The following is a 72,089-nucleotide window of genomic DNA, read 5'->3' on the forward strand; positions in this document are numbered from 1 at the left end:
GCTGGGATTCCTGACTCGACTCCAAAGGCTGTGGGAGGTAATAGAGTTTAAGAAACCTATTTCTGATCCAGCTCACAGACCAAACAACTGAGCCTTTTCCTTCCCCCTTCCTTAATGTGCAACCACCTGCTCAGTGATTAGATACATTCTGCTCACCAAAGACAGAGGGAGTAGGTAGACTTTGGGTTAAAGCACTGAGGTTGGGATGCAGGCATGTTGGATTCAGTTCTTTATCCTCACCCTATGAAAATGCCATATTGTATCAAGTGAGGTGGCAATTGGTAGATGTCAGTGTAGTTTAAAAAAAAAAAGACACTTAAATGCCATTTTCCCAGTTCTACCTCGGGAAGTATGACAGAGTTAATTCCAGCCTGAAACAGTGGTCTTTTATTTATCATGATCAGAGATGCAGGCATTGCTATGAAGGAGCAGAGGTGATATCCTGATTCACTTGGGAATAGCCCCGTAGTTGCTTTCCAAGATGAATATGGATTTGAGCCTCAGAATGGAAGAACATGGGAGTCAATCATAAAAACTTAAAAGGAGTTCAAAGGTGGTAAACTGTAAGTCTGTTCCAATTTTGTTCAATAAAGAAGTATTCCTTTGAATCCTAAACTCAACAAGTTAGCAGGTCTTGCAAAAGATTCATAAGAACACACAATACTTCCTTAGATGTTAAATTCCTGCTGTATTTTAGCTTTGGATACTAGAGCATTACGTGTTCTATTGGGGTTGTGTGTGGTGGTCTTTAAATTTTTTGGTAGTAATTTAGTCTTACAGAAAATCTTACTTCAGAAGCAGCTGATTTAGCATGAACCCATTAAATGATTTAAAGGTAAGTGTCAAGAATTACATGGTCTGAGGACTGACCAGTATTGCAGCGTGGATATAAAAGCCCAGAAAATGCTGACCATCTCCCGTCTTTTACCTTTTGTTTGCATGGAAAACAAAGTTAGAATTCTCCTTATTTGTCTGAAATGGAGGCAGATTCGTTTGCTTTTTCTCCTGAGTATCACATTGGCTGTGCTATAGATGTCTTTTAAAAAAAAAAAAAAAAAAGAAAAGAAAAAGAGAACTATTTCATTTCTGTTTGATCTTGAGCACAGGAGTTCTGTTTGTAACAGTATTGGCTTAGTGATCTTACTCTCTACTGCCATTAGCAAAACTGAGTCCAGATAATGAGTAGTCATAAAAATAATACATAAAATGTATGAAAACTAGTTCAGTTGTGAAATCCTTAATCCAGTCTAAATTTGCATGCAGTGCTTTACCTTTACAGTAAGACCTTTACTCACATAGCCTGGGTAAGTAGCTATCTGTGGTCATCATTTATCTGTTAAGCACAAATAGTACATTCATCTGAGCAGCAATGAGATGAAGCCTTCAGCTCAAAAGGTAGACTAAAATTAGAGAGAACAAACAAAGAAATGCAAAAATAGTCTCAGTAAGAAAGAGTGAAAGAATTTAACACAGACAATAGCCTTGTGAGAGGACTTCCAAGATTGGGATAAAGACTCAGCTGAAATACTGGTGGGAGGTAACATTGTGCCCAGTCTTACACAGCTTGAATGCATGTTTTTGTCTACATAAAGAAGTACATCATGAGTTTCAGAAGGGCAGACTCCAGAGCTGAATGATGGAGACCCTTTTTTGATAATCTCTGATTCTGAGAAGAAAGAGCCAGGCATTAGTCTCTGTCCTTTAGGATACACAGAATTCTGAACTTGGTTACAGTGGCATTCTGAAGGACCTCTCTACCATTGAAAACTTGCTTTTAACTGTATTTGGTTTTGTGCGTTTTTTAAATACCCCAAATTAACTGAATTCTAATGAATGACAAAAATTGTCCCCTGTGGAAAGTTTGCTAACTAATTAGATTTATATGCTTAAATTATTGCTTGCTTTTTTTCTTCTGACAATAAATAATGGAGCTTTTTTTTTTTCCTTTGGCTGAAAGCAATGCATGTGCTTCTGTTCTCAGAGAACATTCAACCCTCTTCCTTGATACTCTGCAAGTGTTAATCTGATAGGATGCTTGTTTGCATCACGACTAGTTGCATCTTTGGAGCTCCTTGCAAAGCTCTGATTCTGGGAACTAAACTGTTCTAAAAATGCATAGATACAAACATTCTTTTACTTCTGGCCATTTTATTTAATTTTCAGAACTTGAAAGATCAAATGTAAATATTTATGGACACAATTTCATGGAGTTTCAGAGTTGGAAGGGACCTCTAGAGATCATTTAGTCCAACTCCCCTGCCAAAGCAGGATTGCCCAGAGCACATTACTCAGGACTGCATCCAGGCGGGTCTTGAAAATCTCCAGAGAAGGGGACTCCACAACCTCCCTGGGCAGCCTGTGCCAGTGCTCTGTCACCCTCACCGTAAAGAAGTTTTTCCGTGTATTTGAACGGAACTTCCTGTGTTCTAACTTGTGCCCATTACCCCTCGTCCTGTCACTGGGAACCATTGAAAAAAGCCTGGCTCCATCCTCCTTCAACCCACCCTTTAGATACTTGTCTGCCATAATAAGGTCTCCCCTCAGCCTTCTCTTCTCCAGGCTAAAGAGTCCCAGCTCTCTCAGCCTTTCCTCATAAGGGAGATGCTCCAAGCCCTTAATCATCTTAGTTGCTCTTCGCTGGACTCGCTCCAGCAGTTCCCTGTCCCTCTTGAACTGGGGAGCCCAAAACTGGACACAGTATTCCAGTTGTGGCCTCACCAGTGCAGAGTAGAGGGGGAGAATGACCTCCCTCGACCTACTGGCCACACTCTTCCCTATGCAGCCCAGGATTCCGTTGGTCTTTTTGGCAATAAGGGCACATTGCTGGGCCATGGATAATTTACTGTCTACCACGACCCCCCAGATCCTTCTCCTCAGAACTACACTTTGAAGTTATGGCCTTGAATTCCGTCTTAATCCTTGTTTTAGCAGGTTTTGGCTGGCTGAATTCTGCTCAGCACCTTACCCAGGCCCACTTTTAGAGGTGCATTGCTGTGCCTGCTAGCAACACACGCAGCTCTGCAGGCCTGTACGGAAAATAGGTCATGTTTTTTGTATGCTGTAAGAGAATTTGGTCTGGAAAGTTCAGCAATACAGATGTAATTTGCTTATAGAAAGTGGGAGGCTAAATAAACATGTTTTCCTGAAAATTACAAATACAGAAATACTTACATTCATGCTCACGGTCTTTTTATGGGGCATTGTTTCCTGTGATGGCTGATAGATGATGACGCAGAGGATGAGGAGCATTGCCGCTTACTAGTTGCATGGTACATACCATGGGAGAACAGCTTTTCCGTACTTCTTTGCATTCAACCCTAGTGCTGAGCACAGGACTAAGGAAGCTTGTTTAACTGCAAATATTCTTTAATTTCTCAAATATTTTAGCCTCCCTGTGTAGCTGTTTTTGTCAGGTGAACTACACATGTTCTTTGAAAAGTCTGAATTTCAAGCTGTTATGACAGTTTTAATAGTGCTGTGTTGTTGTTAAATGTAGCCCTATTGTTCAGAATTCAGTCCAGAGACACAAATCTAGCAGAGAACTTGAGGCTGCTGTGGGTATAGAACTTTGCTTCTACCAAAGAGAAAAGAAAAAGGGAAGATTTCATATTAAAACGGATATTTTCTTAATCCTCTTTCTTTTTTTGTCTGTCATTCTCAGCTTTATCCCTAGTATTCAAACATCACAGGGCCTGTGTAAAGGTGGCTATTTCTATGTACCTATATGTCTGTGCTCTTGGTACAATAATTGTGATAGTGCAGTAATGTATGCCAGCATCACTGCTTTGTGGAATACAGCATTCCTGGCTTGAATTGTAGGCTGGGGAAAAGAAAGAAAAAAAACTCATACATTTTGAATTACTGGGTGGGAAAATGAAATGAGGTTACTTGTTGCTAGAGTGCTCCCCAGAAAATCGGTGAGATGATAACTGAAAATTGTTACCTTTTCCTGGAGTCTGAGTAAAATTTAAATTCTTCTGTAGACTTACATGCGCTGCTAGTTCCTTTTGCTTTAGAAAGTAAGATGAACATTTCTGTGAGATGGATTTTAGTGAGACTTATCTCTTCTCTTGGTAAGAGTTTGGCATTTCTAGTTCTGGTCCTGGAAAGGGAGTGAAAAATGTATATACAAACACATGTTAAAAAAAGCAAATGCAAACCTAAATCTTTTGAGAAAAGGCTGCTGTGACACATGGGACACACATTTTCTAGAAGCATTTAAATGAAATGGACGCTTTCCAGCTCATGGGAATCTAAGGGAGGGCTATAAATGAAGCTGGGAGGGTGGTGAGAGGAGAAAGGCGGCTCCTCACGGAGAGATTTATACCTGAGAGAGCAGGGTTATCTCCAAGAACAGAGCTGAGGAAGCATGGCTTGCATCTTGCTGCAGCCTGAAGAACAGATATATTAACAGACATAGAGAAAGAGTGTCAGATGAGAGTGCCTGAGATGAGAGTGGGTGAGGTATGTGCTCTTGATTCAGCCAATAAATTTAAAAGGATCTGTTGCCTTAACAAGAATCTGGCATGAAAGGTCTTCCTGTGTTTCCAGCAAGCCTTCTAGCGGAGGAATATGAATTCTCAAAGGACGAAGTAGTTCAGTATCAATGAAGGCAGGACTGGCTATTTATGGTTTGTTTGGGTAGGTGTGGCAGGCTGCCTTGTCCATGTCTCGTTTGTCCATCAGGGAGAGTGAGGAGTTGCACCTACTTTTTGGTAGTTGGCTGTGTACACTGAGCAGAGGATGGTCCCATTAGTGCGTAGGTAACCTACCCCAGTTTCTTTTGCATCTCTGGCAACCACTGTTGCTCAGTAGAATCCAGCTACACAAGAAAGATTTCTAAGTTGCTCAGCAAGGTCATGTAACAGAGATATCCTTCAAATACACCAATATGCAGCCAAAAAAATGAGAAAAGGAAAATCAGTACTGATTAAATTGTAGTTTGTAAACAGAAATTTCACACAGAGCTTTTTCCAGTTTTTAAACAATTTCTGTTCTTACTGTCTACGCATTCAGCAGAACATTGTCTCTAACTGAAAAAACTTTTCACACATGAAAAAAACAGTATTTGAGAAGACAAAAAGATAGGCAGTTTTCTGGGTGAGGATAGAGATAGGAGAAGATGGTATTTCAGCGTAATAGGAATCACACAAAAAGTCCTCTGAAGTACAACTGCTTTTCCTCACATGAGTGAGAGGAAGCATTTGAAGCATTGCATGGCTGTTGCAGATCTATTGCTTCCTGTCTTAAGGATACTTGGTTGGTTAGGTTTTGGGTTGTTTCCTTAATTTCTCGATGGCATATTTTCAAATCAAGTTTTCTTTAAACCTGGCAAATGCAACCAGTTTTTTCAAGTGATCCTGAGTATCAGAATTCACTTCTTTGCAAAAAAAACCCTGTGATTATAAAATTTCATGCTTTCCTTTTTGTGCTTGTCATAGCAGCTGTGCCTTCTCTGTTCAGCAAAGTTTAAAACTCTTGCTAATATAATTCTCTGTAGATTATGGTCATATATCATAATTCTATCTAGCCAATTCTGTTCTTTGATAAAAGGGAATGTAGTATCATTTGTATTTACAGTCTTGTTCAAAGGACTGATGTGAGGTTAATTGGAAGGTTGATTAGGAGAGGTTTAATCTAAAGGCAACAAGTCTAATCTCCACTCTCAGATTCATGAGAGAGCTCTTTTCACTCAGCTCTTCCAATAAAGGCAACATTCCTTAGAGATAAAGATCTCTGACACAGCAGGCAATTCCATTTATTTCAAGGTAGTATAAGTTCACAGGAATACTCACCTGGAAACACAGCACAGGGATTGTAGCTGCTCTGGTTGTGCTGTGCCAGCCACGCTAATTCTTCTTCCATGTCATCATGGAAAATCAAAATCTTGAGAGGAAACAGGGGGGTCAGGTTAAGCTTTCTGACAACACAGCTGTGGGCGAGTGTGGCTTATTTTGCCTTTTTGTCAACCACAACAGAATTCCCAAGGTCAATAACAATGTCACTGCCTCTACATTTTTTTAATCAATAAGCATGAGAAAGATGAATTGCTTTTAAGATTAATAGCCAATCAGCACTGTTAAGTGTAACAGTCAAAGCCTGAAAAAATTGCATGCCCTTCTACTGATTCGACCTTCAGACAGCCCAGCCTTGCCCTGAGCACCTGTGGATGTTTCTGCAGTCAGGAATTAGATAGTGTAATGGTTCCTTTTAGGCCAGGGCAATAAATAATGTTCTAAATAGACAGTGAAAATATAGGGCCTCCTGTAGATGAGTAGCTGCTGCTGCGCCCTCTTCTGCAGGGCTGACAGTCTTGAAGCAGTGTGATAGAAGTGAGCCCAGGAAGCCTTTTCCTGAACTTACTTCTGCTCCTGTTACTTCATCAAGGCAGAATTAACCAGGTGCTCTTCTTCCACTCATCATTTTGGTACCTGTCTCTGCTGCTTCTTCCCATCTCACTGTTTTTCCTTCCCTGTTCTTTGTGAGCTCTTACACACAACAACAGTGAGGAAGGGAAAGGAGAAGAGAGGTAAGTAAATTCCAGAAGTGGCTGAAAGGAGCGAGAAGAAACTGTCAATGGCACAGATGGAAGAGACAGAGAAAAGGGCACAGCAGTGGGAGGAGATGCGCATGGGATGTAAATCAGAGAGCAGGCAGCCTATCCACGTGCTTGGCCACACTGCTAGTTCCGGGAGGTTATGGCTTAATGTTCCAAGCTTTGGAGTCACCTACCAGGAGTTTCAGGCTAGGTCATTGCTGCTATTGATGTTTCACACATCATTTATGATCTTAATTCTCGTCTTGGTTTATTTGTTTGTTGTAATTGTAGAATTTTTTTAAAAAGTTCTAAATCACAAAAATCTAAGGTGATGTACTGCATGAGAAATGAGTAGAGACCTGAATGCTGTAAGGGTAAAGCCTGCAAAGCAGGAGGAGCTGAGAGATGTCATTTCAGTTCGAGCATGTGACTGCTGCAGATGCCTAAAAGCAGGCAGCAGGGTAAGAAGATGAAAAGGTAATACTGAGGGCCCTTAAGTCTTCAATGGGATTCTCTAAGAGTACACTTAAAGACAAATGGAGCACTCCAGGAAGTCAGCTGATTTAGGCAATGAGAAGAAGAGGCTGTTTTTGAAGTGTACCTTGTATCTTTCACAATAGTGTATTAATTCTCTTTTAGTCTTTTAAGTTTCAGAAAAAAATTCTTGACGTGTCTCACTGTGGACATGTTGTTTTATAGGCAAGAGCTTCCATTGCATTCTGGAAAATTTCCTTTATCTGCCATTATATATATATTATTAAGATCATTTGGAATATCCTTGCCATGTGATATGCTTCAAGATTCAGGAATCACACTTGCCACCTCTGCTCTGTATTTAAATACTTCCTTCCCATCATCACAATCTTTATTTTTGCCTTTACTTATATCAGCATTAAGGTTTTTCACACTTTCTCTTTTTGTATTTGTAATTACAAGCTGTATATATAGCTTTAATTTATATCTGTTCTTAAAAACTCAACAAGATCACGATTTTTTAGAAGCTTGTTTCAGATTGAGGCCAGAACTGAGGACGTTGTATCTAGTATTGGTGTGTGACAGTTGGTAGGTGATAATCTGTATTGATGTTTGCTCTGCAGAAGCAGAGTAAGCCTGCGGCCTGTCAGCATGAAGTATCATGGGAAGTGTCAAGTGTACGGGCAAAGTGTTAGAAGATGGCTTTCTTCGTTACAGCCTTAAGGCTGGTCTTGTCTAATTAATCAGCAGTTCACTTGTGAGTGTCCTTCCTCCTCCTCCTCCAGGTAATACTGAAAACCCTCGAAAATCCATAAGCAGGACTTTGTTAAGTGAGTCCTTTCTCTTTAGTCTATTTTGTATTTCAGTCCAGCTCAAGTGTTCAGGCAAACTCATGGCTGTCAGAGGCTCTAAACCTCTCACACCTTCTTCCCTGCTTGTGCATAGCTGTTCTTTTCAGTGTTGTCTACTGTTACTCCCTCCTGCTAAGACCTTTGCCTCTTCTGCAGGCCTTGCCGGTGAAAAGGCACATGCAACAGCCCAGTTACAGCATATGTGGTAAGGAACATCCTATACCTTTCCATGCTGAAGGCAGAAGCACAGTCCGCTTTCTGCCAAGAGGTAAAACTAGTGCCTTCATCTTTCTCCGCACTCCACTTGAGACACTGCCCTGGAGGAAATAGCCCACTACAGGTGCTGAAAGGTGAATGCCACACTCCTGCAATGTCTTAAACGCCATTCGGATGGCTTGACAGAAATGAAAGAGTACTTCAGGGCAGAAGCAACAGCTCACAGGTTCTGGAATAGCAGCCGTCTCAGTCTCACATCACATGTATGCGGTCCTGTGGCCTTTCTCAGATATGTCTGGCTAGGTTTGGTCACCTACTAACTTGTTTAATCCCTACCCCTGCCTAGAGGAGTTGCCCTCACAGTATGCCAATGAATGGCATTTTGGTGATGGACAAAGACACCTTTTCCAGATTAAGCAGCAATTTCTCCCCACGCGCTACCTTTCCCAACTGCATAGACACGCAGGCAAAAAAGACAGCTGCTTAATCAGCCCAAGGTTTCCTCCATGTGATGTGCTACACAGGAATCTCTGGCCCTCTATCTCTTTTCTGTCCTTTTCTGGTCCCTCCTTTCTCTTATTTTTCCCAGGCCCAAATGTTTCTCACGTAGCAGGGGTCTTCCTGCTTTTCCTTTTAACCTGTCGTATCAATAAATAAGGCAGTGAACTGCACAGGGGTCTCACATGGAATATTCAGTCCGCTCAAATTGTTGATGCTGTGCCAAAATGTATGAACAGGCAGTTCACTGCTATGCCAAGTGCCAACCAGGTTGCTAGTTGCTGAGGTTACCATAGCCATGTTCACATGTGCTGTGGCACTGTAAAGGCCCCACATGGGACTTCTCCTGGGGCTTAGGAAAAGCAAAGATAGAACTCGCTCATTAAAAACAAAAAGTCTGAGTGTGAGCAGAATTGTTTGCAGCAGGGAGGTGGCCACAACCAACAGTAGTTGTGAATGCTGTGTTCAGGCACTGCCATCACCAACAAGAGTGTAGCAAGGCTTTGAATGTGTAGATGTGTAACTTGGAGCATCAGTGCGATAGCAGGAAAATAAAGGGGAGCAGAGCATGACGTCAGGGGGAAGGAGAGCCACAGAGAGGTGAGGCAGAGTGTACTAAGCAACCAGAGCAGGTTGAAGCCCTGTCCCAGTGGTTGGTGGTGGCCTCCTAGTAAACAAGCTGTGTGTTACCACATTGCTGTGTGGTACAGCACTTAACGTTTTTGCTTTTAACTTAGTTCCAGTACTTGAAGTCTTGGAGCAGTACTTTAAGATTGTTTTTGTTTTGAAGATGAAAGTTTTGAGAAGCACTTGATTCTAAATATCTGTGTCTCTCTGTCTCCTCTCTTCTCTCAACCAAGACATCATATCATATTGAAATTCCTAACTGACTTTTTCTTGTACATTTAACTTCAGGCATGTGTTTTGTATATGAGTAATAGTGAAAAATGACCCCACACTCAGAAATCATTCCAGTAGCTCTGATAACAGTGAAACAACAAATTTCAAGGATCATCGGCCTCTTCAAATGCTCATTTTGTTAACAGACATAACAACAAAGTAATCATCATTAGAATAGTAATTTTGTTTCAGCAACCCTTAAACTCCTGCTGTGCCACTGTATTGCCAGTCTCTGTGCTGAGTTGATGGAAGGAGAGGGTGATTCTATTAACTAAGTTTCAGAATAATTGAAGAAGGGCTTTTAAGATACAAACTTTGCTTTGATATAGGAATTTCAAAGGTGAATGGAAGCTTCAAAGGAGGCACTGGGAATGCAAGGATAGCAGGATTGAGTTCTTAGTGGTGGGTAGCTTCTGACTTCAAATTATTTCCTGTAAAGATACTGGTTCCTTCTTTTCACACCAAAAATATGTCAAAACAAGAAACTTAATTTATTCAGTTCTCTTGGATGCCATATGTAGCTGTCTTTTTCATGATTTAATGTATAAACATGAGAATGCATCTTTGCCATTAAACTATATTAGCAAATACTGCCCTTTTTTTAAGTGCTCCTCTGAAAATTTACTACATCTTTGGAAACCAGAACTACAGAGACTGTGTTAAAACAGTATAGACACTAATGTGAAATGCCTTTGGTCTTGTGTAATTTCTAGACTGAGCTGTGAAAAGTTGCCCTGTAAAGGTGGAAAACTATGGACAGTGAAAAAGAAACTAAAAAAAGTAAAAAAACTTCTTACATTGCTATGGATTCTAGGAGCTTAGATATTTGGCAGAATTCTTGTCCTGCAAGCACCTTTCCTTTGCACCTCTTTTGAGGTGGAGATTTGTGCAGTTGTAGAAAAGCACTACCCAAAAATAAGAGGTTTTCTAAGTCATCTCCGTGCCAGATGTACTCAGCCTATGTAATTCTGAGACAATGATAGAAATCTCACAGTCTTCCCAGCATATCTATTCTAGTACTTTGCTATCTTTTTGGTTAAAAATGTTATTCCAGGATCTAAACAGATACTTTCTTGCTGTCTTTGATGTTAGCCTATTCTTGTTCTATGCTCCTGGATGTGGAGAAAAGATTGTCTTTGCCATTTTCTCTTTGCAGTTGGGTATGTACGTGGCTAGCATTCCTCCATGATTTTTCTCTTCTTTAGAGTAAGTGACTCTGGTTCTTTGAGTCTTTCCACATAGATCACGATGTCTAGATTTGTGTTTGTGTTCTTTGGTTTGTTTGGACTCCGCTCAGTTGGTTGACATTTTTTGGACCTGCAGAGCCTCAAGTAAGACACCACATACTAGCTGCATAGTTATCAATCCTAACAACAGTGGAAGGATTAGCTAACAGGTAGTCTAAGTTACACTCCTTTGAATGTATCTTCCTTTTTTATGAAGGAATGAAACTGTTGACTCCTGTTCAATTCAGTGTTCAGACTAGTGGCACGTTCTTTTCTGTAAAAGTACTTCCTTGCCAGTAGCTCCTTAGTGCATATTTCTTCAGACTATTATTCTTTTTTAGGTATAGAATTTTGCAGTTCTATTTTAACCTACTTTTCGGACTATTTCTCACAATTTTGAATTTAATCCCATTCCTTATTGCAGTGAAATCTGATGGTCTTTCTGGTTATTAAAACTATGTAGTTTTCTTTATGACTTTATGACTTGTTGGGAAGAATGTCATTAGAGATGTTTTTCTTAATTCTGATCTGCTGAATCTGACGCAGCCCAAATATGCCTACACTCAAGACAAGTTACTGGTATGACTTGTATGCACCTGACCATTTGTATCAAACATATGTTGGAAACAGAGACTATAACAAGGAATCTAACAAAGATTCTAGTCTCTGCTACAGAAAAGTGTTTAATATCTGCATTTTAATAAAGTAGCCGTAGAAATCTTTTGCTTTATTAAATATCAACTGCCTGGCCACGCATGAATATTGGGTACATCCAACTTTTTCCCTCTAATTTGTATGGGCAGATTGAAAAATATTGGCAAACTGATATTTTTAGTATTCTACACAAAGCTTTTCCACCATAGTATTGATTTCAGATTTTTTTCTTGTCTAGGGAATGGTAAGATTAATGAATAAACTTTGCTCTGTTATATTATAGTTCAGTCTAATTGGATGATGGGATTAACTAAAGTCAAGCAGCCACTGTCCACTGCGATGGTGTGTCTTTGACAAGGTTAAAAAAAAAAAGTTTTTCTGCATGTTCAGGAAAAGAAAGGGTAGCGTGTAGCAATGTGCTTTTCTGAGGACAAGAAAATGGTGGCAAGAAGGAGGACCCAGGGAACTACAGACCGGTTAGTCTCACTTCTGTCCCTGGGAAGGTAATGGAGCAACTCATTCTGGATGTCATCTCCAAACACGTTGAGGAACAGGAAGTTATTGGAAGTGGTCAACATGGATTTACCAAGGGTAGATCATGCTTGACCAATCTGATAGCTTTCTATGATGTTATAACTGGTTGGCTGGATGAGGGGAGAGTCGTAGATGTCATCTACCCTGACTTTAGCAAGGCTTTTCACACTGTCTCCCATAACATCCTCATTAGGAAGCTGAGGAAGTGTGGGCTAGGTGAGGTGACAGTGAGGTGGATTGAGAGTTGGCTGCAGGACAGAACTCAGAGGGTTGTGATCAGCGGCACAGAGTCTAGTTGGAGGCCTGTAACCAGTGGTGTCCCCCAGGGGTCAATACTTGGTCCAGTTTTGTTTGATATATTCATTAATGACCTGGATGAGGGGACAGAGTGTACCCTCAGCAAGTTTGCCGATGATACCAAACTGGGTGGGGTGGCTGACACCCCAGAGGGCTGTGCTGCCATCCAGCGTGACCTGGACAGGCTGGAGAGCTGGGCAGAGAAGAACCTAATGAGGTTAAGTGCACCTAATGAGTGCACTTAACCTAATGAGGTTTTAAGTGAGTTAAGTGCAAGGTCCTACGCCTGGGGAGGAAGAATGCTAGGCACCAGTATAGGTTAGGGGCGGACCTGCTGGGAAGTAGCTCTGAGGAGAAGGATCTGGGGGTCGTGGTAGACAGTAAATTATCCATGGCCCAGCAATGTGCCCTTGTTGCCAAGAAGGCCAATGGGATCCTGAGCTGCATAGGGAAGAGTGTGGCCAGTAGGTCGAGGGAGGTCATTCTCCCCCTCTACTCTGCACTAGTGAGGCCACAACTGGAACACTGTGTCCAGTTTTGGGCTCCCCAGTTCAAGAGGGACAGGGAACTGCTGGAGCGAGTCCAGCGAAGAGCAACTAAGATGATTAAGGGCTTGGAGCATGTCCCTTATGAGGAAAGGCTGAGAGAGCTGGGACTCTTTAGCCTGGAGAAGAGAAGGCTGAGGGGAGACCTTATTATGGCGGACAAGTATCTAAAGGGTAGGCTGAAGGAGGATGGAGCCAGGCTTTTTTCAATGGTTCCCAGTGACAGGACGAGGGGTAATGGGCACAAGTTAGAACACAGGAAGTTCTGTTCAAATACACGGAAAAACTTTTTTACAGTGAGGGTGACAGAGCACTGGCACAGGCTGCCCAGGGAGGTTGTGGAGTCCCCTTCTCTGGAGATTTTCAAGACCCGCCTGGATGCAGTCCTGAGTAATGTGCTCTGGGCAATCCTGCTTTGGCAGGGGAGTTGGACTAGATGATCTCTAGAGGTCCCTTCCAACTCTGAAAATTCCGTGATTCCGTGACTGTGGAAAGAATAGCAGGGATGTGATGAATGTGAGAGGAGTATGGCTGAAAGAAGAGGTGGTTGGACACAAGCTACTGTAAAGCATCTGACTTTTTCTTCAAGAAATTGTGGGTAAGAGACCAGAAGTTTTGAGAAGCTCAGTAGCAATCATAAAGTTGTTTAGTCTGGAGAATAATGATGCTTTTAGTGATTGGGAGTGCAGGATGCTTTTCCACATACTTCAAGTACTGCAAAATGCTCAAATTCGTAAACATAATAAAATGCTTTTCCTAAAAGCAAAAGGAGATAACGGTACCAGAAATAAAGCATACTAAGTATTTTCCTTTGGAAAGGCAGACTTTTTTCCCCTTTTAGGATGTTTCCTTTTCTGAACGTAAGCCTATATGCATACTCTGCATACTACTCTGCATACATCACTACTCTTGTGATTTTCTTGTTTTAGTAGATGCCACAAGGGATTAATTGTGCTTTCAAACAGACTGCTTACTTTTTATTACTTTTTTTTTTTTTGTAGAGTGTCTTTTGGTACATTTGAGGCCTGATCCAGATTCCCCTCTGGGCAGCCTCAGGGACCTTTGTTCTCTGATATGTCAGGGGCAGTTTCCTGGCCAGCGTGTCGGGAATGTATGCAGTGTTCCTGGTGGGGTGGGCATTGAGCAGCGTGGCTGTTCCTGGGCTCTGCGGCTGGGCACTGGTCTTCCTTCTGTTCCTTCACCCTACTCTTCCTACCTCCACTGCCCTGACCTCAACAAATCCACCCCTGGACTTGTGTCAAGGTAGAGTAACTTAAAACTACTGCTTTTCTAGTCTTCCAGATAAAAAATAAATTATATCAAAGTTGTAGAACTTGAACCATTTTTAAAAATTCCTTGAGATTGTCTTTAGTAGTTTAAGTAACTTGGTAAGTATTACCAGACGTTTTCTTTTTGAGGAGAAGCCGTTGTTATCAGAAGCCTGCCCCAGGCCAATGTCAGACAGATGAAAGCTGAATCAGTGCCTCGTAGCACTCCCAAGTGTCTGCAGCATCTGTGTCGTAAAGTAAACGGACTTGTGATAGTTAATGGCAAAATGTCGAGCTATAGAAATGTTACAGCAGCAATATCTGTCGGAGACCTCTTTTCTAGCCATTAGAATTCACTTCATAGAGGAACAGTAATGGTAAAGTCCTTATGAATTTTCTGCAGAAGAGTTGGTGTGGCAGGGAATTTAACAGCATATTTTGTTAAATAGGTATATATTTTTGTGTGTTGGTTAGGGAAACCTGCAAGAGTGAATTTACAGAATGTGTTTAGATAATGTGCCATTATGCTCACTCAGCCCCTACTGTTAAATCTCAGTGAATATTGCCATTTCTACACAATGAACTTTGTTTTTGCATCCAGCACTTCATTGGCATAGTAGGGCTTCAGATCACTGCTGTGAAACTGGCTGAAACAGATATCCAAAATAGAAAGTACTGATATTTTAATGTTAAAATTCTTCTTTGAAACAGCAGGAGAGCATAATTAATGCCAATCAAAAGTTTTATGGAAAAAAAAATATTGTCTCAGAAATCTGGTGTAAGTTTTGAAGTGATTACAAGTTTAGATGATAAAAGTAATGGCGCTGACACAGTATCTTTAGACTCTTATAAAATGTATGACTGAATGATGCATGGCATCCCTTTAAGAGGTCTGTTCTTAATGCTGTATAGTATCTGTATTACTCTTTGAATAAAGCATGATGGTTTTGCTAATAAATATGCAGATGACAAAAGCTGGTTGGCTTTCAGGTAAGTGTATGCAGCCAGATCTAGTTCATATAGTTAGATCTAGGTGATATTGTGCCTGTACACCTAAGAAGTTAGATTTCTTTGGACATTACACGTCCAGTTCTCGTACCTAAGGCTGTATCTCCTGGCTGAACAGGAGAATAATTGCAAGACTGAACTATGCCATACAGTAAAAAGGAAGAATTATGCCTTTGTAGTTAATCTTAAAATAACGAGTCGCAGTCTCTGTCAAGTCACTGGTAATACGAAGGAAATTTAATGTTAGCTGGTTCTCTATTTCAGCTGGAAAAAAAAAAAGAACCAGCAACCCTTTCTGTCTAGACATTGAAGTCCTGAAACAGGAGCAGTATTTTAGTGGTGAGGAAAAGTAAATACGACATTTAATTTTAAATTAATTTATCTAGGGGTAGATTCTCCAGGGAGGCTGCTGATCTTTCAGAACGTCAGTCAGAAAAGATGCGGGATAGCTGATCCTGGATGGAAATATGAGTTAGATGGTGTAGCAAAGTCACTCCTAACCCTACAACTCTGTAATGGCACAGATTCTCCAACACTAAAGTGTTGCTGATGGCTTTTTTAATGGCAAATGCACCTAATTTGGTATCCTATAATGTGGTCAGATCAGAGCGCTTTCAGTGTAACGATCAATAAGTCAAACCTTCAAGGGAGCATTTCAAACACGTTTATGATGTGCAGAAAATGCCCAGAACTTTTCTTGCAGATTTTGTTTTGACTGGCTTTTGTTGGACATCTTGTGATATCGACAGGATTTTCAAATGACAGTAGCACAGTTTTGTCCCAGAGCTGTATGTCAGCAGTGGGCAAGTCATAGCAGTTTGAAGAGATTTGAAACAAACTACTAAATGAATTGAAAAATGGATACTTCCTAGCTGTGAATTCTTATTACCTGCAGATCTGACTTCTCTATATTTCTTGTAATTAAAAATTTAAAGCATAATTCTGAATTCCTAAAGAAATCATTAATAAAGCCTATTAAGCTACCATTTCCCAGGAGAAGTTGAGGTGGCCTTTAGTTGATTTTTCAAAGTTACTAGTTTTGTGTCCTTTCCAGGAGATTTTTTGCTTTTAAGCTAGGATGTTTTTTTTGGTTTTGTCTCTCTCTGTAGGAGGGGGATTAATACCACAGCTGAACTTTGGGTTTCCAAACATGACCAAGTAGTTAGCATTGAAAATTAGCCCAGTGTGAGCAGATAGCTTTGAAATCTCTTTGTATGGTTCTACTATATGGCTTATATCAGGAATAGTGTGGTAAGCAGGACTAGGGAGGTGATCGTCCTGTACTCAGCACTGGTGAGGCCCCATCTCAAATACCGTATTCTGTTTTGGGCCCCTCCCTACAGGAAAGACATTGAGGTGCTGCAGCATGTTCAGAGAAGGGCATCGAAGCTGATGAGGGGTTTGGAGCATAAGTCTCATGAGGAGCGGCTGAGGGAACTGGGGTTGTTCAGCCTGGAGAAAAGGAGGCTGAGGGGAGACTCTCTACAGCTCCCTGAAGGGAGGGCATAGCCAGGTGGAGGTCGGAATCTTCTCCCAAGTAACAAGCCATAGGACAAGAGGAAATGGCCTCAAGTTATGGCAGGTGAGGTTTAGATTGGATATTAGGAAAAATTTCTTCACCGAAAGGGTTGTCAAGCATTAGAACAGGCTGCCTAGGGAAGTGGTGGAATCGTCATCCTTGGAGGTATTTAAAAGACCGGTGGACATGGTGCTGAGGAGCATGGGTTAGTGGTGGTTCTGGCAGTGTTAGGTTGATGGTTGGACTTGATGATCTTAAAGTTCCCTTCCAACCTAAAAGATTCTATGATTCTATACCAACATCTCTCATACCAGATTGCATTGTTTTCAACTATGTGCAAGTATGGTGTGGTGAAATGTGGAGTCTAAATTAACGGGTTTTGTCTGTCTGTCCTGTGGTTTCTATTCTGCAACCAATGAAACCATCATAGAGCTGATACTGTCTTTGTTTCCAGCCATATGACTGCTTCAGCTCTTTAAGTGCTATGGGTTAGACACTCTCTGTGTGTTTCTACATACCTCATGCAGCTAGATTCCATCTCAATTAAAGCCTCTGGATGCTAAAATAGAGCAGGTAACAGAATCACCAAGCAGAAACAAGTTGAAACATAGGTGTGACAACATGATGCCTCTGAACCTTTTTTCTGCATAAGAGTTGGAATGGAGAAGAAATAGAAAGATTTTCCTATCCCACCTGCTGCTTCTAAATTGCTATACATGCTCTAGATTTCAAAATATAGCTTTTATCTCTCGTTCTTCTTTAATTATGTTCTATGGCTGGAATGTAGCTTTCTTAAATTGTTTTGGCTTCTAATAAGATTTGCCTCAGCCTGACTCATGTCTTCTCTAGCAAGTCCTCCGTGACAGCTTTGCTGTTCGAAATACCACCTTGCTTTTACTTTGTCCTTGGCAACATCTATCCCAGTGACAGTAATCCTCAAGGAAAGATACGAAGAGAGCTGAAAGCGGCTCTTGTGAAAACATGTTGTGTCTGCTGACTCAGGTGGAGTGGCTGTGAAGAATGAATTGGCATCCTTGTCTGCACACGGATTGTGCACTTTGCTCCTGTTCTGCTGGCAACCCCTAAGGAAGAAGTTGGGATTGATGCTTAGAATGCCTCATCTTTTTGCCTAGATAATATATTTCTCTTGACATGAACAATTGCCAGTTCATAAATGTATGAGAAAAAATATATTACTACAGCTATGTTTCATGCACCAGTATTTGTGTTTCACTCGTAAAAATACGTCATAATTTTCTTCCTCTTTTCTACTCTTATATGCTCAAGAAATCGAGTGCTTACTTAGAGGAACGAAAGGGCTCTCAGCATCCCTGAAACTCAACTCTCAGGTATATCAGAACACTCCCTCAAGTATGAAGGTGTTCAGAATTCAAAAGATACTTTGTCAGTTTTGCTTTTTCACTCTCTGGGGAGCACATAGTAAAAGTGAAGCTGGGGCATGGCTGGAAGCAGCCAAAGGGTAGGCAAGCCAGAAGAAGAGACAAACAGGAAGATCCTAGTTCAGTCTGGGCACTTGGGCAATCTTTCCTATGAAGAGCAGGAGCCCTTAGAAAGGAAGGGGTGATGAGCAGGGAAGAAGAACCAAAGTTGAATGAAGTGGTTTCAGGAGGGAAGAGAGGAGGAAATTAGCTTTGCAAGAAAGGAGGAGCAGTGTGGAGGATCCTAAGGAGAGAACTGCATACAAGGAATACAAGAAACTGTTACATGGGGAACAGAAAGTATAATAATCAAGTAATAGACTCAGTAGCGCATGAAAGCAATAGGGAATGAGAAGAAAAGAATGCTTCCATTCGTGCAGGAAATGTGACACACAAAAATACAAGAGCACAGCAAAGAACATAAAGGAACAAGCAGAGAGACATCTCAAGTCACCCACAGCTTTTGTGTTGGTGAATTCAAGTACAAGTGAAGTGATTGCTGTGTGTTCTTAAACAGATGTGTGCTGTGGAGGAAAGCAAGCCATTCTCAGCAATTCTATTACATTAATGTTGTTGTCTGCTCTTCTCTGACATTTTTATGAGAGTGCATCAGCTGCTCCTCTAGACTAAAGAGCCAATTCTCAAGGCTCTTCTATTCATCTCAGACCTATATTTTGGTGCCCATATGCTCACCTCCCCTTCGATAAACTAAGTGAACAAATAGCACACAGCAGTATTTTCTATCTGAAGACTTTATTAATTGAATGGAAAAAGTTTAGGGCACTAAAACTATTTGCAAGTCCAGGATAAATTTAGTGAATGGTTCAGATGAAAAAGAAGTGATAGGATGAGGTGTAAGGGTGGGGATTTTTTAAAAGGTCTTTTGCGTTTTGAGATTGACTTAACATTAGAAAAGGAATAAGACAAACACCAAAACCTGAAGAGTCTAAAGGTAAACTATTTGGGTTTAAGCTAATATTGTGAGTCCAGCGGAGCAAAATTTATTTTAATTTTTGGATTGGCTATCATCTAAAAACAAATACAGAAATCTTGTGGTCTTGCAATAATTTTCTCAAGCTGTTTTCAGAGCTATTGTTTCTCCAGATAGAATCCTCCATTTTAGAAGTCGGGCATCCTTTTTTTGCTCTTTGTTTGACTTAATATTTGTACGTATTATAAAGCATGCTGTTTGCTTGTCCCCAGCTTACCAAGCTATCCAGGACACACTCTACCAGTGATTCATCCACTGATATTTGCTCTTTCACCACTGTTTGGGTCAACCTCAATTTATCACTAATTATTTTGTTTTTCACCCCCTCAACTCACTGATAATAACACAGTGACAACATCCAAGCTGTGTAAAGTCTCATGGTGATTCCTGTTGATGATAATGGCCTGATGGTCATCAAAACCATCTGTTTGATGTGGGTGATGATAATTTATTTTCTAATGAGTCCCAGTCATTCAATCTGACAGAAGTGTTCTCACTGCATGTCATTGTCCCTTTGGGGTGGGACTCTGCACTGTGTTGCTCTAGAGATCTTTAAAATGCTGAATGAACATTCTTTATCTATACTCTTCATTACTCACTTCAGAAAAAAATAAACCACATATGTCTAAAGATTGGAGAGGGCCTTTTTTATTGTCATTTCTGGTTTCCATGCAGTTAAATAAACTTTACAGATAACTGCTTGCTGAATATTCCTAGCCATTTACTCTCTCAGCACTTGCATAATAGTGAAAAATATCAAATGTAAAGCTGCTTTTTCCCCTTTCCTTTTCGCTTTGTCTATTTTCTCTTCCAGTTTGTACATGCTGTGTTCTTATAACATGGATCCTTAATTTGTTGCTGCAATGGAGAATATGGAAATAACATGTGTTCTGTGAAGACTGTTTACAGGATTTGTTCCCGTTTCCTGACAGGTTTTTCTAAATTATAATGATAATGAATGATACTCCGGATTAATGATGTAGGGGGAAGCTTTGTTACTGTTGAAGCCAAGGGAAGTTGTCCCGTGGACCTTTCAGTGCCAGGATTTCACTCTAAGAATTAAATTGAAATTGAATATGGATGTAGAGATTTGGACAATGGCTTTTAGGATTATTTGTATCAAAATCCCGTGCACCTAGAAACTCTCCTCAGTGCTAACAACTAGGGCAAACAGTATGCTTTGTGCCAGCAGTCTTTTTCAGTGCAACTAGGGTCTCTAGTTTTCAGTGCTTTATGCTCTAGGTTCTGTGTTGTTATGTGTCCTACCATTTATCAAAAAACTATATATCCCATAGAAGCGTTCTTCATGTGTGTGCACATCCACGTTAGCAAATGCTTAAGTTCTTCAGCTCTCACTATGCCACCAAAGGTATTTGTCTGTCTTGTGAGTGGAGTTGTTGGAAGTAGGAGTTGTGGACGTGCTACTTAAAATATAGTTAAACTTCTACAAAGAAGTTTATATAAAAGATACTGCTGGAGATTAGAAGAAATTCTTTCTGAAGTCATTTTGAGCCAGTAATTGATGGCGAGCTTGCTTCAGTAGTTCTCTTTTTGTGTTTTAGAGTTCAAAAGGATATTGTGTCATTTCTTCAGCAGCTGTTGCAAGCAACCTAATAGTTTGTTTAAATATTTTGTGTACTTAAGCAAATAAATTTTGAACAGATAGCTTCCATTAACAAACTGATTAGAATATCAAACATGCATCCTATTTCCAGGAGTTCCAACTGTTAAAAATATGCATAACCTAAATTTTCAAGATACAAGTTTTATTTTATTATAGATGAAGCTTCTTTAAATAAGTGCGGTAAGACTGGAAGATTTGGTGCTGAGGTGGTAATCTGTCCTTGAGAAAGCTGTCATTTATTAGTACTAATGCTAAAAAAAAAAAAAAGAGAGAAGGTTCCCTTCTCTTTTTCTGTTGTTATATTTGATAATTTCTGTTTTATTGCAGCTGTGCACATCACAGTTGTGGTACTCCAACACATCCCAAGTCATATTTTAGTCTGCAAAGATAAAAATGAAGTCTTGGCTTTGAGTGGCATCCTGTTGTGGCCCTGCTGGCTAGTCAGGGAAAGTTGGCCCTGAGTGACACGACCAGAAGCCACAGCTTACATGTGGACATCACGCACAATTGCACTGTGGTGCCCTCATGCAATAGACTGATGGATTGGCTGAAACAGCAGATCGCATTGTAGTCACTTTGCTGTGTTTGCCCTGCTTTTTCTGGTTACCTTAAATGGGTCTTAGCGAGTTATTGCAAATTTAATTTTGGATTATTTAGCAGGTTGAAAAATTAATGTCTTCATGCTTGAAATCTAGCCACTGGATTTTTTTCATAAAATTGAAGCATCAAGAAGAGGGTTCAGTTAGTGTAATGCATTATAAAACAATGTCCAGACTAGTCTAAAAAGTGAAAAATAACTCTGTGCAACCCCCTGCAAAACAAAGGTCTACGGCAGATTTCCTTCCAAGTTTAATATGGATACTCTAGAAAGCTGTTTTACTGAAGTATATTCTGCTTATCTTGAGATACACAAAAATGTCATGCCTTAGCGGGAGGGAGGGAAGGAAGAGGAGACATTAATTTTCTTGCCCATTGCCTGAGACTTTACGGATGAGGTGTCTTAGTCCTAGCATCGGCAGGTTGAAGAAATTTGAGAAGAAAAAAGAATGAGGGAGGATGCTCAATACATTAATATAAAGTACAAGGAAAACATACTGACAACGTTAGCAAATAAATCAAAAACAGATGTAGAAGTCAAGTTTCTAAATGTGCTCATTAAATATTTACAATTTACACTCTCAAAATTGGAAAATACGTTGGCATCTCAGTTTATCTTTTTGAACAAACTGTCATACCTGACATGGTACAAAATTGATAACAAAGAATAAACTGGTCTGGAAAAGTCAATTACACTTCTTGAATTAGTGAAAATGACACTTACTGAAAAAAAACGTAACGTGTCTTTTAGAGTCTCTTTTTGTCTATCTTTATACCTTGATCATTGTCTTTATATAGGGTGACAACAATGTCATGTGCTAGGGTGCAAAAAGCATCCTGAATCTGTCTCCTTCGAAAGTTCTTCATTAGCATTTTCTGCTTTTACTCTGGTGGGGCAAAGGGTAAATATGATGAACATTAGCTATGAAAGCATGGAGGCTTGTGGTATTTCCATCTGCATACGGACATGAACTGCAGGAGGCTGCAGTGGTCTTGGTTTGTTAGACATTTTTTGAATTAGAAAATGATGAATTTTTTTTTACCCCAACAGAAAAAGACAAATGTTCAGTTAATTAAATGCACCTTAAGATCACGTTAATAAATTGGTTTCTATTAGAGAAGGGGGGCCGGGGAATTATTTAGACTTACTATTTTATTTTAAAATCAATCCCCTTTGAAACTCGTGTTTACACTATATCAGATCTCCTCCTCTTTCCTGTGCGGGTGGTGAGTCCCTGGCGCAGGTGGCCCAGAAAAGCTGTGGCTGCCCCATCCCTGGAGGTGTTCAAGGCCAGGTTGGACGGGGCTTGGAGCAACCTGGGCTGGGGGGAGGTGTCCCTGCCCAGGGCAGGGGGTTGGAACTGGATGACCTTCAAGGTCCCTTCCAACCTAAATTGTTCAATGATTCTTCAGCCAGGATCTGCCATGGGACTTCCTTTCCAAGTGTTATAGAAAAGAAAAAAATAGTCAACGTGGAAAAAAAATATAGTCACTATCAGTTGAAATTTTGGTTTTAGGTGAAAGTTGAGGGAATGATGTTTTTGAAGAGGTGGGAATGTGTAGAAAATGGTTGTTTTGTAAGGGAAGTGGGAGATAGGCGACCAGGAACTGAGAAATTCTCCAAGTATTTGTTTAACCAGGGCTTTTCACATGGGATGCATTGCAGGCAAAACAGTCTCACCTCGGGGAGTCCCTTGCAGTCCCCGCAGAGGTGCCGCCTCCTTCCAAGAGCAGCCACCAGCAACATGGCAGCTCCTCCACACATCTCCTCACATGCTCTATTCATGTTCCCACCATTTCTTACCTCAGCAACAGTGCCAGAACCTCCTCTGATTGGCCACAGCAGAGAGGTGCCCTTCTCTGATTGGCTGAAGTGCAGCAGGCTGGCTGGAACCGGCTGTGACAGGCTCGAGGCGGAGTCCATTTTCCTCCCTCACAACTCACACTGTCTTTGAAGTCTCTCCATTTATGCCCAGCACGGGATGAGATTTATTTCCAACATGCTCTTCCCTCTCCAGTTTCCCTCAGCAGGGACCCTCTTGCTGTGCAGAAGCAGGTAGATGGCTGTGGAAATGGAGCAGCATGTGTGGGCCAGGGTCGCCTGGTACAGTAAAAAGCAGCTCTTGCTCCTCGTTACTCCTCTCTTACCTGAGGTTGGAAGGGGGCTTTGTTTTTATTACGTGGATTTTGGCATATGGAAAGTGCATTTCTTCCAGCAGAATGCTGTTTCTAATCAGATCAGTTCTGCATTAACAGTTCCTAAATTGCATTTCTTTTTCTTTTATTTAGTGGGCTGGAGCCACAAGATTTATGTGGAATGGCATGAAACATAAGGAGGTATCAAAATACTTTGGCCTTTACAAGTCTGTGATGTTATATTTGTTACATGTTTTATAAATCACTGCGTTCAGGAATGAGGCAAATCTGATACTCAGTCCATTTTCATGTGCCATTTGGCTCTGTCTGCCATAGTGTCACATTTGTATTGATTTTAGTATTGACTGACTGAAAGACAGGAGAATCTGAGTTGCATCATCCTCATACAGGCGATATGATGATAATAGAGCAAGATATTCTTTAAGAACACAGGGAAAATGTGTGCTGCGAAATAGAGTATCTTTTTGGACAGTTACCTGTGCATGTATGCATTAATGACTTGGTTATGGTCACAGACTGTGCAAGTAAGTGAGAAAAAGCAGATAATTAAAATTACTACCTCAGCAGGAAAAAGTCACAGGCCCAGCTGAAAAGACCTTAATCCATATACAGGGACGCAGCTGGGCATTTTAAAGAGAAAGGACTGCAAAGAGGCAAGCAATAATGTGAGAAGAGAGAGGAGAGCAATTGAAACTCTCTTTCAGAAAGTGAGAAGAGGGATGAGGATCCTGTGGTGAGGGTTGTGTGGTTGGGTTTTTTTCCCTTTCTATTGTTATTTGCTGTAGGTAGGGCCTTTCGTTAGGACATACAGCTCTTGCTGTTGCAAATGTCTGGGAAGAAAAAACTGAAATATTTTAGATTTCTGAAACTTAGGTTTGAGAATCTTGTTTGTCAACCTATCGAAGGTGAGAGGGCATAAAACAAAGATGAGACGGACAATTGCATTGAACTGCAGGAAGGTTGGGGGAAAAAAAAAAGACTGCAGTGGAGATTATTTAAACCTTTTGTGACAGAAAATTGACTTCAGTCTAGATGTAAATAGGCATGATCATTGTTAGCAAAAAGGAAAAATGTCCCTAAAAGAGATGTTGAAGGGGAGGGTGAGAATGGCAGTATTTTTTAAAAGTGTAAATTAAGTGCTGAGAACAGATCTCAAGTAGAAGGGGGTGAACTTTTTGCACAGTTTGTCAATTTGTGATGAAGGTGCTCAAGTTAGACATGGTACCCAGCTGTACACTGAAGCCTGGATTTTAAATATTAAAAATACTAGATCATGAAGTTGTATAACAAAATACAAGTCTTTTCAGAACAATGTTAAGAGCATGTTGTGGATATGATTCATTGGGATGATCTGAATAGTTTGGCTGTTATGCTGAGTTTGACTAGTATGAGGTGCAGCAGCAGCAATCACAGGGAGCTCCCAGAAGGTGCATGAATAATGATCTGAGTCACTAATTTACCCTATGTCAGGCCTAGATATGGAAACATGCCTATGGAAAAACATAGTGAGCATGTTCCAGAAGGTGTTAGTGAGGGGTTAGCTAATTTTCTAATAAACAGGCAGGCTGCAGAGGTAGAAGCCAAGCAGCAAGGATCTCTTGATGTCAGATTCTTTGGTTGTCCCAAGGAGGGAAGAAGGGTGGAGGACTCTCTTGATTAATACAGTGGAGGAAGCTCCCTCCAGGTCCTTAATGTAGCTCTGTTCCTTAACCCTGAAGTAATGAGCAGGTGGGGAGAGCAGGCAATGGGATGTGGGCAGGGGGCATGCGTGCATTTTGTGGAGATGAGGTAAACAAGGGAATACTCACTGCCTTTTGCCAAATGGTTACGAGGAAACTATGACCTCTCACATAGGACTTATCGCAAATACTAACAGATGAGTCATATTAATAAAACTGTGGCCTCGGCAAAACATAAACACTCATTAGCTGTCCCGTCTGATCTGGTGCATATTTGGTTGGCTCGTTCAGCCCCAGTAATACAGACTTTAGTTGTCCTCCCACACACAGGCAGGACTTTTTGCTTCCCTGAGCGCTGTCACATGCTGACCCAAAGCCCTGCTCTGGAGTGACAGGTTGTGTGTCACCTCTGAGAGGAACATCCTCAGTCAGTGACAGATCTTAGTCATGTTGCTCTTGTGTGATAATAACCACATAACTTTAACTTGTGCTGTCTTGAAAAGGTCTCAGCCTGAGATCTCCAGAACTTTTATGGCTGCTTTGTATCTGCACAGAAATTACCACTTGGAAACAAAAATACTAATCCATTTGGCACTGAACAGTGTGCAAAAAGAATGAAGTAAGCTCGCGTCTTCTTGTTTTTTGGGCTTAGACTTAATAAACTTATATACTGTAATGGCACTGGGATTCCATGACCTTTTAACTGTGAGTAATTCTAACAGGTACAGCAAACAAAGTTGTAACGTTTAGATGAGTGAAAATGTGTATTTTCTTCATTAGCTTGTGAACTGCTTTTGTGAAGTCTGTACCTGTTTGCACGTTTCTGTTTGGGCTCACTGTCATTCTCAAAAAAAAAAAAAGATTTCCATCATGATTTTAAATGGGATCTTGCCAGTTTCTTGAAACAAAAACGGGATCTCAAGCCAGAAGTCCATGTTTCTTCCTTATATGAATTGATCACCCCTGCAGCGCCACCTCTCTTTAATCCCAGGAAATGGAGAAGGTAGCATAAGTAGGTGTTTTGGAGATGCAAAATTGTTACACCTTCTGGAGAGTTTAATTCAGTTTTCAGCGTGGGGGCACTATGTTTCAGCTCTGCTAACAGTGATAAGAAATGGTTGGAATGGGCTTTGAAGCTGTGCCACTGCAAAGAAGAGAATTTGAAATTCACAGACATACCTAAGACAGGAGCAAATAGTTCCGTAACCCAGTGTCTGGACACCTGCCAGGGAAAGGAGAGAGCTGCGTTTGTTAGGTCACTATTCTTCGCACTTCCCCTGCTTGAGGCAAAGTTGCTGCGTGTAAAATAGAAATGGGTTGCCAGCCTTTACATATAAGCACCCTTCTTATACCTTGTATGTTCCTTTATAGTTAGTGCTGGTTTTAGCAGTGTTGAGAGTTGGTTCTGATGTGCTTCATTTGCTTCTGAACATGAGGTAATATTAGCTATATGTGAACTGTGCTTGTTATCTTCATCATGTTCTGAATTATGACCTGAAACTCTTTCTCTCCCTTTGTACTAAGGAATGTTTTGCTCTGTGTCTGTGAGAATGGGGGAGATGGTGGAGGGAGAAGTGGGGTTTACTTTCTGTTATTTGTAAAATACTAACTGGACCTTTGCCTTCAAATATAACAGGTGACAATGGCATCTGTACTGCCTGGCAGGATTGCCTCCTGCAGTTAGTTTCCATAGCAGGGAGTACTTTGTGCATTGGAAAGGGCCATGACAGCCACAGTCCCTACTGATTCCACGCCCACCTCAAGTACATCCCGTTAAAAACAGCGGGCATCAAGAATATTTGAGGGTTCTTTGTCATACTTTATTTTTCATGAGCAGTAACTTAAAATCCTTGAAAGTTATCATAAGCCTGGCTGATTTACAAGTAGATTTTTCAAAAGGCTGTAAATTCTGGTGTTTTTATTTGAGCACCCAAGCCAGGTCTAGGGAAATTAACAAGCAGGGTCGTCTAACAAGACACATTTGTTTCCTTATTGGCTTTCTCAAGAGAACAAATTAAGTTTTATGACATTTTCCATTCTTCTTTCATCTCTGTCACAGGAATGGATTGGATGTTCTTTCTTCAGTAGATTCTCTTTTTCTTGGAGTGTATTTTCACGAGCTCTTTCAGTTCTCACTAGACATTCCCTTCCTTTCCCCATGGCTGGTGAGGTTGTAAATGGGGAAGCTGGTGCACTGCTGAAAGGGTGAGTCCTTCAAAATGTAGAATATTGAAAAGGTCAAAATGATTCTATACAGCAGTGTGGTTCAGTGTGTACTGTGGGTATTAACATTCAGATACCTTCCACTACAGCAAAAATTGAAACAAGGGATGAAAACAATCCCTTCTCATGACAAGTATTGCAAGTGGGATAGAGAAGGGAAATGAACACTTAACCTGTTCCTGTAACTGTTTTCACATTTTAATCATTTTGTGCTTGTCTTAAATGACGAAGTCTTATTTGCTATTAGATTCTAAGTTTAATTTTTCTGCTTAATATCTGAATTCTACTTTCAGAGCCTGTGATCAAAAATCAAACTAAATTGAGCCTTTTTTTTTCCTACGATTTTCTGGCTGAACCAGAAAAATAAATACAAAAATTCATATTCCTAACAACCACCCAGCCATTGTTTTTCTTCTCTCCCCCCTTCACCCAAAGAAAAACGTTGAATAATTGTTTTGGTGTGGTTTCTTTTGATCGGTTTAGCCTTCAAAAATTAAATAAACTTCAATTTCAGAATTTCTAACTGAAGCTAGTTTTTGAGACAAGATACTTGAAATTGAAAAACTAAAATGTTTTGCGTATTTCAAATTTTTTTTCAAGAATTGTTTTCCAAATATAAAGTATTCACAAATGCTTTTGATCCACCTGAAACTGCTTTTATGGTGCTTGAGAGGCTTGTTCTGAGCTAGAGCCTGCCTGGAGCCTGGGCTATAAGGCATGCTATTAACAAAGCTTAGTCAGGTGCGTTGCTGTGCTGCTGTTGTGCATGGGCATCAGCTGTATATTTGGTCCAGGTAGCCATGGGAAAATGAAGTATAAACTGCTTAGAGCAGAATGGGAGAAAAACCTCAGTGAAATGCTCAGATTCACTAAAACAATTTCTCCTGCTCCATCTTATCCTAGTCATTGTTTCCTGTAAGTCTGTAGCAGTCTCTTTTGTCGCTGATCCAGTACTTTATTGAAGAAAAAAAAAACAAACCAACACTATTTTAGCATGTCTGACTTTGTCAATGCGAGTTTAATTAAAACCTTTCACCAAGTGGACTGTTGTTCAGCCAAGTAACCCTTTTCCATTCATTGGAGTTGCTCAAATACAAAGTGGGATTAAATTCGCAAGGGTTTTATGTTACAGTATTGACTGATGAATGTTTTTTCTTCTGCCAATTGTTTATTTTGCAGTCCCAGCTGGGTCTATTTGGGGCAATAGTCAGCATTGTTTGAGATAGCTAACTTAGGCACTTTAAGCATCCTCCCAGTGAGCAGAGAAAGGCAGCATCTTGCATGCAGTGTGCTCTGACCCAGTGAGTTAGGTGACACGAGCGTGCTGTTTAGAGCTGCACTGGTAGCATAGATTGCATTCAGAGAAATTACAGGGAGGTATTGAAAAAATCATGGAGGTTGGCAATCTTAGACAGGAACCTGATGCACGCTGAGCTCCAGTACACAGTGACTGAGCAGTGGTCTTCAAGCAGTTGGTGTTGTAGCAGGCTGCTGGCTGGCTCTGTGTGAGAGTTAATGCACAGATACTTGGTTCTCTTATTATTCCTCAATCTGCTTTAATGGTATGACTGAATCCACAGGGTCTTTGGTGAGGCAGGGGCACAACTGGCAAGGTTTTCTATCACGCTTTCTTAGCAACTGAAGTGTTAATTTTCACTTGAGTGTTTTGCGAAGCTGTTGTTAGATGCATTATGGCTAATTTGCAGCTATCGCTTAGTTTTATTTTAAAGCTCTAGGAGACTGGGCTTTATATTAGTGTTTGCAATTGACAGCTTGTGAAGCTGGAGAGCAGATGAGTTGCTGTTTAGGATAAATAGGAAGCATTATTTATAAATAGGAAGGAAGAAAATTGACAGCTAGAGCAGCATGAAGAAATCCAAGAAGGGTACTTTTAATAAACTAGCATTAGACTAACCCATTCCGACAGAATAAAATAAAGCAGGAAGCAACTTGTCAGGATGTGCTGCTTTTCTGTGGAAGCAGCGGGTTTTGAAATTCAAAGGCAGGAGATCCTACACCTCCTCCTGTACCTGAACTGTTAAAATGCAACCAGGTTAGGCCTTAAATCCCTGCATTTAGGCATGCTACATTGTGCAAATATGCCAGCCAAAGGCTTTCCAAACCTGCTTCCACCAGGTTCTGTGTAGCAGGACTTTGCAGAGAGCAGGGAGTCCTGGTGTTCATTGCTTGTCCCTTGAGAAGGGATGGTTGAGCACACTAACTCTGCTGTCATAGAATGATGAGAGAGCGCTAGAACATGCTTTTGTCATCCCACACCAGGCTAAGCAGTCCCAATCCTGCTCCTGAACACACATTTTGGACACCCTGTATGTCAGAATTGTCACTTCCTTAACCTTGTGCCTACCCCATCTAGTGCACTAACCCTGCAGGTCGCTAAACTGGCCCTGCTTACAGCTCTAACTGCTACCACCCTCTGGGAAAACCCCAGCCTGAGGGAGAGGAGGCTTACTTTCACCTTGTGTAAATGTAGGTGGAGATTGTTTCCACACAGCCAGGCAGTGAGCAAAAGAGAAATAACTTTAATTGGGAAAATGGACAATCTGAATGGATTTTTGCGTCTGCCCACATAACAAAATACTTACTGTCAGATCTCAAAGTGATAGTTGCATTAGGAGTGTCTGTAAAGAAAGCTAAAATAAATGTATTGATGTGAGGCTCATAACAAAGCCTCCTACCCATGCAGCATCTTTTCAATTAACAGAGTGTATAGTATTTTAAGCTCACCAAAGTTTAAATTATAATAGACATTCAGTATGCATCTTTTAATTGGCTGTCTTGATTTATGATCTAGGTAGAGAATCCTGAGTTCCATTTCTTAGTATAGTAATGAGACCTGTCCTAAAATACCGCCATTAAATTACATTTTGGGTACTTAGTGAAACTTGTCCAATGTAGGCATTAACTTTATAACAATGCATGGCATTGATTAAATGTTTAAACAGTGAAAATTTTTAAGTAGCTGTAATAGCAAGTTTTTCTTTTTGTGTTGGAAAGTTATCTGTTCGATGTTTTATTAACTTATTTCTAATACCACAGTTATGTAAATTGTCTTTTTAATGAAGATTCTTCAATATTTTTGTGGCAAGGTTAAGATTTTCGAAGAGTTTAATTGATTTTGATTGATGTGCCAGTATAAAGAGGAGCATAACTAAGAGGGACTGGTGAGTATGCCTGAGAGTACAGAAACTAAGAGGGTGTTATGTGAAACTGTTTAATCTGAGACATCATTCACCTGTTCTTCTCTGAAAACAATCCCAGGAAGGAGTACGTGTGAATAATTTTAGAGGATATGTGTTAATTAGAAATAAGACATCTGTTTGAGTCTGTGTCATTAATGAATGGCACACTATACTTATTCTGCTTCTGGAACATTTTGTTCTCTTGGAAAGAAAATACCTCAGCAATGTAAATTCTACATACTAGATTATCAGTAATATTCCAATAAGACTTACCAGCGTCACCTGTCATTTTCTTCACCCCCTCACCTGATTTAAATCTCTCTTCTGACTCTCTTCCCATATAAAAATACAGTCTTTTTGTCGTCGTCTTTACAAGCTGTTGGCATGGAAGAGGAATTCTGTAATGTCCTGTCCTGAGATCATAGCTGTGACTATTGCTGTGCCCATACCGTTTGTCTTAATCATCTGATCCTTCCCCACACTTTTCACTCCACCGCTTCTGTTTTTTTTTATATGTAGCTTCTTTGGGAGTGTGAATTTATGTCCTACACCATCCTTGTTCCATGTCATTGCCTCTCTCTTTCCTAGTCAGCCTTTAAAACCTGTTTCTGTCTGATATCTGCAATTTATTGTTACTCAGGCTTGATATTGTGCTGGTAGCAAGCTGGGGCCAGTTCGAGCGTAGTTAGCACTAAAAATATTCATACTTATTGCTTCTTTGCTACATACCTCTCTCTCCTCTCTTAATTTGTTTACATGCTTGTCATAACTATGGATTTTGATTCCAAAAGCTCCCAGTCTATTTCTTTTTATTTGTTTTTACAGCACCTGCTGTTGCATTCTTTTGTGGTTATTAATGGGAACTCTGAATCAGATTTTATAACTGTTGGGATGCTGAATCTTCAGTTGCAAAACAGGTAAATTGACTTCTGCTGGGAGGAAGAGCTTGTAAGGAAAGTGAATCCTTTCAGCCATATAAGTTGGGTCCTTTCAGCAATGTAAGTAATCTTTGTGATACTAAACCAAAAATTTGGTGTCAGAGAAATGTGAGGTGTTCCCTGGATCAGATTGACCAGCTAGAGATCTGCCTGCCTCTACTTCACTGCATCTTTATCATAAATCACACAGGCTGATGTGCTAATGCTGCCTTTGCTGAGTAAATTTAAAGGAGCTCACAGTGGTCCCTGAGCACATGGAAAATCCCCATTAAAAAAAAAGAAAAGAAACACGCGGATTTTGGAACAAGAAGAAACAATGCCAAAGTGTTATTTTTTAGGGAAGCAAAATTAAAATGTGGTCTGAGACAGGAATGCAGGAAGTTGCCAAGCTGAAATGGTTACAGGGAAAGAAGAAAACCTGTGATGCTGTAGATGGAGCAGAGAAAATGCTACAAATTGACAGAAAAAAAGCAGGCTGGAAAGCAAAGAAACAGATGTCCCACTTTGCCATTCAAGAAGTTGGCTTCTTCAGCATTTAATCACTCCCTCTCGTATTCTCAAACACTAATTCATTACATGTACCATCAAAATTCTCAACTCTTCCTATATGTTAAGTGTGTTACAGATAACACTCATTTAGATGTACACTACACTGTGGAAAAAGCTCAAAAAAAGTAGACATACTGTTGTTTACATCTTTTAAAAATTTCTTTGAACACAGAATATGTGCTTGCAAATGCAGAGTTAACCTCTGCAAAAGCGTGAAGCTGTATGATCTTTTTGGTTATTCTAATATGACCTTAGGTTCTTAGGTTTCAATTCTCTTTTTCATCTGGAGAAGAAAACAAAACAAGAGTTGAGATTTCTTGAATCCATTTCATTTCTATTGCTTGAATAGTTAAAAAAATTAATACTTACACAAGTCATTGTTAATGATGGTCTAGGAAATCACAGAACCATAGAATGGTTTAGCTTGGAAGGGACCTTAAAGATCATGTAGTTCCAACCCCCCTGCCCTGGGCAGGGACACCTCCCACTAGATCAGGTTGCTCAAAGTCCCATCCAACCTGGCCTTGAACACTTCCAGGGATGGGGCCTCAACAACTTCTCTGGGCAACCTGTGCCAGTGTCTCACCACCCTCAGAGTGAAAAATTTCTTCCTGATATCCAATCTAAATCTCCCCTCTTCCAGTTTGAAGCCATTCCCCCTCATCCTATCACTACATACCCTTGTAAGAAGTCCCTCTCCAGGTTTCTTATAGGTGCCTTTCAGATACTGGAAGGGACTCTCAGGTCTCCCTGGAGCCTTCTCTTCTCCAGGCTGAACAACCCCAACTCTCTCAGCCTGTCTTCATAGCAGAGGTGCTCCAGCTCTCAGATCATCTTCGTGGCCTCCTCTGGACCCTCTCCAACAGGTCCCTGTCTTTCCTATGTTGAGGACTCTAAAGCTGAATACAGTACTCCAGATGGGGTCTCACCAAAGCAGAGTAGAGGGGCAGAATCCCCTCCCTTGCCCTGCTGGCCATGATTCTTTTGATGCGGCCCAGAATGCAGTTGGCTTTCTGGGCTGCAAGTGCACACTGCCGGCTCATGTTGAGCTTCTCATTCACCAACACCCCTAGGTCCTTCTCTCCTCAGGGCTACTCTCAATCCTTTCTCCACCTCACCTGTATTTGTGCTTGGGATTGCCCTGACCCATGTGCAGGACCTTGCACTTGGCCAGTTCCCTCAGAACCCGCAGATGAATTTAATCAGATCTCATGAACTTGTGCACCTTTAGGTTCCTTAGATGGTCTTGTGCTTGATCTTCACCTACAGCGAGTGGTTCTTCATTCTCCCAGTCCCTGCCATTGCCTTCTGTGACTTGGGTGTTGTGGTTAGAGCCCTTACCAGTGAACACTGAAGCAAAACAGTAAATGAGGAATAAATAAAGGAACACAAAGTACATGTGTACATTTTCTTGTTTGAAAAACAAAATTACATGTGAATAAATGGCTGTATTTTTGGGGAGTATATATATGTATATGCAGACGTGGGGACCCCTGCAACTTATGTATGATAACTGTGTGCTTAACTGTAAGGAGAGAGAGAGAGAAAGCCTTGCATCCTGAATACAATACAGGTCGCACTGGCTGATCTTGAGGGCCAGACCAAGAGAGACAAAAAATGTGGCATGAAATGTGAGGTTATGGATTATGCTAAGTAACGATGATGCATGCCAGAGCAAGGCTAGGGTCATAGGATCTGTTGGTATTTTCAGGGTCTCCAGCTCAGGGTAGTTTCAGAAGGGAAAGTACTTTCAGTGCCCAAACTGCATGCAACTACTAGGACCTCTTCCTAAATGGTCCTTTGCAGAAGGCAAATTGCTGTCTGCTTTACTGTGTGGTGGTGTGTGTTGCAAATTTCTTCTTTTTTCTTCTGTGTTTTTTCACCCCTTCCTCAATTCCAAATTACCCCTGTGCATTCCCTTTTTAAAATTAATTAAGCACAGTGATTTCAGTTTCACTTATGCTATTTATGGATTTGTTCGTGCAATACATTTTGTACAGCAAGATTTATATAGACTTATTTCTACATAGTCATATCTTTTGGCCACTGCCTGTAGATGAACTGGTCTTTTCATCAGATGCTATCCCATGCTGACAGAGTAATGCGTCATATGTGTTGTGAGACAGACGGTCAGGTCTTACCTGATCTTCCTGTAAGAATGGGATCATTATAGCAGTTATAAAACTGCTACAGTTATAAAACTTCATTGCCCTGTGAAATCAGTGTTCACAGAGCCTTCTTTAGCGAAGCAAGGATTTGATTATGGGCTGCTGTATATTTTGGGTAATGATACTTAAACTTGGGTCACCGGGGTTTTCTTATGTAATCAAAAAATGTATCTAGAATCTCTTTTTCTGAAAATGTATTCCTTATGTTTATCACAGAGAGGAGACCTCTTTAGCAAAGCTTGTCCATATTAAATTCATCGAGGAGATCAGTCCTGGGTTTATGAATGTGAGAGGCTTTCATTCTGTGATTTTGCTTTGGAAAGGTTAAGATATGTGAGTGTCTTTGCTAGGGATTGTTGGCTGGTTAGTCATGCCTTTGGGTGCATGCTGATTGCTCATCCGTTTTCATAGGTTTTGTGCTGTGGCTGGAGCTCTGCTTCTGGTCTCCTCTGAGCTGGTCCAAACTGAAAGCTTTTGCCTGGTTTCCTCATGAGTCACAGTGTTTTGGTGAGATCAAAACTAGATCAACAGAAACACAAGATTATCAAGTTTAAGTGTTATGTCATGGGAACAGTTGAGAAGCCATATTTAAACTGTGAAGCAGAAGGATATTTTCAGTTTTGGACGTGACTGGGGAGGTTCGACTAGCTTGTTTATACAGAAAAAACCCACAAAACTCAATGTCATCCGCTTGTCTTTTGATAAAAGTAGGTTTACCACACTTCTCCCTAGGAGCACCTTAGCAATGACAAGGTGTTTCTTCCACCTTCCCCTATTGACTTGGTGCATTGAGGAGAAGTTACTGCGTTCGTCAAAACTTATTTTCCATACCGTGATTGCGTGGGTTAGAGATCAGTAGGTCTAATATGGTGGTTTCCATGCTTTTAGGCATAACTGTGACTGCTTTTGCACTAATAATGAAACATTTTAAAATTTACTGTATCTTTTTATTTTCTCAGTAATGCGGTGCTCTGTAAATTTTATGTGTGACCTTAATCTCCAGGAAGAGATTAATGAACAGTTTTCAAGGTTGCCTATGTGTTTCTCACTGCATCCAGCTTGGTGAGGCACCAATAAACTTTGGAGAAGTTCCAGGCTGATCCTTGAAAGCTCTCTAGTACTGGCTTTCTCTCCTCAAAATTGCCTGAGTTCAGATTTTAAGAGAAATATAACATCAGTTTGAGCTGTTGCATATCATAAATTTCATATTTGATGTACTTTCTCTAGAGCCTAGTGAATTAGAGGGCATTAATTTTGCCATCCAGGGGTGCAGCTGATAATTTTACCAACTGCTGCTCAGGTTGTAGCACAGGAGCGCTGAAGTCTTGACATTTACAAGCTTAAAATGATTTACACTTTTAACAAAAGTTTTAGCAGTGTAAAAAGTGTTTGGCAATGGTATACAAGCTGACCTGTGCCCTTTAATGCTATTACCTTCCAGAAGCTGCCAGTCCTAAATGATTAAACGATAAATCATAACACACTGAGACAACAGCAATCGCTGGAGCCATCTGTAAAAGACAGACTTCTTGAACGTTCTCGTATTTCCTGGACATAGTTTGCTCTTTAGAATGGTTTACCGATAAGGGTAGTTGGATTAGAGGTTTTCTGCTGTTCCTAGTAAATTTTACCTCTAATGTGGGAGGGTTTGTTTGGGGTTTTTTGGGGAGGAGGGTTGTAATTTGGAAGTCCATATTCCCATATTACTAGAAGAGCTGTAACTTAAATTACCTCATCGGAAGTACACAGATAGCACGTTATGGACAGACAGCCTGAACTAAAAGACAGAAGCTCTTCTGAATGCAGGAGCATGCTTCTCATTGACCTAAATGAACTTCACATTCTGATAATGTTACATTTTGGATAACTTTTATATAATACGAGCATGCGTTGATTACCTCCAGGAGAAATATGTTGAAGTTTCTTCTCATGTATGATTTTGTGGATTTTCAGTCAGAACTATAAAACTCTGTAAAAATAAACTTTGAAAATTCTTTTAGGCATTAGGATGTTAGGGTGACTGTAGGTTTACATAGGAAGATATTTATTTGTGTTAGGTTTTTTGTCGTTTTTTTTTTTTTAAAAAGGTCACCTTATCTGGGTTTGTTGGATGAAGTGTCCAGGATTTGACTTTGTTTCTCCACTTGTTAAATCTTCTGCATTCTTAAAGGCAGCGCCTGTATGACAAGTGCTGTCTCTGAAACTGTGGTAATGGTCATGGAAAGGAGCAGTTTTCAGTAATTATGCTGCAGTCTGTATGTTGTGGCACAGTGTAATTAGAGGAAAAAATTGTGTATTTTATGCATGTGTACGCACACACTAAAGTGCAACCAAATAAATTCAGAATTTTACTGGGTGGGTATCTATGAGTCTCCACAGTCAAATACTAGGGAATTAATTTATACACGCACAAACTAAGAAGAAGCATAAGGAGCATAATATTAATGTGTCATCTGCAGAAAATGGCATATAGGGCTGCCAGGGGTTGAATGGGTGCAATAGCATTTCGGTGCTTTTCTGAGATTTGTTTCTGGATAACATAGTGGAGCACTGAATGCACCTCAGCCGCTGAAATGCTGCGAACGCTCCACCCTTTGCAGTTGCGGTATGGCCTGGCTCCCGGCTTTCAGTGCTGTATGACTTGTCTCTCTCAGCCATTCCTCCCAAGATGCCACAACATCCCCTCTTTCGAGTTCTCCCCACACACCTCTCCATCCCAGGAAGCCACTGGTGCAGGAGCGTCCTCTGTTATTTCCCTGTCCAGCCAGGTCTTTCCAGGTGACTTTTGCTGGAAATGTGAGTAGAAATTGCATGTGGCTGTCTCTACAGCACCACCTCTGCATGCTTCTGCTGTTTATAGCGAAGTGTGTGGGTGAGTGGCAGGCAAAAGGAACATGCATGAAAATAATGAAAAAACCCTCCCTTTCTGTGCCAGTATTGCTAAGCTCGTCTGTTGAAGTACTCTTCATTGAAACACTGAATGTTTAACATCACAAAAAAGTACCAAAATTCCACCCGTGGGAGATGTTATAATCCTGTCTGCCAAAATATATGTTTGTTCTTTATAATTTCTCAAAGGAGGGTTCTGACAGCCAAAAACCCCATTTGATCTAAGTTTTCTAGTACTGTTTGACATTATGCTAATAAAAATTAACTTTCTCTAATTCCATTGCTTGTGAAACAAATTGCCAAACTGAGCTCAAATAAGCAAATGTGTATTTAGTAAATGTCCTTAAAATCATTACTTTTTATCGGAAATTACTTATTACTGATGCTGAAAAAGACTTTATTGAACTGTTTTGGGTTTATATTCTCTTAGAATCAATATTTGCTTTTTCATAGTAATGGTACATGTGTGTAGTCCTTTAGAATTACCGTCATAAGCCCAGTACTACAGTGCTTCTGTTAAAGCAAATTGAACAAATTTGCTTTAGGAAAGAAAAAGTATAAATACAGAAACTTAGTAAAGTTTTAGATGGACTAGATTTTTTTTTTTCATCTAAAAATTTTTTCATAAAGGAGTTCTATAAAAACAGAGGTATAGGGAACTTAAGATTAATAGAGATTTCAGTAAATGTATTTCACTTCAGACATTAATATGGTCTAAGAATTCGATCTCAAACCAAGGAAGGCTGTTCCTTTGTCCAGCTTCAGAACATTAATTCCTTTATATTTTGTGAGGTGATGAAGGTGGTGAGTGACAGAGATTGTTCCTATAATGTAATCTAGTCCAGGTTCGGTTCCACAGGTGAGGAAGGGAGTCTGAACCTCCTCAGTCACCGGAATTTTTTATCTGTGGCAGACTGAGACAGGCTGTGGTGATGCTGATTCACAGAGTCCCTGTGCCGCAATAGAAATGGTGTCTATTTCCTGCTTTTATTCTATAGTTAGATCTCAACGCTAATGAAAGTCTTTACCTTAAAGGTAAGGTTTAAATTTCTACCACAGTACTGTATTTGCTTTAACTGTGAAGTGAAAAGCAATCCATGGGGTATTATAATAGTACTGGACTGGCTACGGCTCTGGGAGGTGTCCTGCACTGGGGTCCTGGATGGCAGCTACAAAAGCAGGGCTAAGCTGGTTGAGGGAGAAAAAGCTCTTTCCTCTGTTTTGCTCAGAAATGACTCCTCATTGCAGAGGAAAGCTGTGATGAAAATTGTGACGACAGTGTTAAGACACTAGTGATGACAGACTAGATTTTTGGCAAACGTGAGTTTTAAAATCATTTTCTTTCATGAGCAAAGTCAGCATTTTCACAAAGGCTAACTTTTTTAGTAGGCAAAATATTGCTTATTGCATATTTTGGTACACCCACAAATCTAACTCAATTTCTTTGCCTCTCCTTGAAGTGCAATGGAAGAACTCCCCCCAAATGGGCAGTGACCATACATTTTATTGACAGCTATTTGACTTTTTCTTTTGTACAGTGATGCAGCTTCAGTAGATCTGCAGAGACTGTCCATTTTGACTATGCTTATCATCTGATGTGATATTATAAGTGGTCCTCAGCTGAAAGTAGAGAGGCTATCAAAATTTCCCTAGGTGGAGAAGCTTCAATTTTTGTATGCAATGGTGAGTGATTAATTTCTACATTTTTATGTAGTTTAACAGGAGTCAGGCCAGTGCTTGACAATTGCCATGGAATGTGCATGTTGATTTTCAGTAGATTGTCTGTATTTTGTAGGTTACCAAGCCTACCAGTCTTGATTCTTACAGGATTTAGCTGTAGGAATGCCTAGGCTGTGCATTGTGAGTGATCTTTGTTGAGACATTTAAGCCCACTAAACTGGGGTTATGGCAGTTCTGGATACAAGCAGCAGTTTTGTAGGCATGCAGGGAACTTCAGTGGCCAAAACTTAGAATCGTAGAATATCTCAAGTTGGAAGGGATCCATAAAGGATTATCGAGTCCCACTTAAGTTGTTAGATACAGACATGGACTCCTTTTGTAGGTCTGGACAGTTATATACAGACCTTTTTCTTTTCTGTTTTCCTTCTCTGTGTTGCTATGCTATAAAGCATGATTTTTTTCTCCTCCGTGCCCATGGGCATGTTTTCTTGCTTACAGTTTTCATCTAGGCATGTGATCTTCTCTGAATTAAATGGGCATATCCAAGTTCACAGCTGTATGACTGACCAGATCCAAAACTTGATGGCCAGGTCTTCACCTGATGCAGATCAGCTGTGCATCTCAAATTTTTTTTCATTTGACCAAAGTTAAAACAGAGTTGTGTAGAAAGAAAATGTAGGACATGCAGAACTGTTTTAAAATGCGGTACTTGCATGATAGACTCTTTTCACTGTATTATTTGCAATATGCTGCTCTTTTATTATAAACAACCCAGAAGATGTGAAAAGACTTCCTAGTAGATATTTCAACAAGATCACTATTGCACTAAGGAGAGCAAAGATCATTTTCCAGAAAATATCATCAAAGCTTTCATTAGATTAACGCAATATTTGAATTTTGTGTATTTTTTCACTTTTCATATCAGATAGCAAAATAAGCTCTACATATTAAACCAATGTAGGCTGTTTTGTACTAGGAAAACCCACTAGAGAAAAAATAATAACATTTTGATTTGATCATTTTAAAAGTGTTGTTAAAATGAGCCTTATAAAAAACACAAAAGAACATATGAACAACCTCTGAGAGGCTGAAAAAATGTAAAATGCTACTTAAAATTTTGTACATTTTAAGCCCGCGTTCAAGAAAAAGATTCCCCCAAAACTGTATACAGAAGAAATACAGATCATTCTACATTCTACAAGAAAATATTATTTCAGACCAATTTAAAAAAAGAAAAGTTGCTTTAAAATACTACATATCTGCAAAACCTGTCTTCAGTTAAACTGAACAGCAAATAAAAGAACCTTAACATCTTTGATATTTTTCTGTTCAGCCCCACTCTTTCTACTGCAATTGATTTGGTTTGGGTACTTAGTACCCAGTTCGGCTATCCACACAGCTAAAGTAGAAAAAGTCGGAGGAGTAGCCGGATATCCAGCGGGCTTTCACATGATGGTTGTTGCCAGGGAAACCACTCCCCTGGTACCCATGCAGCAAGCAAGTCCTCCTCTTCGAGCTCACAGACACAGAAGCATCAGTCTATCGGTTGATGGAAAGAAAGCAAAACAGCTGTGGAGGAAACTTAATACAGAGAAGTAGTTGAAGCTTTTAGATACTTCAAATTTAAAACTTATGATATTATTCTAAAGGAGCGCACCAAGGGGGCTGCACTAGTGTGCTGGGAAGGGAGCTCTCCTCAGCATGCTGAAGGCCTTGAAGGGAGTTACACTTCTGTTCTCCTATGTGGGGATAGTTGTCAGCTCAGCCAGTACTAGTAGGTCACTCTGTTGACTGAAATTATATGTGTGTGGTGCGGCCTCCAAAGGAAAATGGAGATCACAAGGCTGTAGCTGTGTCAAAACTTATCTAAACGCCTACGTCTTTGGAGGGCGTTAACCCTGCACTAAACACAATCAGACTTCTGAGTCACAGGTGTCCATTAAAATGTGTGCTACTGGATGGTATGACTTGCTTGTCCATAAACTATTGGGAAAGGGATGTTTTTCCTTCTCACTGAGTGTGCAGTTAAACCTAATGAATTGTCAGGAGTGTAGTTGAAAACTGTCAGAAACAAACAATCCCCAGGACTACCCCAGCTACAGAAGATCTTGGTACTAGCAGCTGTGCCTTTGAGGGACATCTTTTCCTCTGGTGAGTTGGTGGTTTCAAAGGCCTACAGGGTGTCCTTCACTAGAGGTAAAATGTCACAAGGGACAGGAGTTTAAAAGAAACAGTCTCCTCTAAGCATTAGTTAAACTCAAGAGAATTTAGAAGCTGAGATCTGTTACTTGGTTAAATACTTCAGTAGAAATGCCCATTAAGAATATAGATTAATTTTTTAATCACTGGAGAGCTCATGAGCCTATTTCCCCTTCTCTGAAAACACCTGCCTAACAGCTTATCTGAGGCCAAGGTGTAGGCATTCCTTAGTTCTCTAGCATCGAAGGAGCTGTTAGTATGTCATATTTTGTTATCTATTGACTCAGATAATTCATATCTTATGTTTTTTGTATTGTATGGAACACTAAAGGCCTGTTTTGGGTTGGTTTTTTTCCCAGCAAATTTTCTGGAAAACAGGAGGGAAACAGTAAAAGAGCTCTTTTACTTTGACTAGATTATCTCACCAAACTCATTACAATGGAAGAGAAGTCATCCTGTGCCCATCTATGAAGCCTTCTTGCTCTAGAAGTTTTCACAAAAGAAAAGGAACTACATTAAGCACTTTCCTGCCAATATCCTCTGAGTAAGTGATGGCAGAATTACAAGGAAACTTGGGATAGTAGTTTGGAGGCCCATTTGGCCATTTCTGTCTTGTTTTCCATAAGTTGTTCCTCTGCTTCACGTGCTCCCTGTTTTTTCCCTTGTGCATATTGCATATAAAAGATGGGTAAAGGATATATTTGGTTTTGCTGCACTGGTGTTACCCAAGCTAAGTAATTGAAGAATATTAACTTTGTTATTTTGGTTCAATTCTAGTTTTGATAGTTATGCCATACACTTAAAACTCTCTTGGCAATTACAAATGATTCATCTTTCTCTCACTTCTTACTAACTTTTGCATATCGCTGTTGTATATAGTAAACTTTAGCTATCCTTCTCCCATGAGGGGCTGAAAATGATTCCTGTAAGGCAAGTACTTAGCAAATCCATTTGTAAAGTGCATTTGGAAAGCTCGTGAATGTGTCGAGGGGTACCGTATAAATGGAAGATTATTCATTCAGTGTGAATTTAGTTACACATTTTCTATGCAGTATAGATTTCCCTCCTGGAAATAACACATAAAATTTCTATTGAGAGGGGGAAGGAAATAGCCCACCTAAACTGGTGTCTGGTTTTTTTCATGTATTCATAGAAATATGGATTACTGAATCTCACAGTATGCCATTTCTTGAATGATGCTAATACCTTGATGATTAATAGTCAGTGTAGATGGGAGGGCATTAATAGTAAATACAATTGTTTTATTTCCGTATCTATGCATATATATTGTATTTTGCCAGAAACACACATTCCTGTAGCCTTGCTGTTTTTAAATGCTCCCCCAATATAGGGCATGTTTTCAGTCATTTTTTAGAAATATAATTTGAACTAAGTAATTTATAGATTTTAAAATACCTGTATTTGTGACCTCATAAAATTTGCTAAATTCCTTTTAGGTTTGAATACAACATTTTATGAGTAATCATTTAGGTCGGTGCATAGGTTATATTTTGAGATGGCGGTAATTTACTGCAATGCCTGTTTACATAGACAGATGTTAAAATGTGCTAAGTAATTGCCTTTGGGCCTTCCGTCTTAAAAAAACAACATCTTATATGAACAAAAGATAGGTCTGATTAATGAGTGTTTTTCATATTCACAGGCTGTGTTAGTCCTTTTTTCCATTTTTCTCACTTTTCCTCTTACGAACTTCACTTCATTCTATTTTCTGTTGCCTATAGATCTTCCCTATGAATGTGAAATGTTAAAAATAAACAAACAATGGCATGCTTTTCATTTATAAACTAAATTGCCCCTTTAGCATGTAACTGTTCATTAGCCACCCTGTAATTAGTTCTGCAAGAGTTGATCTAAAACTTGCATACCTTGATGCACAATTCATTTTGTTCTTCTCAATTAATGCGTTTGAAGAGAAACTACTGTGAACCACTACTGGCTTATAGCAAGCCTGAATGTAAAGAGTGGATACCCTGGGAAAAGGACACTGAGCCTTACAGGACTGGCATTTCATCTCTTTCTTCAGATCTCTGTACTACCGCTAAACTTGATGGATCTTGAAATCCTTGGTGGTCTTCTTAACAGATCTAGGACTTCCTTTGCTTTATACTTACATAAGAGTCAGTATGTTGAAATAAATACTGCTCAGCCCACCTGGTCTCTGCATTGCAGCCAGCTTCACATCACCTTGAATTGGTCCCACTGAAATAAGGTTACATGCATAAACAATGTACAAGAATTAGCTTGAATTTTTAAATAGGCATTTGCTATATCAGTGCTTTGTTAGTAACAGATGGAAGTTACTCTTAAGGACTGGTGATGGTACTTGTAATATTTAAGAAAACTAGTTAGTTGTCTATAGTTGTCTCCATGGGTATCAAGCTGCAAAGTAGAGATGCGACTGTACAACTTGGCATGGATCCCAATTCTGTTCTAAATTAAACTATTTGAGTTTAGTATTTCTAGTTCGTAGTATTTCTGACACTACCTTTCAATACCTAAGTAAGTACAGATGGCAACCTGTCTGAATGTCCAAAAAGATGTGCTAAATTGCTCTTTAATGTCACTGCTAAATATTGGGTTGATTACTGTGCTGGCTAATTTGAAAATACAGACTTCATTCAGAACATGTTATAGCTTCATTTATTTAGGGTAAAAGGAAAATTTCCCCTCATTTTCCCTTCAGAGAAGTTTCCACACTGAATGAGTACTACACCTACTCTCTGGAAGTAGTACCCCTAATTGCTGGAAGCCTTTGAAGCCGGAAGCAAAAGGAGGTCATGGGATGCCATTGAATTAATGAAAATAGAAGGGCTGTTGTAATCTTATCTGTAATAAGCCAGAGCAGTGTGAAGTAGGAGCTCTTCTGTGCTGACATTGTGATGATGACACCATCTTCTGAAACCAGGATATTTTGCCTCTTAGGGCAGCTATGGGACTGTAAGAACTCAGGGTTCCTTTTCTTTTTTTAATGGGAATTTCTGTTTCTGTCTACCTAGCTCTAAACTCAGTGACTGCTCCTTCATAATTTCTTTCTACAGCAAGTGTATACTGCAGCTGGTAAATCATAAAGGACCGGGGGCATGAAGAGATATGTGGAAGAATTTGGTCACCAAAGTGCTCAGCACGACCAGGGAAATAGCTTCCTTGGGGGTTCCTCCTGTTTTTGAATCAGCCCTGGCAGTGCCCCAAACTGGCCTGACCCACAGCAGCTGAGCCAAGCTGATGCTGGCAGAGGCCCTCCCGCTTAACTGCACTTGAATGTCCTTTTTGGATGGACTGCTGCAGCGCTCGGGATGTGTGCAGGTTAATTCGAACTTCTCACAGACCAGATGACAGCGCCGTGAAGGCAGAGAAGCATTTAGGATTACGAGGGCTAAAATTAACCTGTACACCCAGCCAGCAGGCTGTCTGTCAGGAAGCCCTGCAGAACAAGAATATCGCTTGTTCTCCTACCGGTTGGAGGACACGAACACGATTTAGTGAACAGCTGCAATGAAGAGAACAAATAGGTCTAGTAGAAAAGATTTCTTTTAGGATTACAGAAAAATAGAAATTATTACAAAGGGGCTTAATTACTTACAGACTAGGTTCAGTGAGTCAGATCTTTTGCTAACATTCAACCTCCTTTAACCATTGAGGTTCAATAAAGGTAATTGATAATGGTGTTTTGCCCAAGATATTCATACAATCCAGTGAGTCTCGCTTGATGTATTTGAATCTGATCATTCAGATGGCATTCTTGATTGCATAGTAAGCAAAAAAGTATTTCGCCCAACACAGAGAGGCCTCGATAAAAATTTATCACTGAGATCTGCAAGATTTCAGACTGAGGAGAATGTAAGTAGTTATTAAAAGCCTTATTTGGTTAAGTGAGGAGAGAGTTAATCAGAGCAATGAAAGGTGGCCTCGAGTACTGGGAAGTACTGTCTCCTGTTCAAATGGCTGTGTCTGTTGCTATACAAAAAAAAGGTTTGATGTTTTTTACAAAGACATTTCAAAAGGTCTTATTCTCAGAACAACTATTAATTGTACCTTATTGGTCTGACTGTGTCAGGCAACAGCTTAGGTATGCTATAAACAAACAGTTGGATCTATCAGTGTTTGCCCATCGGTATCAAATTCTCTGAGGATGAGTGATACATCTAGGAGTTAGGTGGACCATACCTGTGATGGACAGCTTTAAAATGAGATAAAAAGGACTTGGCAATTTGGAATGTATTTCCTGCCCAAATTTGTTTTTTTCCGTCTCTGAACTTTGGAGCACTGCTGTTTATATTATCCCATTTTATATATTAATTTTTACTTGGATTTTTTTACACATGTTTTTAGTGAATAATAAATGCTTCTATTAATTTACTGAACTCAATAAACTAGATTTTGATCAACATACTTGATTGAACTTACAGATGCTGTCAGGGAACAAAATGTTAAGCTGTTCCCCAAAAGTGCAGAGATTGCTGAAAGCTTCCTCTGAAGCTGGGCCAGTTTTCTCGGAATTAGAAATGACCATTAAATAAATTAACACTATGAAGAGGTAGGATGCAGTACAGATATTGTTGCAAGGAACAAGAGCTGTGTAAACATTTCCCTGTTGTGAGATGGTACTGATGGACTGAGGGGAGCACTGGACTCTTCCCTCTCTAGAGTAAACCCATGCTCGTGTGTGCTAAAAAGCAAGCCAGGTTCCTGGTGAAGCGTCTTCAAACTAGTAAAGTTATCAGTGATCAAATAAGCAAAGCCAACTTTGTTGGAGTATATATGGGGGAGGAAGGATTTTTTTTTTTTGTTATATAAATCTTACTGAAAATATCCTGCTAGTGGCTCTTTTTGTTGAGTTTTGTATTCTTCATATAGTATAATGCTACCTTTATTTTCTGTAAGGCATTATTGGTATTTATTTAATGCTTACACACATAGTCATGGAAAAATTACTTACCGTGTACATCCTTACAATATTTATGTACCTAATTTCACTGAAGCCTATGAGAGTATTTTCTTGTAAGTTAACAAGGTTTGTTCCTCCTAGGTAATAAAAAACCACATTTCTAAATAGAGAAGAACTTCACATTTCCACATACACTGAAGCATACTGAGTCCTAAAAAGTGTCTGATGTTCTAGAGACATAGCTTGAATGAAAACATGAAAAAATACAATGTTAAATTACAGTAATATAAGTTAAACGCTCCGAATAGATAAACTGTAACTGTAATCTGTGTAGACCTAGCATAGTACGTGAAAGTAGTATGGTTATTTCAAATGGGTATAGTATGGCTATGGGTTTTAGTGATTAATATAGCTAAAATAATAAAACCAAACATAACTGATTACTATAAGCAATAAATACCATTTCAGCCATCACAGACTGAAAAGAAGCTCTGTATTCTGGGCTGAAACATCCTCCTCTTCAGAGGCAAACCTAACTGTAGCTGGCTGACCAGATTTATCGGCTACAACACAAGTCTTTAATGAACCTTAGCAAAACAGTCAATTAGCAAAGAGCTTATGTCTGTATTAGAACAGTTTTTATGAAAATGTGTTGCTCTAAATTTTGAATCCATATTATGTTTTGGGTTTTTTTAAAACTGACTTTTCAGTTCAATTCCTAATTTTGAGCGGTTCTTCCCAGTTAACCAACTTCTAGGCCTCATCACATACCCTACTTAGTTTTGGGCTACTGCTGCACTCATCATTCAGCAAGTTAGCATTGCGGGAAGAACTATTTCGTTGGCATAATGTAAATGTCTTGCTTAATTTAAGAAAAAAATAGAATTGCATGCTTTTACCCATCAAGTATAATAACACGGAGGAAAATGTTTCCGAGTGAATACTCGTGCTTGTATTACAGAGTTAAGGAACTTACCATTTTGGGTTGAAATTATCAAAAGTAAGAATCTAGGAATTGTATTACATCGGACTGATAGTTCCTCTAGTCCAGAATCCTGTCTCAGGTGGTTTGCTGAATCAAATGCATTTAAGAGAGAAGCAGGAAGCGCCCCCCTCATGTAATTTGTCCATTCTTCCAGCTTCTACTTGGTGGTACTTGGTTTACTTCCAGGAGCATGAAGATTTGTGTCCCCAATTTTATTACTATCTGATGTAACTTCATTTTCATCTAAATGTAATTTAAACAAAAGAATTGGCTAACTTGTTTTCAAGAATATCTTTCAGCTGTGAAATCTTCAGACTAACTTTTTGTCATATAAAATTATGTTCTCTTATACCCCTTTCAAATTAATTGCTTCCAGTGATCCCTTGCTCTCCTGGCATGGGAACGGTATCTTGCTATGACCAGTTTTGTTTTCGTATCATTCATTAGCTTACGTATCTGTTTTTCCCCTGTGTTTCTCTCTTCTTCTAGCTAAATATTTCTAATCTGTCATTCTTCCTTCATTATGTTGGTGATAAGTTTTATTGCTGTATCATTTCCCACTATTTTTTTTTTAATAGGGAATGACTAGAAATTATGCCAATAATGAAACTATCTTGATGAGTTTGATCAGTGATTCTTGGAGGTGCTCAAGCTTTTTTCATTTCAAACACATGAGCAAACCAAAGCTCTCAGAGGACACACTTGTGAATGATAGGGAAACAGCTATAGGAAGAGAGAGCTGTGAGTTTGGCTTTCTAGATTGCTGTTCTATGGACCTATTTTTAGCACTTCACATTGAATGGGAATTGTAGTAACTGTTCCTAGGTCAGGGACTACAGTGCAGGGCTCTTCATCAGTTCATTGAGCAGTGTACTTCCTTATGTGTTGTTGTTGTTCTCTGTGGATCACTCCATTTTAAATTTTCTTTTTTCCAAGGTTTTTTTTTCCTTTTGCTAAAATCATGGAAAGTGACATGACTTCAACAGGCTGAGCTGGAACTTATAGGACAGTTGTGTAGCCTCTGTTTAAGGGAAGTGGAAGATGTCATTTTGGACTTTTTCAGAATAAGTTGGGCAGAGAGCTATGTTCTCCCATAGGCGTCTCATAAAAAAGAGCTTACCATCACCACCACCACTTAACATGTATGGTTAGATGAAAGTGGCTTCAGGTCATGCATGTGTGTGAACTCAGTCTTGTCAGCATTGAAACTGTTGAATAGGTTCAGAATACAACTTCTGTGAAGTTTAAATATGGAGACACCCTAGTTTGAATAGACCAACTCGATTCTCATACAACACTAAACTTCTTAGTCCCATTGAGGCATAGGCAGTTTGTGCAATAGCAGAACTTCAAGTCTGCAATACCAAACAGCCTTAGGATTAACTGTGAAAACTTTCACTTGCTCAGAACCAGCATCTTGTTTTAATTTTTAAATAGAGCTAACTTCTACTGCAAGATTTATTTTATTTTCCAGAAAAGGTGAGCGAAGAGGCAGAGATAAGAGTGGGTGCTCTTCTGGTGATACAATTAGTTCAGAGACTACGTAACTGCTTTTCCCTTTTCTCAGGTGAGCTGATAATGCTCACTATAGGTTCAAGGCATGAAATCCCAAGGACAGTGAAGGAGAACAAATGTTCAGTGCAGAAACAGAGCTGTCATAGTGCCTACACCTGCATGATCTCCTCTGCATTTGTGTGCTGTTACCAGGGTTCAGGAGGTGTGTGGTCAGCATTGTCTCTGAGAGAGAAGACAACTTTCATTGCAGTTTTAGAAGGCTTTCAGGCACTATAAGGCAAAGAAATCTTGCCCATGGTGTACGTAGATATTTTTCTATCTGTGCTAAACAGTGGGTGATTTAAAATCTAATTTGTCTGTAAAAGAAATACAGTTAACAGTAATGTTTTTGTCTTATCCTCAAATTTCTAGTTAAGTTTTGCTTACACTTGCATGTGCCGTTATCTTGTCTCTCGTTTTTTTGTAGACCGAACCAAGTATTTGATACTCAGACAGTAATACTGCATGCAAACAGCCATTCCCTAACAATTTCTGCCACTCTAAACTTACCTGAGACAGGCTGAGCTGATTATTTGAATTGACCTTGTCCAAATACCTTACCGAATTGGTGAGACACTGGATGCTTCAGCTAGTCAAGATTTAGCCAGTGCTTGACATCCAGCTTTGTAACTCGTCAATACGTAATACAAGTCTTCAAAGGTCAATCCGATAACATTGAAAATCTATCTTAGCATGTTGCAAGCACACAGGTGACACAAATAGACATGCCAGCCTAGTAGGCATTAGGGACAATGGCACAGTTAGTTTAAGACGATTCTTGAGTAAGGGTTCTTCAGGGATGTCATCAGTTGTCAATGGTAATGATAAAAGATTCTTAAAGGCTGCAAAAAGTAGTTTAAAAAATGAATTAATTGTTTAAATTGTTTTATCCACCTAAAATCCTATCTCTGTTTCTCCCGATTAAGAAAAATAAATTACCTGTTTAAATTTTTGGTTTGGGCTCTTATCTCTGTCGTGCCCATATAAATCAAGGGTAACTTCAGTGATACTACTGTGGATTTATACAGTTATAAACAAAGATTAGTATTAATCTGACCATCAAACTATAAAGGGAAAATGCCACGGATTATGTTTCAAATGTTTATATCAAGGGTGTTCAGCACTCAGTAGTAGAGAAATAATTATGGAAGATGACAGTGAGTGAGTGCTTTTAAAGAAAGGCTGGAGTAGAGCAGAGCTAGCATGGTTGGGAGTGATACGATAAATACCAAAGATTGCTGTACTCCTTCAGGCTAATGTGAAGAAGTCACTAAAGGGATGACACTCACCTTTTTGACCATTAAACGTTACACTTTACTCTGAGAAAAGGTTATTAGCTGGCAGAATTCTGTTTTGCATAATTGTATTCTAGCTCCTCAGTTCCTTCTCTTGGTGGCTAAGGGAGTCTCCACTTCCTGTCCTAAACTGCTAGTCAGAAACTACCGTGCGATATTTACTGCTGGTGAATAATTGCCTTTGACAAGGTCTTCAGTGAAGTATTTTTGAAAACCATTTGGACTTTAATGGGATGTCCAGTCATCCATCTAAAAGAATTTGTCCTGTATCTGTTAGAACTTTAATTGCTATGCAATGTGTGTTTCTTCTCTGTCAAAGTCACTCACCTGACTTCCACCTCTCTGTTAGACCAAAACACTCCAGTAGAGTAAAAACTTGACTTTGTTCCCAACCGTGCTTTCTCCCTTGTTTGGTGCTGAGGTCCCTATGCTAGTCTGTGCAAGCTGTGCACTCCACAACAGGGAGCTGTAGGACGTTGGGATTTCCTCTCACAGCTTGGTATGCAGCTTGAAGGAAGTGGAGTTTTCAAAGCTACAATCCATTTAGGGCAGATGAAGGATCTGATATTTTTCCAGGTTTCTCCAGCATGAGGCATTGCGCCTTGTGCAGAAGTGTCCCTAAGTAATAAGAGAATGCAGGTTGCTACCATTCAGATACTATAGCGTGATTTTATGAGCTAGTTCATAACTAACTTGGTGCTGAATATAGATGACTTTGTATGGAACAGGCCAATAGTAAGTCAACCCATATGTGCATGAGTCCAGCCCTGCACCACAGAAATATAAAGATCATAAACCAATGTGATTTCCTTTATAGCTTAATATTGATACATCAAAATATCGAGAAACCGAGATTCTACTATATCTGTTCAGAAGCCCTAGATATTATTTGGTGCTATGGTATCGTCATCACGGTTTATTTTTAGTGCACCTTTTCCTAGCTTCCGTCAAGAGCACAGAAGAGCAGCCTTGGCCACCCAGAGGGTATGCTTTTGAACCATTCAGGTATTTGGATTCTGGGAGGAACTGGTAGACTGTCTACCCTAACAACTTCCCATGCGTGCCTGAATGGCCTTGATTACCGAGTCTCTGTATTGAGACTGCCTGTGGTTTTCCATAAAGCAGTGCAGCAATGAGATTGCATTTGCTTAAGCCAGGGGAAGGTTATTAGCAAAGCTGCAAGTGCCTCTTCTCAGGCATAAGTGTAAAGCCCCTGTAGCACAGTTGTCTGTTTGTCTTGTTAGGAATGAGGAAGTAGGGCCAAAAAACATGTCTAGTCTGTCTGCTCATGGTTCTGTCTTTTCTCTTACAAAGCGCCTGCCTCAGTTTGGGGTATTTTTTTTCAAGATTATCAAGCTTTATTTCAATTCCTGGGAAAATGCTGGAGCAAGTCATCCATCCTTGTAAGCTCCTAGAATTACAGCATCCAGAAGGGATTTGTCTTGAGGAAAAAAAATCACATCTAGCTGATCTAATTTTCTCCTGAAACAGGCAAATGATTCTTGTGGGTAGGACAAACACAGTAGGTGTTCTTTTCTGTCTCGTGGTGAAGTATCCTCTGAATGAAACCATCAAAAAATAAATACAAATCTGGTTAGATAGCTATACCTGAGAGGAGTTCTCCCCAGTTCGCTACCAAAAGAGAAGGGTGCTGTACATGAGATCTGCAGAGCTGTGTGCAGGAGCCAGTTGTGTTCAGTGTTTTCATTACAGACCTGGATGATGGCATAAACAGCATGCTTGGTATATTTATTTGCTAGGAGGAACTGCAAGTATGTTTTAAGACGACATGAGAATAAGAAATTACTGTATAAATTGAGTGGTTTAATGGAAAATAGGATGACATTAAACAGGGCATGATGTAACACCCACGCAGGATTAACTAACTGTGCACAAAGGTGTTGGGGGATAACTGGCCAAATAGCAGGTCTGTAGAAAAGAAATTGAGGGAAACAATCATAAGTTGAACAGGGATCAACACTATTGTGCTCTTCACAGAATCACAGAATAGTCAGGGTTGGAAGGGACCTCTGGAGATCATCTAGTCCAACCCTCTTCCACAAAAAGAAATCACACTGGGGTGTATAAAAAGAAGTACAATTTGCAAGATGTGTAAAGCAGTCCTCCCAAGTTATTCAGCATTGGTAGTATTGTAATTTAGAGCAAACAAAAAGAAAAGAAATTTGGAGCACTAAAAGTGGAATTTGATGTGTGAATACTTGCAAAAGCACAATGAAAAAAATGTGAAATGTAAAGGAAACAAGAACTTGATGACATTGTTGAGCCGCTAAGTGGTTTGGATAATCATTCTGTGCTCCTGGTAAGAGTAGGCAGGTCCTACTCAAGACTGGCTGTTTTCCAGAAGCTGAGGTGTAAGATAAGGAGATACTAGAAAAAGATGCTGGTTGGAAAATGCACTAAATTGCTCTGGTTCCAGGAGCTAAATTATGAAGTAGATGAGCTAATCAAAATCAAAAACGGTTGATGTGGGAGGAGTTGTCCGTTAAAAACAGCAACTGTATGCTTTTTTTCTTTTTGTTTTTTTTTGTTGTTGTTTTGTTTTGTTTTGTTTTTTTAATTTTTAATAGTGATTTGGGGAATTAAAAACCTGTAAGATTTACACCTGGACCTGGCAAGCAGGACAAAATGCTAACTCAGAATAGCTAATAGTCTAAGTATTCAAGAAGCCCTTCATATGGCCTCCAGAAGGCTGTTAGAGATACTGTCTAATCACAGTGCAAGGCACATAGTACTTTTTTGGGCCAGAAACTGAGTAGGAGATGAAAAGTAAGAAGGTATGCTTTTGGTTAGTTTTCGGTAGGAAAAATATGAGAGCAGGTGTTCTCTTATTGATGTATTTATGAATCTCAAAGTACAAATCTGTATTGAAGCAGAAAATTTGTAAAAGGTAGTCAGCTCTTTCCCTGACTTGTGCCAGAGTAAGGATTGTAAAAGAAGACATTAGCGAAAAGGTGAATAAAGAACATGCGATATTGACAAATGCATTAGAAAATGTTCAAAAGGGCAACCATACCTAGCTGCGCCTTTTGGTTACTGTGGTTAAGAGATGCCAGTTCTTACACTTGACAGCACAGGAGAAGAGTACTCCTGTCCTAGCACCTCTGAGTCCCCAACCCTAATAACTGCGTCCAGTGGCCTTTGAGACAGATTACAGTCTTCAGCAGAGAATGACTTCTATTTCCCTGTGGCCCTAGTGAGATGGCTTCACTCTGCTGCCTCACTTAACATTGGTGAGGCTGCTAATGCTTTGCTACGCGTGTTGGCAGGCCGAGTGATCCCCTCCTGGGACCCAAGTGAGTGCTCCCAGAATGGGCATTCTTTCTGTTTAGAAAGCATTCCTCCTACACATAAGCTGGAAATGAGAAAGGGTGTATAAAGGACAGGTGCTACAGGGCATCCATCTCTTCCGGGTGTCTCAAGGGCTCTTGCTTAGGCCTGTATGGGAAAGACCAGTACCGTTACAAGAAATTCTGCATGAAAAGCAATCATGCCATATTGCTGCTATTAAATGGTTCCCATAATTATAAACATGCCCCCGACGTGAGGGCAGCTTCTGGCATCCTCTCACAGAAGCTACCACTGCATCCCCCCTCCCATCAGAACTTTGCCATGTAAACCCAGTACAGAAGCCTTTTCAATCTTCTGTATTATAGTAAAGCTTTTCTTCTCCTGCTTTCCTTAATTGAAGATGGCAGCGTTCTGGTGATAGCTGATCACCCCCAGATACTGTGCTGGACCTCATATCAAGATTTCTGAGTATTTTGGGGTAGATTATAATGAGCTAAACTCTTTTCTTTCCCATTTGTATAGGTCAGGACGTACTCTTCAGATTGCAAGAAGAAATTATATTTGGATTACACTGAAGTGAATTCCTTAGGTAAGTGAATGTATGCTTTGTAAATTTGCATCAATTATTGTTCACATGTCACAAGTCAGAGAAGTTTTGCTGCATTTAAAGGTGGGGGAGACATGCATGCAGATTTCTTCCCTGACCTGAATCTACCTACCTTTGGGTTTGCTAACAGAGAAATCAACAGAAATACGAAAATCCTTATGTTGAAATTTCAGCTGTGGCTGTGCTTGTGTTTCCTCCTAGGACTGCTCATTTCCCATCTGCTTAACTCAAGGGGTTAGTCCATATGCCTCCGACAGTGGAAGCTAAACGTGTCTTTCCCAGCCACTGAACGCATAGACTATCCCAGGCATGTCCTAGCTGCCTGTGAAGGCTGGTATGGACAATAGGAAAAAATAACATTCAACCTATTTTGTGAAAGGTAATGAGTGGAACATTAAACAAGACAGCAAGTCTAGATATACCGTGTGCAGGGAGCTGTAAAGGTCAAACACCAAACAGCTGTATAAAAAAGGCTTCTGAAAGAAAAGAGAAAAATTTACATTTCCTGTAAATAACCAAAAATATTAAAAGTACTCTGAAATGTGAGAACGACTGGAAGGCAGGTGAGGGTCAACATATTGAAATACATAATGGAACACAGTTCTCTAAAAGATCGGACAGACCCATTCTGGTGGCAAGCAAGTGGAAGGCCCCTCGCTCAGAGCGTGATGGATAGGAACATGTTAAACCTTTTGTCATTAGATCTGGATGGTGAAAGTTAGCTGCGTGACTCTGGGCTTTCCAGAAGGTTTGCCAAAACTGACTAGATGATTAGATAATGGTGGAAATTATTACTTCAGTAGGTGATCGTGAGTGTTTCTAGGCATTGTTTTAAGGTACTGAATACAAATTCCAAAATATTAAATAAGCAAGGGGTAATAATTTTCAAACTTCTTACATTTTATTTGTAAGTAGGTAATTTAAAAACTTGTACAAAGGTGTTTATGAACCGCAGATACAGAAAAGTTCCCAACTGATAGTAAAATGATGTAAGCACTAAACTTCTATTGACTTTGAAGAGTATATAGGTAGTTTAGTTGTTACTGTATGCGTCTTGCATGTGTTTTAACTTGGTAATTTAGTTACTGGTAAGGTGTAATCACTCCTGATGGATGTGCTAACAACTAAGCTCTAAAAAAGCTGCTGAGTGTGTTCTGCAGGCTTCTAATTATTCTTAGCTGTTATTAGTTTTAGTACCGGCCAAAGATACTCAACTCTTGACTCTGGCATTTTGTGTGCCTATGAACAGAAACCTTATTAGTGTTAACTTTCAAAAAAGTACACCTGATTTTGACAGCTGCCCCTAGGCACTACAGAAGAGTAGGGAACTAAAGGTCACTGGTGCAAATCAGCCCTTTCCCTAGGAGAAGGATCAGAAGCTCTGAGTGAAGTGCATCCCATGTGAGATGAGCTTTCCAAAACCTCCCTCTGTGCAGTATCACATTTTGGAAAAGTGGGACTATGTGCTCTACTTGTTAAGAATCATAAATATGTTCTCTCTTGTACAAAAGGCTTTATACTTGCTATTATCCACTCTTATTTTCTGGTTCAAACTATGATGCTTTCTGAGCACAGCATATTTATTTCAGGTGATTAGAGTTTACCCTTGTAAGAGACTCTGACAATGGTTGGGGTTTTTTTGAGGCTGAAGCACCTATGTTGTTTTCCATGATCCTTTGGAACTTGGCAGGGAGGAAAATCTCCAAAACCAGAGAAAAGCATTTATTACTTTATGCAATTCTGTTCAGTTCTGGCTGAGTTCTAAACTTGGTAATTTCTCTTTTTAGCACTTGATTTCTTAGCAAAACGCTGGCAGTTTGTCAAAACATAAACAGTGTAACCTGGAGCGCTGTGCTGCCAGGAATAACAGCATCTCTCACTGGCTGGGACTCAGTCCCTACAGGGAACAGAGAGAAGGTCTTGGGTAGACCAAACTTCTAATGAAATATTTTCTTACCTATTCCAATGATTAAACCAACGAGTAACCTCAATACCCCACTTCCCAGTCAGGACAAAAGTCTTTTCTCTTTGTCAGGTGATGTTGTTACTCTTGTTGTGTGGGGTTTGTACACAGCTGGTGATGGATAACTGGGAACTGTTGTGATTTCTCTTTCCCCTTGTTCTCACTTTAAGAAAAGATGGGAAACACCAGCCCTCTCTTCTTTATGTTGGTTTTCTTGTATTAAAAGCCGCTTCAGTTGCAGAGCTGGGCAGTCAAAAGTTATGAAAAGCCAGAATGTGACCTTTTAATTCAACCTCTGTGTGCATATTCATTATGATGTAATTTTTAGTCATGGCACTTAACTGTCTTGCCAGCTCTCTCACATATTACTATCTAGATGTAAGTATATATACACATGTGTCAGGAAGACCCTCAGTTCATATGTAGAAATCTGAAGGTGCATGGAGAAGAGAACAATGAAGGGCATTGCTGAAAGAGAAGGGATCATCCTGTGATTAAGGCAGGTGAATGAGAAGAATTCCTCTTGTATCCCTGTTTCTGCAGTCTTTGTGCGTATTGCTGAGCAAGCCACTTTAACCAAAATACCTTTTGGGGCTACTCTCTGTGTTTGTCTCATCTCCTCAACCCCTCAGGCCTAATGTGCAGAAGTGCTGAGCACTCACAGCTGCAAATGAAATCAATGGGAAGCGTGGTCACTCAGCGTTTCTGGAATTAAGGCGGAGCGGATTGGGTATCTGGACAATAGGTTCTGGGTGCCAGCCTTTCCTCTGCAAATGATTTGCAGTGTGGCCTCTGGCATGGGTTGTTGGGTTTTTTTGTCTTAGTGTCTCTGTTGTGGACACAGTACCTCTTGCAGTAAATGTAAATTAATTCATGTCTGTGAGAGACTCCTGGTGAAAAATTCCCCAAATAACACGGGTGAGATTAATACCTTTTCTATGCATAGCAGATTTTGGATGGTATTGAGGATACAGTATTCATGCAGATGTATACTGTACGCAGTATACATGACACACACACGTATGTACATACACACACATGCACAGACATCTGTAGATGAATTTATGTGTGTCCATTTCAAAAAATGTAGATGTAAAGGTAGCTTTCTGTTGATGATAGAAGAGTTTCTGTTGATAAAAGAAGAGCTTTAGAATAGCAATTACTTGGATTGCCTTTACGAACTTCTTATTACGAGGTGTTACTAATTTTTTTTTACAAGACCTCTTCTAACTCAGCACGTTTGAAGGCTCCCAGTCGTCAACTGAATACATTGCTTAATGCTTTTATCTTTACGTATTTATAAATATATTTGAAAATGTATTCTTATACTTGATTCCCAAATAGGAGTTGGATAATATCTCTTTTTCCTGAATAGATACCATTCATAATTCTAGGGCTAAGGTGGAGAATGTTCATTAGCGAACACGTAGAGTCGCTGCCCTTTGTCTGGATCTGTGTGAAGCTGTCAGACTAACTAGTGGAGGCTGCTTCATCCACTCCTCACATTATATCTGCTGGTATTTTCAAATGGTTTTAATTAACTTCAGGAAGGCAGGATGGGACTCAGAGGGTATTAAAGAAAAATAAATAGGAATGCATAATTAAGAGCGAGGGTTGGAATCTTAGAAGATAGTGTATCTTTCCAGAGAACAATTGAAATGCGTCAGTAGAGTTCCTCTGGATTTATACCTGTAAATGTCAGACAAGAAAATGGCCTGAAGTGGACTAGCACGTAAAGGAGCTGCACCTGCTTTCACTAAAATCAGTATCGAAATTTCCATTCATTTCAATAGCACTAGGAGATGATGGATTAGGAGAACTTAATTTGGGGCTTTGGGGAATTATATTCACAACTTTAATTGTATTTGTATAAAATGCACATTGATCCTTGAACAAATTCTCAGTACAGCTGGCCATTGAAAAATATCAGAAATGTTGCAAACGCCTCTGCACATTCTTCCTATGATTAACTGTTCTTTAAAAGAGAAGAGAATGTAGGGATGTACTGGTAGGTATTGCCCTGCTTGCAATTATTTTGAGGAGTAAAAAAGATTAAGTAGAGGCTTAAGGCATGAGCTTAGTGAATGTAGCCATATCTAAACAAACAGTGGTGAATCTGCTCTTTCACTCTGAATTTTAAGATTAAATAAATGGTAGTCATTTAAATTATATGTAAGTGCATGCAAATATTTAATTAATAGGGTCTTGACACCTTAGCTTGTAATTCCTACTCCTATTAAAATCATCCACCAAATTTTGAAGTAGAAATTAAATGTTCCTGTAATTAAAAGCATGACTTTTCAAAAAAAAATTGTGTATTGTGACAAGTACTTCTGAATTCTGCATTAGTACAAAAGCTCCCGAGCTCTCGAATTTGTAGGTCTTCTATATAAGCAAACAAGATCCTCTGCTAAAATCTCTGACTCATCTAATAACGGTGGCGAGAAATACCCAGCTAGTGGCATAGCGGGCTCGAATGTTGCTATATATTTTCCTCATACTCAATCTCTCTATGGTTCCTTTTCTTCCTCCAGTAGTTAATTCGTAGAATTTGGATGTTTAAGAAACCTGAGAGAAGGGAAGTATGGCATGGAGGGAGAGAGAATAAAAGTCTTTACACAGGTTTTCATTCACCTGTGTGCTTACAAATGGTGCTGAGGCATGAACTGTGGGCTTATTTCCATAGTGCACGTTGCCATGTAAATATTTATAGGATTCCTGTAAAGCACCAGGACATAACCGGGTTAAAATTCATGCTCTTATCACTTTTGTAGGGGAGAGGAACATAAGAAGGCCCCATCTAAGTCAATGGGAGTTTGCTGTTGACTTCAGAGAAGACGTAGGATCAAATTCTCAACTCAGCTGGAGCTGGGGGATTTAATCTGGATTAACACAGGTAATAATGAGAAGACGGGATCATGGGGTGGCTGAGCAAATTTAACTGCTGCTGGCAGGTGAAGGGGATGGTCCTGTGCTACCTGCATGGTCTGCTCGTTCCTGACCTGCTCAGGCTTTGCTGCTTATCTGACTCCTCAGTGATCCCACTTGGCTTGTTAAAGATGAAGGAAACTCTGCTTTTCTCTGCCAGGTTATTTTTTTGTTGATTTAATGAGTTGAACTGGCATGCCACAGGGTCAAGCAAAGTTGCTGCAAGGAAAAGAGCAGAAATGTGGCTTTGGAGCTCGGGGACCTTTTCTTTTGGTAGCAGAGCCACTTTAAATATCTGCCATCCCCTATTCCCACGTGTGTCACTTGCTCTTGCTCTCTGCGGTTGCACCATTGCAATGGTCTGTCCGTGGGGCCACTGCAAGAAATGTCATCAGGGAATTGATCCACGCTAAGCTCAATCTAGAAAAAAAAAATGGATATTTTTAACCTGAGTCACTTCCCCATGGTGGGATGGGAGGCTGACTTTTTAAGCCAGCCCCGAAAAAAATCCAACTGGACAGATTTCTGAGCGAAGTCCTGCTCGTGTTTTCATGTGAGCAAGTGTGGTGGGAATAGAAACAGCACTGGGGTTGCTGGAGTCTCTGGCCAACCTCAGCCTTCTTGGGATTTTATTGTTAAATAGTAGTTCTTTGCATGCCACGCTGAGCAGAGGGGTCTGGCCTGGCATACTGCATTGATCATGGGCTTAAGCTAATATTCCCCCAAAGATGGGGGGGGGGGGGGGGGATTTCAGTGTGAGTGGTTTAGGTTGTAAATCTTGAAGTAAACAATTAATAATGGCTGAGCCCCTGATTCCACAGGCTGCCACTTCAGCCTGTTTGAGATTTTTCTTAAGATAGTTCACCGAAAATCTCACATTTAAGCCTGCAAAGATCATGTGTTAAGGAAATGCTCATATTTAAAGCAAATAAACTCTACTACAGGAGAGCTCGTGGGCCTCTATTGAAGAGCATGAGGATCTTTACAAATAGCTCTTGGTTGTAAAAACAGATGTGCAAATACAATTGGCAGATGCCTAAACAATCCCTCTGGTCGTGAGCTGACACTATCTTCCCCCCTTCAGCTGCTGTAATTAATATTCATTTTTACTTCATGAAAATCACCCCCTTAACTTCCCAGCCCTCACCATCATCCCCAGACTGATCCCACTGGTAGAGCTCATACCTGTGGCAGCTCACTGCTGTTTCTCTCTATTTCAAATAAGCTTGCAGGGTTTGGTTTTCCCCTCTAACAAGGCAAACTAAAGTAAATGTATAGTCTTCGTGCGCTCCCACAAGCGGCTCAGCCTCTGAGGTTCGGAAGGAGAGGCACCGTCCACGACACGCGGCACTTGCCCACGGGCTCGCCACGGCGGCTATTTAAAGCCCCGACCGGGGGTGCCGGGGCAGAGGTCGCTGCGCCGCCGGGACTCGCCGGGCGGGCGGGCAGGCAGGAGGGAAGGCGGCCGCGGCGGCAGACCGCTGTCCGCGCCTGCAATTCGCCGGCCCTCCGAGCCGAGAGGGGGGCACAATCCGCCCGCGTTTGAGCAGCCCTGCCGCTTCGCCTCCGCGCCGCTCGGCTCCCTCCCGCCCGCCCGGCTTGCCGAGGCCCGGCGCTGCGCGGCGGGGAAGGAGGAGAAGGAAGAAGAAGAGGAGGAGGGGGAAGGCCGGCTGGGGTCCGCCGGCTGGCGGCGCCGCCCCGCGGGAGCGGCCGCAGCTCGGGAACGCCGCGGCGGTAGCGGCGCCTTCGCCCGCGGGGGCTGGAGCCGGCGGCGGCGGCGGGGGAGCGCCGCCCCGCCCCGGGCTGTGTCGGAGGGCAGCGAGGCGGAGGTGAGGGGCACGGGGGGGCGGCATGGGGGACCCCCGCGGCCGGTCAGCGGACCTTAATGTCGAGGCCGCCCGACTTGGGGAGCCGGAGCCCTGCGCAGGAAGGAGTAAAGTCATTTGCCCGAGTAGCTGCTGGTACCGGTTTGGGGGCAGCGAGCGCGGCTGGGGTGAGAGGAGCCGAGGGGGTGAATACTGCTTAAATGGCGCCGTCCAGGGGAGAAGCACTTAAATATAGTAATAGTTGGTGGCATCCCATTTGCCGGGGGAAGACCTCACGTTAAACTCTTTGCTTCTTTTCTAATATCCAGCGTGTTTAAGCTACAGAGTACTCTAGAAATTCAGTCTGAGTCCTTCTGAAGGCTGGGTTTAGTTATTAGGATTCCGAATGAATTAGCAGGCTCATCTGAAAATCCTTGGGAAACTCAGATTTTGTTCAGTTTCCATGTGGAAATTTTGTGCCTCGTAAATCTATTTTAACGTTTGGATCTGAGAAGATATTGAGACAGTAAAGATTTACATGATCATCTTCACTTGAAAGGTCAGAAGTTATTTTCCTTTTTAAAAGGTTTTACAGAAAGCTGTTGGTGGTTTAGCTGATGGGGTTGCCTGCAGCGGTTTAATGAGTCAGGAGGAGCACAGGTGAACCCAATAAAGGGGTTTGAAGGCAAGAGGGCAGGGCAGTTTGGGGTGATTAAAGAGGCAAACTGGGGTATTGCCTTCACTTGGTGAATGTCGCTTCGGAGAGCTCTTTTCCAGGTGTGTTGGGGTGCGGGAGTGTCTGTCTTGTCCCATCTGCAAGATGAGTAGAGGGGGTAGAGTGAAAAAGTGAACATTTGCGTTTGAAAGCAGCAATGTTTTAGCTGCTGCTCACCTGTTGAGGGGTTTTTCCCTTGCATTGATGCTAAATGGCTGCATCAATTTGGAGTTTGTTTGCTAAGAAATGAAGGTATATGCTTCTTTAAGGTAACCCCCAGAGGTTTGCCATTGCAGGCCCTCCTGTGTTCCTGCAGCAGATGCCATTCGCCACAGGTTTATGTGGGACGTCCTCGGGGGAGGAGTGGGAGCCCGCAGCGTGGCTAACCCCGCAACGCCGAGAGCAGACCGGACAGCCAACAGGTCCCCACGGGGTTCTTTCCCCACCTGAAAGTTTGTATGCTGATTTCAGATGGGTGGCAGCTGAGACATCCGTCCTCCCAGGAAAAAGGCCTACAGGTGGCATTTGGGGATAAGGCACCACCGGCGAATACATAGACTTGGCAGTGGATGTGTGTGGGTCGGGAGTTGGGAGCAGTAAGTGCTGAGAGTGGTTTTGGTGGAGGTTTTCTGCCCGGTGCGGCGGAGCATCTCCCCGCATGGCCAAGGGCGGGGGGCGCGGAAAGGGAACGATGGGCGGGCGGGAGGCAGGCAGGCAGCGAGCGAGCCCCGGAGCCCGGCGCCGTGCCGAGCCCGCCCGGCCGCCCTCTCTGCCGTGCCCTTCCCTCCCTGGATGCGCTCGCCCTGGCCGGGAGAAGGCGAACGGCGGGGCTGTGAGGGAGTTGGTTGCTCCATCCCGGAGGAGGAGGTTGCAGAGGGCTGGGTGCGGAGGAAGGGATGCCCGAAGCCCTCGCGAATGCTTGCTTCCTTGGCGTTTTTCCCTTTTCTTTCACCAACCCTCCCTCTCTCCCTTTTTTTTTTTTTTTTTTTTTTTTTTTTTTCCGATTCATAAAGCGCCGAGCGGGGAGGCGGGCGTGAGCAGCCCCTCAGCCGCGGCGTAGCGCTTCCACCGCGTTCTCCCCGCAGCCGGGAGCCGCCGCACCGCCCGCCCGGGTGAGCCCGCGGCGCTCCCCGGCCCCCCGCTGCTTCCCTGTTCCCCCCCGCCAGCCTCAAAGTTTTCCTCCCGCCCCTACGCGGCCCCACCGCAGCGCAGACAGCCGCAGCCGGCGTTGGGCAGCGGCGGGGCGGCGGCGGCGCTGCCCCCGCTCCGGCCTTCAGCGCTCCCGGCCCCGTCCCGCTCCCCGCCGCGGCGGAAAGTTTCCCAGCGCCTGGCGGAAGGGGGTAAGTCGCGGGGAGGGAGGCGCAGGTGTAATTGCCGCGGGGGAGGACCGGTCCTGTGCTGCCCCAGCCCTGAGGCTTCCCACCCTCCTCGGGGCAAGGCTCCGGAGCCGGGAGAGCCTCCTCCGGCGAGGACGAACACCCGTCTCCTCCCTCCCTTCCTTCCCCATCACTCCCTGCCGCCAGGCAGAGAAACGGTGACCTCAAGTATTGTCATATTGCTTTAAAACGTAGGGTTAATTTGAAAGGGCTAGCGGAAGAAATGCAATGTTTAGACTTTAATATCTGTGTATGGTAATCAGTAAAATAAATGAACCAGTTAGTATTCTGCTCCTGTAATACTGGGAGCGGGAGAGAGGCTGCTGTTACATCTCATTTCCGAGCTCATTTGGGGGAAGCGGAGTGATGCTGGATGCCTTATCTGCTGCCTTTTCCCCGAGTGCCTCAGCCCTTCAGGCATCGGGGAGTCCTGTGGAGGGGAGTGGGGTGGCTCCTTGCCTCCTAACTGTAAAGCTGTGGGGAAACACCTCGGGCTTGGAAAGCCCCATGAATGCTTCAGGAGTGGGATTGCAGCAGTGGACTGAGGGGAATCAGCAGGGTGACCCTGGTCCCCCGACTGGTAGGTGATGTGACTCTGCTGCCTGCCTTTTACGCACCCCAGTGATTTTTGTTTTTCCCTGTGGCTGATCGGAGCTATGTGTTTGAAATGTTGAGCTAACTTGAGGGATGCCCGGTGAAGTCAGCCTTGTGGGCTGGAGCCTGAGGAATACAAGATTACCTTTGGAAGAACAAGATAGGCGTGTGGTTGGTGTCATCTGGGGGCATGTGCCTCCAGACCCTTTCTTTACGTGTTTTGGCAGTGGCCATTAATAAGTGTGTGGATGTCAATTTAGAGCGAGGTGTGGGGTGGTTAGATGTAAGTCAATTTGCCTTGAATCATTTAGACTCCACTGAAGTGGGGGGGGAACCCCTCTGTGTTTGCAAGGCAGGTTGCTTCCACCTCCCATCGCTAAAAGTTAAGGTGGGGAAACTTCCTTGTTTGTTCCCACCCATACCCCTGATGGGAGGAGGTTTGCGACATGTAAAATTCTCGGACTGCTCTTTAGGGAGTCTGTAGGTTAAGCAATTATGTTTTTCACTTTCACTGAGAGCTGTTTCGCTTTCTGATGGTTGGTAACTGGGAAAAAAGAGAGATTTAAAAATAAAATCAGACTGTATAGTTGAAGTGGTAAAGGAAACGTTCTCAAGATCCCACGTAGCAAGCTGGGAATGAATGCAAACTGTTCCTGCTCTGTACCTCTTCCAAATTCAGTTCTCTCTGAAAGATGTTATCTCTTCCTGCTTCCCGGCAAAGCCTAATCTGCATGGCTAGTCAATCACGTAATGTAAATGAGGTGCTTTTTCTCAGCCTCCTAGAGAGGCAGTGGGAACGTGTTGGTACTGCAGCAGGAGTGACAGTCTGGTCACATGCATAACCCAGCGTTGTACAGTAATGAGGTGGAAATCCATCCGGCTTTAAACTTTCTGTTGTGTCACAAAGCTTCACAAAATGTGAGGCAGGTTCCTTCCGAATCGGGGACTACTGCCTCCTCTACCCACTTGCTTCAGCTGCTGTTGATCTGGCAAGTCCCCTTATGCCACCCTCTGGAAGGTACAGTGACTGTAGTTGACACATACTTAATTTTCAAGAGAAAGACCATAGACCGGTAAAGGGATAATTAGTCACATCAGCCTTGCTTAAATTGATACTCAAAGTTTAATAGTGCAGCTTTTCAAATCCTGCTATGATAAGTACTTTTTCCTGTAACTTTCAAATTACAGTATGTACATGTATTTGGAAAATGTGAGTGTCCAATTCCTTTGTTAAAGTGGGAATAGTTACAAGAGCAACCTCCTAAACATCTTTAAAGGTGGCTACTAATCCAGTGTGTATTTTGCAGATAAAGGGTTTCAGTCACCTTTTTGAGAATGTGGCTATTGTTTATTGGTCCGTCGTCCACTAAGCATTGTACCAGTTTAAATGTGTGTGTGGGTGTCTTAAATCTGCTCTTTAGGCACTGTTTTTTCTATACCCTAATGGAAGTTTGAAGCACAAAGTCTGAGTTGGTGCATTGTGTATCCGTGATGCATGCACACTTGTTACTTTGTAGGATAGCTTGGGGTTGTCAGCATGGTGGTGTCTGCAGGGACAGCTACACCACGGTGCTGGGTGGGTGACTGGGAACCGTACTGTGGAATTAAGTGTTGCACTTCAGAAGCAGATACAGGACTGAATTAGGGGATGTAGAACTTTACCAGGGTTGATTTAGGGGCGTGGATATCAGACAGGAGTTGGAAATTGGCCTGAGTTCTTTTCCCTCAATTTTAAAAATAATTTTCTGTAAGTTCTTTGTGTATTGCTACTGGGACCTGTATGCTTCAGGAGTGTACTTGTACTTAGTGAGACACATTCTTGAGAAGTAGGATCCTTCAGGTCTCCCTTGCTTATTGCTCCTTTCCCTCTTTCTATGCCTTAGCAGCCTGACGTGCAAGGAGATTTAACACTGCTATTTAAGCTTTTCTGCTATTTAAGTCATACGTGAACAACTTCAAACAACTTTAAAATGTGTTGTTAAAACTCCGCTCGTTGTTAGCAAATAGGTGAAGGAAACAAAACCAGTGGCTTTACACTTTTCCTTTCGTGCATTTAAAAAATTTTCGGAAACGATTTGGCCTTAGTTAAAATGCTTTTAAAACAGGAAAATAGGGTGAATCTTAGCTTTTCTTTTTTTGTTCTGTTTTTATGTTTGTGCTTGCATCGGAGCCTCTGTCCAGCTAAGCATCAAAATCTGAAAATAGGAAAGTAAATTCTAGTCTTAGTTCAGCTGTAACGGTAAGTCTGATATAAAACCCGTTGGTTTGGCAAACCAACCCTTTTTACCCCACGAAGGTGGCTTTTGGATCTTCACCAAAAAAGTAACGCAACTCTGGCAAAACGAGGCATTTCTTTCGTGTGAACTGGCTAGTTTTCTCCTAAACTTAGAGTGTGTAGTTGAAAACTGAACTAATAGCCAATTAATCTGTACTTCTCAGTTCTTAAAGCACACAGATGGGTAACTCTGACTAGTTCAAGCTTGAGATCTGGATTGAGCCAAAAGGCTGCTTGAGACTTCAGGTTTGCTAGTGATGTCCTATTAATAGCTTATGAATTCAGCATGTGAACCACAGAAAACAGTAGTTAAAGTGGAGAGGATTATTGCTCCAAATCCTGCAATCAGAGCTTCCTGTTTTAATTAAAAATAACTAATCAACTGATTGATGAAGGGGAAAAAACTACTTTGCAGGTATATATTGTTCATTTTGCTGCTACTAGAGCATTCTTTTTTATGTGTTTGTTGATAGGAATTTTTGGGGGGAAGGAAACGCTGAGTGCCTGAAAAGCTTGTAAGAGTACAACAGAGCAGGCTTCTGGGAGAGAAGATGCTCCTGTAACTTGGATGCTTAAGTGGTTTATTATAGGAGACTTTACAATAAATACCAACTCAGCAGTAATTGGATTTGATTTGTCTTTGGCAGTTCAGGCAGTTGGTATAATCCCATTGGCAGTGGTTTTATGGGTTTTCTAGCTGTTAGGATGACATGCAGTTCTTTGGTGACTGCATACCTGACGGATTTTTTTTTTTTTTTTTTTTTTTTCCAAGCTGTAACACAAAAGAAGTTAGAACAAGTACTTTTAATCGCTGCTGGCAAATCTCTGGTAAGAGCTAAGGTCTTTTAAAACAGTGTCTGCTTTGTATGTATAAAATCTATCTTATTTGACCTTTGTGCGGCACCTATATACGCACAAAACATACAGCTCTAGGTGTGGGAGAGAAGGGTGTTCTTCCTGGATTCACCCGGGAAGGGAAAAGCCATTCGAGCGTTTGAGAAGGGTGACTTATAGCTGTAAAGTGGCTGCATTTGCCTTGGACCCCTGTAGATTGCCCTGTTCTCAGAGGCTGGACCTGGTCAGTGTGACTGCCCTAAATCCTTGGCCGATGTTAGTGTGCTTCGTCGGAGGTGCCAGAATGCAGCAAAACCCCAGCGCTGTGGAGGGGTGAGCAAAAGAGCAGCCCCCTCTGCGCTCTAGCCCGCAATGGAAGTGCAGATGAAGGCTGTAATTGGGTTTGGTTTTGTTTTGGATTGGTTTTATTTTTTTTTGGAGGAGCTCTGTCTCTGCTGGATAACTCTTTGGAGGGGGTTTTGAGGGCAATTAATGACCAAGCAGGCTAGTGGTGTATCTCAATTAGGGTGCTGCAGCTGCGGCGACAGCATAGAGCAGTGAGGAGCCAGATGCCAGTCTGACCTCGTGTATAAACCTCCTACCTCCATTGTGCTGGCTCATACTGGGAACAACTACTCTGAAGTAATGCTGTTACTGGAAGTTTACATTAATAGCATCAAGATTGGAATCTTAGCCTAAAGGTGAACAGAGGAATCCTGGGCTTTTTCCTAATTTTACTTGGAACTTGAAACATGCAAATGTTGCTGCAGTGGATGTTTGCCCGAGGAGGGGCCATGGACTGCTGTCTTTTTCCAGCCTATTTTGGCTGTCATCAAGAGAATGTCGTGCAACATAGAAAGACACAGCCTTGGTTGAGATTAATTCCCTGAAACAGTGCAGTCTGAAGGGCAAAGAAAAAAGAAACGGAGGAAAGTTCAAAGTAAAGTGCCACAAAGACCGCGGTTATTTTCTGTCACTGGTGAAGTACTGGCTTATTTTTTGTTTAGTTCATATATTTCACTTCCGTTTCACTTTCTAACCTGAACAAACCATTTGAGATATCGGGAGATGAAACTGAGTAAAAAAACAAAGCTGATATTGATAAAAGCTGGTAGAATAATTTCAGAAGGCGTTTGGGGAAGTTGTAAGGAGGAAAAGATTCCGAATAAAACAGTTTCAGGAGCCATCTTAGTGAAATGGTAGTGAGTCTTTTCTAATGTGAAGATGATGTTTAAGCACTAAACTGCTGCTCTCGCTGAAGCGATTCAATTAGTGGTAGAGAAACATACAGCCCGCTACTTTTACCAGTGCTTCTGTTTATTATTTTGGTTGTTAGGCAGTCAGATTTGGACATGAATTTGTGGACAAAATAGCTTTGTTTATCCAGAAATACACATGAGCACACATTTCTACTCAAAAGACTCCACATTTTCTGTAGAAAGTGGCTGAAGGACCCAGGCTGTAAGACTGAACATGTAAATAGCACTGCTTGAGGATATGGGAGGGCTGTGCGAGGCGGGTTTTCAATACGTCCATTTTACAGACGACTACTTGTGGTGACTCAGGAGCCTTCCTACAAAGCCAGGTTAGTGGTTGTCTCGTTTACTTCCTTCACGTGGTTCCTTGTCAGATGTTTTAAACAGATCAAAGATGCTCCTTCTTGATTTCCATTCAAATGATGGTTCAGTGCACAACTATTGGAGAGTTCTGGTGATTTATTCTTTTGGATGAGATGTAGAACTGCAATCTTTTATCGCTCTGACGTTAAATTTAGTGTGGTGCTTTTTACAAAAATATGAATATTAATCCTAGCATGCCAGTGTAATTTGAATAGTTGATTACGGCATTTTCTGTTTGCCTACAGTTTCCCCCTCGCTGTATCTTGAGAAACAATGCTTCTGTCTCAGTGGTTGCTGTCTTCCATCTGGCGCTTGGACGCATTTGGTAAGAGAGAGATACTCCTGTAGAAGATTTGGGTGTCTTGTGAGCTATCCCATGGGAATGCTCCATGAGGCCAGTTTCCAGCCTCACGTGTATCAGCTCAGGGACAGTGCACGTAGATATTGTTAGCTCTGTGCCATCTTGCAGCACTTGCATGCCACCAGCTGTTTGTATGATTCCAGATTTCTCTGATATCCGTCCTGTATCATAGGAATGGGAGAGCCACCCTGTTTCAAAGCTAACAGTTCTATTTAAATATAAGGATATTACTTGGGACCGGCAGCTCCAGATTTTGATAATGAGCAGCAATATAGGGATTATAACAGGCAGTGTTGTGCTCTCTTCTTGCAGATCTCGGAAATAACTCCTGGTTTGAGGGCCTATTTCCTGAGCCAAGCAAATGTAATGGGAGCAGGCCACCATGGGTTGCTTGCTACAAGACCTGTTGACATTTCACAGTGATGTATTTTAGAGTAATGGGCAGAATATTTTTGTGAAGGATGTCTTTCATGACTCTCGTGGAGAAAATAAATCTCTTCTAAACAGAGAAATTAATTATGCCTTGTCAGAAGTAGGAGAGAGATGCTTTAAAAAAAACCCAAACAACACTTGAGTATTTTGATCTGGTTTTGGTGGCTTTGATTGAGCTTTTTTTTTCAACTGCATTTTGTATATTTGCTATCAACAACATATATGTGAGTGTGGTCATTCTGGTGTATAATGGTGGTGAATACATTAAACCTCATAAACACTCCTGGGTCTGTCAGGGACAGCTATAGAGGCTATTCCGCTGGATTACCACTAGCTCAGGTCTGCCAGCGTAGCTGTTTAAGCTAATCTGATCTTGTTTATTGAAATGCACTAGCGCTAAGGCTGACTGGGAAACAGGTCTCTGGGAGATGTGAGTGAGGAAAGCATGGGCACGAGCTGGGGAACTTTTCAGCTGAAGCTGGGGAAGGCCTTGCCAGTGCTGGGCCAGCAGTTTCTTTTTGAACGGCCGTAAAGTCCCTGCGTTTCAGTTCTGTGCTAGTCCATGCTTCACTTGGCAATATCCAAGTTACATAGCTAAGCGCATATAGGTATGTACTGGTTAACGGTGATGCTGTTTGAATTCTTGAGTATCGTGGCAGATACTTATTCCCAAGAGTCTCCGCTGAACAGACCCATGCTTCATCTAGCAAACTGAATTTGTAGCTTATAACGACTTCATTTTTTTTTTTCCTTTCAGTTTTTACAGTTGGGTAATATCAAAACTTGAAGTAACTTACTTGGAAATCTTTGGTGTCTGGTGGTGTATCCGACAATACAACTCATGTCTCTATTCTCTACTGTTGTCTGCAAACAGAGAATGCAAGTTTGAGGAAAGAAAATATTTGTGAGACAACACAATGAAAGTAATTAGAATATGGTATATTTTATTTTTATTGTTACATCTAAAATGAGTGTAAACACAAGCTAGAAATGAAACCCGCACTTTAATGGAATTACATATTGACAGCTTAAGTGCCATGTGTATGACAAGGAAAAATGAACAACTTGAAGCAGAAATGCAATGTTGCCTTTGACAGAGACTAGAAAATAAAAACAAAATTCAAAGAAAAGTGGTAGATGGGTGAGCAGAAGTTAAATGCACTAAATGAAAACCTATATAGTCTTAAAATATTAATAAGAAAAATTTTGATTGCCATGTTGTAGAAACATAAAAGTCTGGGTTTAGTCTCTCTGCACTGTGAAGTTTTGGTTTATGTAGTAGTTAAATTTTCATGTGTTCTTGCAATTGTTGAATGTCACTTTGTGCAATCTATTAAGGCAATAATTTCTTCCTCTCTTGCATCAGAACAGTCCTTTGGGGCTGTGGTTTCTTGCAGAGGAGAGAGCTGTGCTAGGAGAACCTCTATACTGAATGGGAAGTGCTGTGAGAGGGTCGTGATGAACTGCAAACAAATCCCGTGATTTGGCGTAGGTTTAACTGAAGCCTGCTTGCGTTAGATGAGTGAAAGTCTCGTCTTTGATTACACAGAAATTAAACGCAATCTGTGATACGACCCCACAAGTGGGATCCAGTGAATAATCCCATGGCCTTTTCCTAAAATACCTGAAAGTAAAATTCATAATATCAGAGTTGTTTTGAAATAAACTAACCTGTTTTTTAAGGCTTCAGTGGTTTTGTGATACTGAGAGTATCTTGGACTACTTCAGTTGTACGGGTTGGGTGTGCATGCCCTCTTCAGCTTTCTGTTGTCTGCTGATGGAGGTCTCTGTGTAGTGCTTGTTGCCTTTGGAGAAGCACCAACTGGTTTCTGAATCCATTTAGCTTATGAGAGCTTAAAGTTATTTAACATTCACAAATAGGATCTTTAAATCTCTTGACAACACTCTGAACTCTGCTACTCATATCTCCACTAGCATAAAATTGCTCATAAAAACAACATCGCTGCAGTTCTCATAGTGAAGGAACTTTCCAGTACTCACTGATTTTACTTCAGTTGGAGGGTTTTTTCCCCGTAGATGCCCAAATCAATCATAGGGGAGTTGATAATCTTACTCAGCAGCCTTCCTTTACTACTGCTTAGTTGGTTTTTTTTGGTTGTTTTTTGGTTTTTTCATTTTTCCCTACCAGGATCTGAGAGCAATGCATTTTGAGAGAATAAAACTTCTAGTTTGGAAAAAAAAAGAAATCTTTTGAGATTTTAATATGAAATCAGGTTATTTACATAAGTACTTATAACTGAATAGGATCTGGATAAACGCACCTGTTGAATTTCAGATGGTGTCTGTTTCACAATTTTGTTTTTTAAAACTGTAGGCTCTTCAATAAAATGGGATTTATGACTGGTAAACCATAGGGCAGAAGTTGAGCTTGTAGAAAAATCTTTCTGATTTTAAAAAACTCCAGAGAATAAGATACTGTTAACTCCTGTTGAAAACAGTCTCTGCTATGCTTGAGAGCAGAAGCGGAGTGTATACAGCCTCCAGGAATTCTGCAGCAGCCTCTGTCACAATATGGTGTCTTTCTGTTTGGCAGCTGATTTGGGAAGCAAAGTAGGTAGGTGAAAGGCTGGTGGTGAGCGGTATTTCTCCTTTTCTTAGCAGTTACTCTAGATTTATCTAGGGGCCTATTCGGGTAAGGGAATTCAACAATATGGCAGCTACAGGAGGGTCAGAAAAGCTAACCTACTGTTGCGGTGGTCCTTTTTCATCTAGGAAGGTAGTCTGAAGTACACTGGTGGGACTGAAACTACTGAATAGCTGAATCAGACTGTTCATGAAATCCGTAATGGATTGAAGCTTCGTCCACTGGCACTGCGACCCACTTCCCTTTTTGCTTTATTTCTTCCTGATTATAACTTCAAAGGGCAATGAAGCAGGGGAAGATAGTGCCTAGGTTTGCCTCATTGAAGGTAAAGGACAGAGGATTATTGAAATCCCTTAATAACTCTCTTTTTTTGGGGGGACAATGATCTCCCTTTGAGTCTTTGATAATGTTCCTATTCTAATATCTTTGAAGGCAGATTACAAAAAAAAAAAATCTTCTAACTATTAAGGGAGTCTCAAACTAAAGGGAGCCATCCATCAGAGATATGGATGTTATGTCCTCTTGCCCTCCCACCAATTATCAAGATAGTGACAAGTTTATGACTTGGACTGTCAACCACGGAGGATGTCATCAGGGGCATGAAATTCCAAGTTCTTTCTGAAGATGTCCTTGTGTAACTTCTGTGGAAGAAATTAGCAAATTACTGTGATGGCACAACAGGTAACTAAAATGTCAAGGCTAGCGCAAAATTAAGTTGATCCTCTGTGGGGCGCACACACCTCAGACAAGTTGGGGCGAAGAATTTGCGGGTTTGGTAGAAAGTAATCAGTTCAGGGCAATTGCTGGACTCTTCTGAGATTCATTGTGAACTGAATTGAGGCTGGCACTGGTTGTGCCAGTCAGTCCCTGTGTGCTGTGTGACAGTGCTGATTTGGTGGGGGCATGTAAAGCTGATGGAAGAAGTGTTGTGGCTGGAAAATTTTTTTCCTTCTAAATTTGCATTTGCTAGTATGAATACTACTGTAGAAATTTCTAGCTCGGTGTTTTAGAGTGAAGCAAGTATTCAGCTTGTAGTCAAAACCAATAGCTGTACTTCATCTAACA

This window comes from Vanellus vanellus (genome assembly GCF_965231255.1).
Source record: "Vanellus vanellus genome assembly, chromosome: 7".
Classification (NCBI taxonomy): Eukaryota; Metazoa; Chordata; class Aves; order Charadriiformes; family Charadriidae; genus Vanellus; species Vanellus vanellus.